The 71,300-nt window shown below is 40.9% G+C and overlaps 5 protein-coding genes across 13 annotated transcripts in view; 2 read left to right on the top strand and 3 right to left on the bottom strand.

The window, feature by feature from the left end:
- Window positions 1-1,313: 1,313 nt before the first annotated feature.
- On the bottom strand, window positions 1,314-4,232 carry fem1a (fem-1 homolog a). Its single transcript, XM_005920550.3, has one exon. It carries the CDS (start codon window positions 4,032-4,034, stop codon window positions 2,181-2,183), a length of 1,854 nt encoding a protein of 617 aa, XP_005920612.1. The 5' UTR covers window positions 4,035-4,232; the 3' UTR covers window positions 1,314-2,180.
- A 3,305-nt stretch (window positions 4,233-7,537) lies between these two features.
- On the bottom strand, window positions 7,538-10,532 carry LOC102290380 (C2 calcium-dependent domain-containing protein 4C). Of its 2 annotated transcripts, XM_005920552.3 has the most exons (4): window positions 10,206-10,532; window positions 9,293-9,683; window positions 8,936-9,220; window positions 7,538-8,786 (listed from the first exon to the last, which is right to left on the bottom strand). In XM_005920552.3, exons 2-4 carry the CDS (start codon window positions 9,650-9,652, stop codon window positions 8,232-8,234), a joined length of 1,200 nt encoding a protein of 399 aa, XP_005920614.1. In that variant the 5' UTR covers window positions 9,653-9,683; window positions 10,206-10,532; the 3' UTR covers window positions 7,538-8,231. The 2 variants fall into 2 exon arrangements, with proteins under 2 accessions (XP_005920614.1, XP_005920613.1); XM_005920551.3 differs by having other exon boundaries at window positions 7,541-8,786; window positions 8,936-9,683; window positions 10,206-10,531.
- Window positions 10,533-35,415: 24,883 nt separating this feature from the next.
- Window positions 35,416-39,185, top strand: gpx4b (glutathione peroxidase 4b). Its single transcript, XM_042219997.1, has 7 exons — window positions 35,416-35,569; window positions 36,326-36,420; window positions 36,514-36,658; window positions 36,937-37,088; window positions 37,994-38,018; window positions 38,183-38,242; window positions 38,612-39,185. The coding sequence occupies exons 1-7, from the start codon at window positions 35,504-35,506 to the stop codon at window positions 38,642-38,644; spliced, it is 576 nt and encodes a 191-aa protein (XP_042075931.1). The 5' UTR covers window positions 35,416-35,503; the 3' UTR covers window positions 38,645-39,185.
- Window positions 39,186-41,599: 2,414 nt separating this feature from the next.
- Window positions 41,600-56,443, top strand: LOC102291402 (phosphatidylinositol 4-phosphate 5-kinase type-1 gamma). 8 transcript variants are annotated; one of them, XM_005920553.3, is made up of 18 exons: window positions 41,600-41,899; window positions 45,630-45,658; window positions 45,800-45,889; window positions 46,034-46,164; window positions 46,252-46,369; window positions 48,042-48,194; window positions 48,629-48,928; window positions 49,180-49,388; window positions 49,467-49,550; window positions 49,925-49,973; window positions 50,137-50,221; window positions 50,312-50,482; window positions 51,334-51,490; window positions 51,590-51,658; window positions 51,750-52,305; window positions 52,931-53,005; window positions 54,780-54,866; window positions 54,972-56,443. In XM_005920553.3, exons 1-18 carry the CDS (start codon window positions 41,806-41,808, stop codon window positions 54,972-54,974), a joined length of 2,460 nt encoding a protein of 819 aa, XP_005920615.1. In that variant the 5' UTR covers window positions 41,600-41,805; the 3' UTR covers window positions 54,975-56,443. The 8 variants fall into 8 exon arrangements, with proteins under 8 accessions (XP_005920615.1, XP_005920616.1, XP_005920618.1 ...); XM_005920554.3 differs by having other exon boundaries at window positions 41,601-41,899; window positions 54,783-54,866; XM_005920557.3 differs by lacking the exon at window positions 41,600-41,899 and adding an exon at window positions 41,908-45,136.
- Window positions 56,444-65,858: 9,415 nt separating this feature from the next.
- The window catches only part of LOC102293147 (ephrin type-A receptor 4-A), a 28,349-nt gene continuing 22,907 nt past the window's right edge, over window positions 65,859-71,300 (bottom strand). Inside the window, exons 17-19 of the mRNA XM_005920561.3 lie at window positions 69,467-69,654; window positions 69,078-69,263; window positions 65,859-66,742 (exon numbers count right to left, since the gene is read on the bottom strand). Coding sequence (XP_005920623.1) covers window positions 66,625-66,742; window positions 69,078-69,263; window positions 69,467-69,654 — 492 coding nt within the window. The 3' untranslated portion in view covers window positions 65,859-66,624. The remainder of the gene's footprint in view (window positions 66,743-69,077; window positions 69,264-69,466; window positions 69,655-71,300) is intronic.

The following is a 71,300-nucleotide window of genomic DNA, read 5'->3' as shown; positions in this document are numbered from 1 at the left end:
TTCCCATTTTCAGAGTGGAAGCTAGGGCAAAAGATCCCTAAAATTAGCAGGGTAAGTGGCCTGTCTCTAGCACTACCCTGCAGCAGTGACGTTAATTGCACTCTATTTATATTTTAAGAGTGCAGGACTCTGAAAGATCAAGTTTCTGTTATGCTTTATTTCAGGGTGTTGGAGTTTATGTGAGCTGTGGAAAGCCTGCGTAATGAGAGCTCGCAGATTTTGTTTTTGATATGTGTGCACTCCAAGATAATGTCACTTCCAGTGTCCAAATTAGATCATTTCATGGACCTGGCTGTCACAATGGCATGGTAAGGCTGTTATGTCCTGCTGCTATCACAATGCAAACGCTGCTGCCATGTGAGCAACAGCGCTCAGACTGAATAATTAAAATCAAGACATCGAAAACTGGGATTCATTTCCAGCTTTCCAGCCTAAGTCAAGAACAACTCTCATTCACATTTTTGCACACAGACAAGAGCCACAGGAACGCTGAGCCGACATACAGGGATTCTGTTGTGACACTGAATTTTATTCAGGCATCTCCAACACACTTTTAATCTTGAGTTATCGCAAATCTGCTGGGAAAGACAAAGGCAGCGACAGTTTAGAGCCTGAATGTAAGGTGTTTAGGATCTTCCAGAGCCTCTTCAGTGTGTATTTCAACTTTTTAGTGGTGCTTAACACAGACTGACAAATAAAATATTGCTGAAAACACAAGAAAAACAACTAAATATAAGACTGAGATGCAGGAATGGCCAAAGAGCCATCTGTTCCTTTTTGTTTTCTGTGAACTGCATCTGACGTTAAAGGGAAAATTCACTGCAAGGCAAAAACCAACACATGATCCTCGACAGTTGATTTGTGCCTTTTTTATAGCGACGAGAGCGCGTTCAAAGGTCCGTCGTTGTCCCCGCAAACGTCATGAGGCTGCTTCTTTTGCGTTAACTTGGATGTCTTTCTTGTGGATTTCATAATCCTGGGAGGAGGCACGCAGGTACGCGTCAGGCTCTGTTAGAAACTGTTCATTCAGACATAAGTAGAAATTAAGAAAACATTCTTAGATTTAAATATTCAGAAGATACCAAATTATTGTTAAAGAAGCAGCCCCAATCATTTAACTCATCATATTAGGATGAACATGTACAACAGAGGGGGGAAAAACCCCCAAAAAAACAAAAACAACATGTAAATCGTGTTCATGCAGCGACTTTTAGCTTCACAATTTTTGGAATAATATTAACAACTGCATAGGTTATCTTGTTTGGAGACTGGGGAGTGTTAAATAATGGCACCTGTCTCTTTTTTTTTTTTTAACTAAGTCAGACGGTGCAGCAGGCTGACAAAATACTGTCACAGTCCAGTCAATGTTCTCCTCAAGCTCAGAGGTTCATGTCTGTAACTTCATATTATTACTTTTGCTTGTAATCAGGAAGAAAACATTCATTGCTTTTGCCATTTTGCCACCGGTTTACAGTTTGTAACGGAACATTTGGCACAGTACTTTCAACACCTTCCCAGCGTCAGAGAAACATAACAGATGGTACACCGAATGCGAACAAGTAGAACCAGGCACAAAGAAAAGAAAAAAAAAATGCCAGCGACTCGTTGAGTTTGTTCAAATATTTCCTTTCTGAATGAATCTGCTAAACAACAAGTGAGCTACCACAGTCACACTTCATTTTCATGCATGTTATCTGGCTACTTTGATCAGATGCTTTGTGTCAGTAAAAACGAGCCCATTTCTCATACACTTCAGCCACTAGCAAACCCACACAAACCCCCATCAGCTTGTACCGCTCCCTTTTTGCTTGTTTGTTTTAGAGGGAGACACTGAGAGGAGATGCAATAGAGTCTGATGTTAACGTTTCACCCGGCATTAAGTAGCAGTGGAAACCAACAATCACCTTAAAAGTCTGTGTTAGAATAAAGCAACAACTGACCAGACCTCTGGCAGACACTTAAGCCCAGAGGTTGGATGTTTATTGCTATTGGTTTGGTCTGATAAAAACGTTGGTTACAGTCAGCAGTGGAGCAGAAGTCAAGAGGAGACTTGTGTCGAGCAAAAAAACCCCCAAAAGAATAGTTTGTGTCAGGTCACAGTAAAGAATAGGCGAGAACGGGAAGAGTAGTTGCTGGGATGCCTCTTCATTAGAAGGGGGCGGTTGATGCAGAAGTGGAAGTCAGTGCAGCTCAATGAAAGCCTCCATCTCTTCAGAGATGAGTCCCCTGTAGGGCAGTCTGTGCTTTTCGATTGCACGTGCTGCCAGGCACTGAAGGGTGACGTAGTTTAGCGGGTAGAGGGCCGGGTGCCCGCTGCTGTGCTCATCCAACAGCTCGTAGGCCGTCTTCCTCTGTGCATTTGTGGCATCAAAGTGAGCTCCAGCCTTCATGAGGAGCGCTATAATCTCCGGACAACCGTTGTTAGCAGCAATGTGCAGCGGTGTGTTGTTCTCACAGTCCCGCGAATCAACGTCCGCGCCGCACTCTAGGAGCAGTGCAGCCACCGCCTGGGAGGGGAAGCGGCCTACCGGGTAGCGGCCGACAGATGTCGTTTCCTTGTCTACGGCCATGTGCAGGGGGGTGAAGCCGCTCCGCCCTCGGGGGTTCAGCTTTAGAAGTCGGTACACCGTGTGCTTCTTCTGGTGCTCCTGCTCCGGGCTGCACTCGAGCTTCTCCAGTAGAAAGATGAGGTGGAGGATGATGGAGAGGGCTTTGGTGAACTGAGGAGCTTCTGGGGGATTATCCCTCTGTGCCACAGCTCTCTCTACCTCCCTCACGCTTTTGCCCAACACAGTCATGAGATCATGGAAGGTGATGCGTGTTGACAGCGAGCCTTTTGCCCGGTCTTGAAGAACAAACGAGAAGAGCTCTGCAAAAGACAGGAAACTTGAGGCTGTCATGGGACTGAGAGGGTCCAGGTTGCTTTGCTGCATGTCTAAAGCGTACTTCCACAGACTTATGCAGCGCTCAAAGTTGCCCGAGTCAGCGTACACAGCTCCCCTATAGCGGATGTAATAAGACGTGTCTGGGTGGGACGGGCCCAGGATGCGCTCGCGAATCAACAGGGCCTGCATCCTCATTTCGTCCGGGTCGGTGATCAAAGCCTCGAGTTCCTCTGCAGTGCACACCTCCTGTGCGCAGCCATAGGCGGGGATCGGGGGACCGGGTGGGGGCTTGGCAAGAGAACCGGTCTTTTCCCCTGGCTGCCTCAGCTCCATCGCCCTCCTCCAGTACCTCATGGCGCCCAACAGATCACGCTTTTTGTCCACAAAAGTAGCCCCTAGGAGTTCAAGTGCATCAATGCGCTCCTCTCTGGAGGTACGAGGCTGGTGGGCGAGGTACTCCACTATGTTGGTGTGACCCGTCACGCTTGCGGCCAGGAGCGGGGTCATCCCGTATCCGTCTCTCTCCATGCGGGCACTGCACTTCAGCAGCATCTTCATGATGTCCAGACTACCTGACTCGGCACAGTCGTGTAGGGCAGTGTTTCCTTTCACACTCTTGCGGTTAACATCCGCACCGCGATCCAGGAGGAACTTGGCTATCTCCTTGTGGCCCTTATAGCAGGAGATCATGAGGCAGGTGTGGCCGTGGCGGTTGGCGACCTCCATGTCGGCTCTGTGCTCCACCAGGTAGCGGACGATCTCCAGGTGACCGTCGAAGCAGGCAGCTCGGAGCGGCGTTGAGTTAGTTAGTGTTGCATTGTTTACTGAGGCACCGTGTTTCAGTAGCGTCTTCACCACAAGGAGGTGACCGGCTGCCGAAGCCGCCCAGAGCGGCGGAGCCCCCTCGATGGTCTCGCCGTCAAAGTTCACCGAACCCCCGAGTTCAACATTCGCTTTACAATGTTCAAGGAGGTAGTCCACCACCTCTAAATGTCCGTATCGAGAGGCTATCAGCAAAGGGGTTCCCCCCTGTGTTTTCTCCTCAGCCAAAGCCTCCAGCTCCTCTGGACTTTTGTTGCTCAGCAACTTCTGGATAAGTTTCAGCTTACCATCTCTGGCCGCGTTGAAAACCGCCGTCGATATATCCATGTTACAGGCTCTGTGCTGCCTCGCTGGGCTCCAACTCCATAACCACCCGCGGTTGGGGAAAAACGGCGCCGACTGGTTTTAAATAGCAGAGCGCTGAGATCTTAGTTTGGACTCGGTTTCTAGCTCACATCTTTCTGCCATTTTGAGGGTGCTGTCAAGATGGCGTCTATGTTGTTTGACAGGTCTATGTTTACGATGACGGTGAGGCATTGTGGGTGATGTAGTGTTGGGGGAATTTCCAGTTCTCAAGAGCAGGAGGCGTTTCGTGGAAGATAAACTACATTTCCCGTGATGAGTGTCAGTTAAAGAGCTGCCAGCTGATGGGTTCGTTTGTTGTGGTGATCGCACCAACAAAGCGCAGTGTTTCCAGCTGATTCCGCGCTTACAAAGCAAGTATACCCGAAAAGAGTTGTAATTAAAACGGTAGTGGCTACTTATAATAAAAGTCGGTGTAATCCACCCGCTGGTGGAACATATGCTGTGTTTGATATATAGTTTAGTCTCACAAAACTGTACACCGTTATTATACAGTACTGTGCAGAAGCCTCGAGCCGCCCTTCATTTCTTTATATTTTGCGAGGAAAAAGTATATATACAAAAACAAACAAAACTTCGAACAGAATCAATATTTGTTTTGCTTTTCAACTCAGCCTTAATTGAGCTTTCTTTCAATTTCTTTAAGTAGTATTCAGGAATAGGACAATCAAAGCTCTTATCCGGATGTTTTGGTTCATTGTCACGCTAAAAAATAAAATTGGCACCAATCAGTTTCTTTCCATATGGTGGATGAAAATCGTTCTCCATGTTTTATTGATGTCTTCTTCATACATATTAATGATGATTTGAACAAAAAATAAAATAAAGAAGGGAAATTTGGATGCAAATATGCATTCATCACTCCATCAGACCTGTTGCCACTGATTTTCAGTCCAGGTGCGTTCTGGCGTACGTCAGCCATTTCCCCCTGTTTCCCTTCCTTAAGAATGGCTTCTTGACAGCCAACCACTGAGTCCTTGTGATGATGTGTCATTGAACAGCAGATGGATGAACCAAAGGATCAGACGCATCTCTCAGGTTCTGTGTCAGGCCATTGCTGGATTTTTTCAGATACTGTTCATTTCCTGTAAATAGTTCTTTTGTCCTCCACTTGGTCTGGTTTCCTCAAACATTTTAAGGACACCCTGCACATCCTGCCCAGATGTCACATTTGTGCCTGAAAGTTCCCTGGGGCTCACCTTGTTACCTCTGTGGGATCTTCTTCATAGAGTCAGTCAAAGTAGTTGTTGTTTTTGTGACAGTCTGAGAGCAACAAAGCACCAAAAGAGACCATTTAAACTTTGTTCTCTAGTTCATCCCTTAAGATATGTATCTTAGGTCAGTTTTGAGAAAAAACGATGAAAAATAAATAAATAACAATAAAAATAAACAAAACAGATAAACAAAAAAACTCCTGTTGCAGGCAGCTGAAATGTTGGATTCTCCTCCTTTAGACAGCTGCGTTGTGCCAAACTGTGACTGTCTGCATGCACATTTTGAATGTGCAGGAATCCTACCAGCTCTTAATTCAAATCAGGAGTTTCAGTCAGTCTGAATTAAATAGCATAATATTCTAAATCTAATGATTATCACCGAATAATCAAATGACAGAATCCTATCTCACAGTCAGCGAGGCCTCCTGCACTGTGAGCAAACAGTCACCATCATCCCCTACTTGCCATTAACTATGACTATATATTATTTTGGAAGATTATTACTTAGGTTAATGTTATGGGGATAACACAGTTTTAAATTTGACAGCAGGGATGAGATTCATTTTTAGTTAAAAAAAAAATCCAAATGAAAACAGTAAGGAGCTGGAAACCTACACCACTGATCCCAACAGTTGTTAGGTCACATCACTCTGTCCTCCTACTCAACGCCAGGGGCCAGAATATTGACTTAAATGTTCAGTGCCAAAATCTGTAGCCTACGTGCTTCATATGACTGTATCTTATTTGTAAAGTGGAAACTGGAAACATATAACATATGTATAAATACACTGTGGCATGGAGAGTTGCTATAGCTGATGGTTAAAACATTAAATGAGTTCAGAGGATAAATGCTGCTACACGGCAGTCATTTTCAGTCCTTGCATACAGTAAAACATGAAGAGGAAACACAGTCTGAATGCAAATAAAAGCTTCCACTGTGCTTCTCTTTTAAAGCCTCTTAAAAATATCATTTCCAGTCTGTCTCATGAAATCATAAAAGTAACATTTTGGGGGGGGAAAGACATTATTTGGTCAAATTAATTAAAGCTTTTATGCTTACATAAGTGTTTCTTTGTTTTTTAAGTCGTCAGAGCTGAATATTTTTTTAAAACCATCTAACTGTGCTGCAAACAGTCTGTTAAGGAATAAGGAGATTTTTGATGGACCCTGGTTGCCGTGTGGAAATGTCTTTATGCATGTGTGAGAAGATTTTCCAGCAAGACCCGCAAACCTCAAACCAACAACTGCACTCACAGAAACAATCAGGACTTTTAATTTCTGCTTTTGATTACCTCAAGTTAAAAACAAAAAAACTCTTCATCTTCATTTGATTGTGTAGGCTGTTGTTGAGCTCTGGATTTTTTTTTCCAGTTAGGTTATTAGATGGTTCAAGTTTCATAATTTCCCTTCTTGAGTATTACCACTACGGCAGCTAACACACTTAATTTTCTTTCAGTTTTATCGCTCTGCTCTTGAGTTTGTAGGAAATGCATCTCCTTTTAGCTTACAGATGAATGTTTCCTACAGGCTTATATCAGTGAAGAAATAGGGGTCATCACTCTTGTGCACAAAGTTGAGCGTCGTCTCCCAAGTTTTTACATTTTTAATGAAATCCTGGATTATTTTCTGCTCTGGGTCACCAAACTGTCTGCCTGATATATCGGGGGGCAGGTGGTGATTGAAACAAAGGCTGTCTCAGCACTTATTTTATAAAAATGAAGTGACGTTTTGATGATTTAGCTCACTTGCATGTCATTCTGCTGTTGCACCAGCAGAGGAGGCAAAAGTCCACGTTTAATATTTTTTCTTTTTCTTTTTTAGTAGTGGGACTTCTGCCATGTATGTCTGCCAAATGTACAAGTGTGGATTGCAGTGTGTCTTCTGCATTTTTTTTTTTATTATCCTATGGTAGCACGAATACATTTCCACTTGTCAATCCAAATGTTGAACTCATAAATCGAGACCTAACCTCCCTGTGCAGACGGATTATTTCCAGAGAAAGACAGTGTGTGCCAGTAACTGTGATTAACACCAGCCTTCTTAATAACTATTTGAAACTCACTGGAGGACTGAATAGGAAACATGCTTTTAAAATTAAACAGGGATTTTGAATGCACACAGAAACAATATTGGGGTTGGGGGGGTATTTGGAATCAAAAGGCTCACAAATGACACCCAGCTTGTGCCTGGCTCAGAGGACCCCACCTGAGGGTTGTTTGCAATAATTTAAAACTCGAGTGAGAAAATGAGAGGTTTATTATCATTTCTGGGGATTTCATGTGATCCTGGGGATTAATTAAAAGACAAAAACCACAGACAAAAAGTGCAAGGCGAGACAAAAGCCCTAGCATGGTTTTTATTCGTGAGTTCAAAAGCATATCACAAAACAACAGTCATATCAACATTACATTTACTAGCAATTAAAATCGAATATCTTCCCTATATAGAAATTCTCTCAAGCACACAGAGCCATTATTAATTTCCACAGTGACGTGCAAATGCTTACAGATAATATCACTGCATTCATTACGAAACAATAAGCAGCTCCAACTTAAACAAGATTGCATACCAACTGATATGACACTGAGCCACAATACAACGCTCATCGGTGAGAGTAAAACTGTTTGTAACTCAATACTCAAAGAGAAATACGCACAAACGAGGATCACAGCCCCACTGTTCACATAGTCACTTCACTGATAAGCCTATAGGTTATTGTGGGCTGCCCCTAATTTTGAATTTGAAGAATTGGCAAAGCGAGACTTTAACAGAGACCTTCATTTTTTTCTGTGCGCATATATAACCCAGTGTGGAAGAAACATCTTCCTTGTCATCTGTGTGCTTGCTCCTGTCCAGTATTTGTCAGAAGGGTGAGGTGGGATAAAAAGACTGGGGGCCCTCAAGGTGTGGACCAGCTCGTGTCCGCCAGAGTCTTGACAGGGGCTCCCTAGAGGCCTGCGAGCAGCTCACTGAGCAGCACTTCTCTTTCTCCAAGAAGCACATCTCTCTTCAGGCTGGTTCCTTTGTTCACTACCTTTACTTTCAAGGCCAGAGTCTTTACCTGTGCCTGAGGCAGAGCATCAAAAAAAAAGTCTTCATTGAACACCGGATTCCTGCTGTTCTTAATGATGGTGCTCCTTTGTTTCTGCTTCTTACCAGGATTCAGGTAAAGTGCTACGCAGCAGTTGATGCTTTTAAGGTCTGTCTGCCTGTCGTAAAGGGCCTCGGCTGCGAGCACGCGCACCCTCAGCCGGGCTGCCTCCCTGTCATAGTGAGTGCTCAGCCTCAGTTTCCCCCCCTTATTGAGGTTTATAGTGTGCTCGCGCTGACAGAGGTCCGATGCCGCTGCTCCCCTCAAGCCACCGCTTTTACATCCACGGAAGGCGGGAGAGGGAGGGCAGCGCATTCGGCGGCGCTGCATGTTGGGGCTGTTGTCTGCTGAGCTGCATTCATCAGTGGAGAGGGAACTGTGGCGTGCCAGGGAGCGTTTGGCACGAGACACCTTGGGGGAGAGAGGAAAAGCAACTGTAAACATACAGAAATAAGCCACTAGCTGAATCAAACTAGGAGGAAAAAACTGTTACACACTCACTGATGATTTTGAATTATACATCGTGGCCATACATGAGCATATAGAGCACAAGTCCTCACCTTGGCTTGTGTCTCCTGTGTAATAGAGCGCAGGAGAGAGGCAGATCGGGAAAGGAGAGGTGAGTTAAAGGGAGATGACTCGGCTGAGGAGCAGGTGTCACTCTCACCACCGCTGAAATAGCGGTAGGGGTTGGGGTCAGCCGGGGCCAGTAGGGTTCCCCCTTGGGAGCGCCTCTGGGAGTTTGGGGAGGTGAGAGGGCTGCTGGGGTCGCTGTGGAAAAGGCTCTCCTTGCGTCGGGTATGAGGAGACTCCATCAGGGTGGAAAAGCCATAGGAGGTCTGAGCCTTTGGGACATATGGCAGAGACATTGCAGTCTGTGACTGTGGATCAGCATTAGTGTTTACATCAATACCGACCCTGTCCATAGATCCAGCACCAGGCTCATCAGCGCTCTCTATCTGGATGATGTGCCGGTTGGCTGATTTCTGGAGATTGCGGGAAAAGAGGCGAGGGCTGCAAGGGTTCTTGCTGCTCCTAGCTCTGGGGCTCTGGCTGCAGATGGCATGGTCAGAGGCTGAGGGTCTGATTTTGGAGCAGTGCTGAGTTTCTGGGGTGACAGATTCTTCTGGGGGGCAGCAGATAAGTTTGGGTGGGATGAAGAAATCAGGAATCTTCTCTGGAGTGAGTACATTGGCATACACAGAAACAGGAATGGCCTCTGTTGTCTGCGGAGGCTGGGATTGAGTCCCACTGCGGAGCTTCTCCAGTAGCCACATGCCTACTCAGACGCCCCAGCTAACAGTTTTTCTATTAAGAGAAGAGTGATGCACAGAAAAGGCAGATAGAATCAAAAGAAACGCATCCATTGATCGGAGTTCAAACGTGGGTTCCCAGAAGACATTAACCCTAGATCAAATTTGTTTTGCCCTTTACACCTCAGTAGAAAAATACGCTTCAGATTCAGCGGGTGAGTGAAATGATGACTAAACCTTTAAACCAGAAGTAGCATTAAAACAAAACAATTAAAAAAAAAACCCGCTTATCTAACCAGCTACAAAGAAGACTTTAATGAATGTGGAATTAGTGAGAACACGAGCTAAAATTAAATTTCATCTAGATAATTTAAACGAACAATGCGAAAAAAAACCCGTTTTCATTAAGTTTAACTATTTTTTCATTACTCCGCAGTCATTTAAATCACCGAAAACGCAAATATTCAAAGTAATATTAAAAATGCATGCGCAAAGACGAGTCTAAATAACTTTTCCCCACCAGATAAAGCCAAGTTAAGTCCCGCTGCGCTGCACAGCTGCAGCCGAGTAAACCCACCTGTTGGCTGTATGACGCTTTTCGCTTCAAAAATTCTGATCGCTGGCGCGCGGAGTCGCTTAACCTTTCCAGACACTCTGTGCGTAAAAGGTATTTTCCCGACAGTTGGAGCCCAAGTGTGATCCACTACCCTCGCCAGTGGGAAAGGGCTGTTAGACCAGTCGCTCTCGTTTTATATGATGGGGTCTCTGACTTCTGAGCCAATGAGATGATCGTGAAGGCTTCCCATGATATTTACCATGAAACTGTTCCCGGCGCAGGCATGGAAGGGGAGGGTGGCGGTGGGGGTACTCATTTTGAAAGCTGTTGCTTCATCACCCACAAAGTGTTGCAAATTATGTGGGTTTTATATCTCACTGCTTCGTTGGATTTTAGAGAGAACACTGTGATTGCATTTGGCACTCACGTGAGAGCTAGTCTCTAATGGACTGTGAGATAGTGCACTGTGTATTACATGGGTCTAATGCATGCAAACAGGGGACCTTAATTGGACTTCCTGATGGCAAACTGAGCGTTATGTGGTCTGACAATATGCTGCATTTATACCAACCATCTGAAACTCATTTCCCAGTGATGATGCAGGGGAAAGCTCGCGCAGAGAAACTGAAGTAATATATATTTTAAAAAGAGAGAAAGAAAACATAATGAAAAACAATTTTAATGACCATCAGAAAGCAAGTTAAACTGAGGCAAATGACCACTTAGCTCCTCCTTTCTATGCATCACATTCAACTAATGAAAAAGACCTCACAGTATTACATTTTGAAGCTTAGGCATTGAATATTTCTCTAAAATCCCACTGTTTAACCATGGACTGAGTCTGATATACTGCCAGAGAACAAGAGCTCGGATCCAATGACTCTCTGCTCCCTGTACCAAAAACTCTGACATAGACCTGTGACAAAGCTGCCTTCTGTTTCTCTCGAGATGGAACTCCTGTTGATCTGAGGAAGGCAAATCAAAGGAGAACATCAGATGAATGAAGCACAGGATACTTAGAGCTGAAACAACATGTTGAAAATATTGGCTGACAAAAACCCCAAAAAGAAAATAACAAAACAAACAAGCTTTATTAATAATAATAATAATAATAATAATAATAATAATAATAATAATAATAATAATAATAATAATAATAATAATAGTACAGGTACAAATATTCACTGCTTTACTTTCTAACCTGCCAAGATGTTTGGCCTCTCTTCATCTCCTCTAATAGCAGCATCTTCACTTTGTTGGACTTAAGTTGTAGAAATTTTCAAACCAATTAACCAATCACCAAATCAGGAACGAATCAGAAATCAAGGACCATCATCAAATTACTTTAGTATGTTTGAGTTAAGTAAAATTTTATTTCGATTTTATTTCTTATTTCTGTAGCACTTTTAAAGACAAATATCACAAAGTGCTTCATAACAAAATACCAGACCTTTTAAAAAAACACTGTAAAAACAGTATTGCTAGTAGTACTTTTCAACATTCATCCCCCCAGTTTTTTTGACTGTGTCAATTCACGATTTTCTCTATTTTTTCTCACTGTTTTGGATTTTATTTATATTTTCAAATTGCCACAGTTTATAAAGCTTTCAAATAACTCACAGTCTCTTCTTTTCTTAATGTAGTTGATTTAAATTTTCATTATTGAATGGCAAAAATATCTCCTCTGCTATGTGTGAGCTGGGGTATGAATGCAAATGAATGGACTATAGTAAAACAACAACCGAATTATACATTTATTTCGTGCTCTTGAAAGCTAAAAATAAAGGCATCTCCTGTGTGAAACAGAGCCAGTCACTTGCTGAGTTTTCCAAACAACATAAGGCATCTGAAATATGCCAAGCCTGGATAGTAGATCTGATCACAAAACTACAAAATTACATAATTTGAAATGGGGGAAGTCTAAGAAAACAAAACAAAAAAGAAAGACAACTCTGAAAGCCTGAATGTGGTCAAGACACTTTTCCTGAAAACATTGCATTTGTTCAATTGTAACCATGTACTGCTCAATAGAGCTACAATATTTAATGGTAAAACAAATAAATAAATAAAAAAAAACCCTGAACAATGCAAAAGTAACATTAATTGACAATTTGCCTTTGTCTTCTATCTGGGCCTGTTTTTGTTTGGAGACAGCCAAATAAAAAAAATAAAAAAATAATAACTCAACCCACAGTGTCTTTTGCCAGGTGTTAAACATGGAGGTGGATCTGTCATGGTATGAGCAGCCATCTCGTAGGAGTCATTTGGACCAGTCGATGTTCTGCAGGGTTTTAAAAACGGCCAATAAATACAAAGCCATTTTAGAGAATCAGCTGAATACCTTGGAGATATAAATATTAAAGCAAAAATCCACAATCTAGCCAGACCTTGCCAAACATTTCTAATGTGTGTATGACTTGTTGTTTTCACTATTTGGAAAGTCTGCCCATCATTATACATTAAGTCTATCAGCAAAAGCAGATATAAGACTATATGTGTGTTTGTGTACGTGGCCTTACGTGACAGGATCATTAAACTACTGTTGCAGTTAAAGGCGCCGTAGGGTCTGATACATGCATCCTTAAATCTTCTTGTGGTCAGAATCGGATCTGCTTGGCTTGATTCACAGTGAAAGTGGGCAATCCTGTCTCCAACAGCAAACCTTTGTCTTTACGTTATTAAACCACTGAATTTATTTCCATGTCATTTGCCTTTAAAAGACTATTTCTTTTCATCACAGTTTAGTCAAAACCTCAATCTGCACAATTGTGAACAACAGGTCTTACCAGTTGGACACATGAGCGCTGTTCCTGGGAGATAAAAGCCAATTAGTTTTTAACATTTATTTCAATGTATATACTTTCAAGTCATTTGATTATTATAGTTATTAACCATTTTTCTCATAAAAAACTGCATTCAGAAAACGTGAATTAGCAGAGTAGAGAGTAGGAGAAGACGTTTGAGCCTTGGTATAAGTTTTGACCTGATCTAATTATGATGAAACTCAATAAGTATTTTCAGACATATATTAATAGATGATATTTGATATTTTTACTGCCTGACAGCAGACAGAGGGGGTTCACACGGAAAGCAGAGGAAGAAGGCGTGTGAGAACGATCTGCATTCACCATTTTTCTGGATGTACAGCAAGAACATTTTTACTTTAATGCTTAAAAAAAAGGAAAATATAGTCTCACATGACCCACCAATGCAGATGTGTGAACTTACTCAACAATACTCAAGAGTCTCAGCTGTAATTTGTGCCAATGGGACATTTACAAAGAACTAAATATAGGTCTGAAATAATTATGTAAATGAGAGCCATTCATGCTATTTTTTTTTCTGAAAGTAGACCGTTGTCAATTATAGATGAATGATGAGCCATTAGATTTGTATGAATTATCCACTGGTCTAGCTGTGAACGCAGACATTAAGCCAGGCAACCATTTACTGATCCCATTTGGAAATGCATGTTTTATCCCTGCACGGAGTACAGACATGTACTGCAATCGAGCAGTCCAGTGAGGTTTTCAATTTATTCCATAAAAAACACAAAATAATAATAAGAACAAAAAAAATATGATGATAGTGGATAAAAAGCATTGCAACTGTTTAACCATACATTCAATTCAATTCAATTCAATTCAATTCAACTTTATTTATATATCACCAAATCACAAGAATCTTTATATTGTATGGTAAAGACAGTACAATAATACAGGTAAACCCCAGCAAACAGATGATCCCCTATGAGCAATCACTTGGCAGCAGTGGGAAGGAAAACCTCCCTTTTAACAGGAAGAAACCTGCAGCACAGCCAGCTTCACAGAGGAGCAGCCGTCTGCCGTGACTGGTTAGGGATGAAGGGACAAAGAAGCACTGTGGAAGAGTGTATCTCAGAGAATAGCAGAGCGAACACCTCTAAATGAACTACTACTATTATTTTGAAAATTTTAAACTTGTACAGTATCACTGCAGTCATGATATTCTCAAAGTATGTCAAAGTGAACATGATTTAACTGGGTTGTGTGATATTATATGATTTTATTTCTAAAAAGTTTATAAATAATAAAACAATAGAAACCATTAAAACTAGCACAAACGTTAGAAAATAAAGATACCTCAGAAGCAGTCAGACAAACACATTCAATCCAGCTCTGAACTATGTGTAATGCAGAGGAATAAAGATTCAATCTGCACTGTTTTGTTGTTTAAAAGGAAAACATGTGTGTTACCTCACATTATTTATATAAATACATATTGAATAAAAACATTCGATTAGCTGCTGTTTAAAATTATTCACAACTGTCAAAATACAGTATTCGATATAGGTTGATAAATACTGGCACTGTTGACCCACACACACACACACACACACACACACACACACACACACACACACACACACACACAAATTTAGAATAAAGTGAGAAAAGATAAATGCTGGGCTCTTTTGATTTCTAATATTGGCAGTTAAAATATACGAAACTCGACCTACTTTATAATCTCCTTCTCTCTCTCTCTCTTTCTCTCTCTCTGTCTCTCTCTCTCCATATATACATATTATTCTCTAAAACTCTTCTCTCACAAATCATACCAACACAGTAAACAGACATTTGTGTACGCAGACACAAACAAGCGAGCAGGATCGTGTACCTCTGTCAGTTTTAATTGGACCGATGCTTTTGTGCTTCTGTTTATAACGAACCCTTCCTCACTTAACCGATTCTTCCTTGCCTCTGCAACCAACCTACAGGATCGAACTCAGCATTGTTTTATTTTTTTTGCTCCAATTAAGCGTCAGCTGTTGACTGTCTTCAGCTACTCATGTCACTTCAGCTAAGCATCAGCTCATCCAGATAATCACCAATCATGTTTCAGAGTGGAATCAATGTGGGCTTTTTCTTTACTGTCAATGTATTGTTATTGTGAGCCGTTCTTATGAGCAGTGGGATTTTGTTTATCTGTTTTGGCTTTTAGTTCTACCTATTGCAACATTTGTTTGATGTGTCCTCCATCATTTCGGCTTTTTTCTTTTATTATTTTTTTGTTCTGTTATTATTTTTCTTTCACATTAGCACTTATGGATGTCAGTGCTTGTATAACAATCCACCAATTAGGTCCAGACTGGACTATCTCTACAACCATTGTATGATCAAGACATTTAGTATGCGTACCTGCAGGAGGAATCCAGCTGATTTTAGTGACCTTTCACTAAAAGCAGCTTTCTTTTGGGTCAGACTCTTCATTTATCCTGTTATAGAGGCTATTTTAACAACTATTGAATAAAATTGTTTAAAATTTGCTGCAAAAACCCTCTAGAGCAGGGTTTGTCAAACTCTATTGGCCCTGATGTAAAACTGTGTTTTATACTATATTACATCAGACTCTCTTTGAGCAAACCTTTGGCCATGGTGTGAAGGAAAAGGTGATTTTTAACTGGAAGAGAAATCCATCAGAACCATCCGTCCATCAGGGAGTGTGTAACCAAGTGGGGAGTAAAAGGAATGAGGAGACTGAAAAGAAGAGCACGGAGAGAGTACGAAACACAAACTATGGGAGCGAGAAGGCAAAAGTTAACAACACGCAGTAGAACAACACGGGGCATATAAACACATGGGAAATGAAAGTAGGGGAGTGAAATAGAGCTCTGCATCACTGGAAATCCCCCAGCAGCCAGAAGGCTTTTTCATGCTTTTACATTGGTCTTACGCAGCGCTGACAGATAGCTTTGTAGACTGATATCTACATGTCACTAACAAGAGCCTGTGGGCCACACTTTCTAGTTTATTTCTTGGCCTTCCAGCTAATGTAAACAGAGCTGAAATGAAGTCTTAAAAGCAAACAAAGAAAACTGTCGACTTCAGCCTGTCTGTGCTTCTCAAGCAGTTTTTGATGATTTTGAGCAGTTTTTGATTTTCTTTGATGCCTTTTGTCATGTTTCTCCCATTCATGCTGAACTCCACTGTCACCCCTTTTCCTGTTCCAACACAATTCAAACCAGTCAGCATCTGACTTACACATAACATTACCTATGCTGATGTACCTGCTATTCATTTTTTGGAGGGCTGAATGTTAGCACATATCCGGTTTTACAATAAAAACAGACTTGAGCCTTAAGCAGCACAACTAATAGATGGTTTAGGGTGATCTGATCCAGCCCTAAATATAAAACCTTTCACCAAAAAATGAAACTTTTAAGCCCTTAGAGCCTTTAGGTAGAGCAGATTCTGTCTCCTGAATCCAAACGTCCACCGGAGAGCAGCCTGACAGCTAACAGCCCTGCCTCTCTTTCTATTTTTGGAACCACAAGTAAGGCTGCACTTTGAGAGCAAAGTACTCCAATAGGTTAATATGGTAGTGTGAGGACTTTGCCATATGATGAGGCCTGCTCATTCATGACTGTGTGTTAAAAGATTTTGAAATAAATTCTTCATTTAAGAGGAAATTATTAAAAATGCAAAATATGACCTCTCTTTCCAGTCTCACCTGGTCCAAAGATGAGGATGGAAGACACAGTAACAGAGTCATTATGCTGTTTTATTTGCATAATGGTCCCCATGTGTACAAATTCACTTTTAATGGATATTGAATTATTTTGTGATTTTATTGTAAATTATTTTCAGAAGACTTTGGCTTTGGGTCAATAACTCCTTGAGGTCCCCAGACCCCAATTAGGGAATCTTTAGAGGATGATGCTGTACAGAAATGTGATTCTGACTTGGGGATCATGTATATGTATGATCCATTATAATCCCTTTTAGTAGACTCTTTTATTTTGCATCACAATCAGATATTTCATGTTCAGTCTACCAGGATTCTAACACACTAAAGTGACCTTGTGAACATGGTAAACATGCTTCCTAATTATTACCACATACCATGGTTGTGAGTAAGATGTCAATGTTAACATTTATCTCAAAGCACAATTTGCCCAATATTAAAATGCTTTATAGTATTTTTATGCATAACTTTTTTCAAACTATTGATTTTGGATGCTTTACACAGGCTGAACGCAGTTACTATGATCTCTGATGTGTTATACATCTAAAAAAATATCGCCCCAATAACTTTATAAAGCTGTCAGTGGATTTTCATAAGGTGATTCTTTTACAATACAGGCTGATGAATGAAATCCAATGATTTAAAAAGAAAAAGAAAAAGAAAAAGAGAGCACCTATCTCAGAACAAATGTGGTCTAAAAACAGGAGACCGTAGACAATAGCTGAAATGCAAAAGTCCACCCACACGTTTTGGCAGCATTACCTTCATTAGGGTATATTCACCACTGGATGTTATTTGGCTGTCATTATTATTGGCCTGATAGGCAAAAATTGGTCCCCTATCAGAGGGAAAATAGCATCTCCGTCTCTTCCTTTTCACTCATCTTTGCACAAGATGTGCCAGAAGTATAACGGGAACGGAAGATTGATTTCTCATTACTGGCGTAGTCAATGTTGAGGGTTGAATTTTTCTCAGAGAAACAGTACTGAAAACTTAAAGTAAATGTCAAATGAAATGTCACAGGGATTATTGCTGCATGCATTACTATGTTTCTATAAGGCATTTTAAAACATTTCTATTTCAGAATTTCACGAGATGAATAAATACTTTTGCTTTTGCATTTTCTACTCTTTCTTGTCCCAGAACAACTTATAATTGCATTTTATTCATTCAGAGCAATGATTCCAAGCATTTTCCTCCACACTAAATTTGTCCCAAATCAAACTCTAGCTTGTTTAGTCTATTTTCTAAGCCTATTTTGAATAATTATAGTTTCATTAAATGACCATTTCTGTGTTTCTGGCAGGTGGGTGCACGTACATGTACAGTATAAGGAAAAAATAAAATGATCTGGTCCTTTAAAGATTAGAAAATTGCAGGTGCCACTGGGTGATTGACAGCTGATGTGAATGTTTTCTACTTAAGATTGAAATTGTTTTTGGGAATGGCTTGGTGACCCTTCTTTAACGTCACTGCAGATGACCCCTAAAAGGAACAGCCGAAACAAGAAGAAGATTTAAGATTTAATTTTCCCTGAAGTTATGTTTGCAAGTTAAAAACTTTTTTCAGATACTTTTACTGTACTTTGTGCTAATGTCTTTTTATTCCTATATTTGTTCATCATTGTTCCAAGTATATTTTTAGTGACTCAGTATTAAAAAAGTGATTTTGCTTCACTGGATGGAAGCTGCAGATGCCTCAGTGCTAGACTATAGTAATTATGGCCTGTAATATAGAATATTGAATTATATATAATGTGAGCACATAAGATAATAGCCCTTAATAAAGTCAGAAGCTTTCAGTGTGAGTCATGGCCCCACTGAGGCTGAGATGAGAGGATGGTAGTGAGCTGAGTCATGTTCATATAGTAGGATTTTACTTTGTTTGGAAAGAATCCAAACATTTATTGTTACACAGCGATATTCAACATATTTATTAAAATCAAGGATACAGCAATTGATATTACTTTTTATCAAAACTATCCAAACATAAAAAAAATAATCATTTTCACAGTGATTCACAGTGCAGACAAAATATGATAACTGACAGGAGATGTTGAGAATCTAACATTTCTTTAACAACAATATCCGCTGTCATTAATGCCATATCTCTGTCATCACATGTAAAAGATCCCAGTGTAAACTACTACTACGTCGTAAGTTACTGTGTCACTGAGCAGAAAATACACATTATTAGATAACAGCATGTTGGCTGGCGCAAGACTCGTTCCGTTGCTGTACTGATATCTTCTTCATGGCTTGGAGACAAACAGCCCATCTGGTTAGGGGCTGCACGGAGGTAAACAAACACCAAGCGCAGGCAGCTGAAGACAGAGTGGATCTGGAGCTGCTTAGTGTTGGTATTCGAAGTTATGATGATAAATTTGTTAGAGGATTATCACATATACAGACCAACCGACCAGAAGCCATGAGTGTGCACAACAAGTAAACAAGAAGGAAAAAAAAGGAAAGGAAGAAGACGGGAAAAAAAGAGAAGACAGATGGAGAGGGGGTGAAGACAGTACAAGATGAAGCATGTAAAAAGTGAAAAGTGGACCAACACCATCTGTAAAACATTTGGGAGAAATAGAGTGCACGAGAAAGGAATAAGAAAACCAGAATGCATCAATGTTTCACAAGTAGCACACGAGCATAAAAGCACACGAGAAATAAGGTGTCCTCAGTTCTTAAAGCAGCGATAGACACAAATTATTCTCAGTTTAAAATCATTTGAACAGCAAAGGTTTATTTACTGCTCATAGAACAGAACAGAAAGAAAAAAAATGGTCAGAACCTGTCTGAAGTGCAAATTCCCACCCTTTTAATGAGGCTTCACACAAACAAGGAGCGTGTCCACGATCTGCACACACACACACATTCTGACACTAATTAATACACCCAAACACAAACAGCTCATCCATGAACACAACTTTTCACACAATTTGGTAGTTAATGAATTACATCATCATTCATTTTTTTAGTGAGATGCTTGGTTATCTACTAAAGTTTTAAATGGAAGGATACATTTCCAACTTTTCTTCTGTAGATGTTTTGAGTCCATCCATCCATCCATCCACCCATCCATCCATTCATCCATTCATCCATCCATCCATCCATCCATCCATCCATTCATCCATCCATCCATCCATCCATCCATCCATCCACTTCTGTTTGTAGAGCTCTTTCCTCACTTCCCTCATCCTTAACCACAGCCTGTAATATGGATGCATCGTGGTTATAATGACCACAAATTATGAACAATCCAAAGATTTATTTTGAAAGAAAAGTTTCAAAACACACATACACATGTAACTCCTGAGAGCACTCTTGATAAAAAAGTGCCATGACCACTGTTTAGTCACATCAAATTCTCTGCCACTGCACAGGAAATAGGAACCAACAGCTATAACATACCTCCTGTTTCTATTTTTACAGCATACATTTTCTCTGCTACATAAAAAGCCCACACCTACATATAACCTACACAAGTAACGCTCTCCATGTTAATGCATCGGTGCATGTTCCACCTTTAAATGTGATACCACAGACAGTTACATGCTTATGTGTACTTACGTACTGATTACTCAATAAAATGCATCATTAATGCGGCATGTGTGTAAAATTTTTCAGATGTCTTTATATTGTTTCTTCTGCATTCTCCAGCTGCTTTATAGGCACTAAAGAAAGGCCAGTAGAACGATGAGGACATGCAGCACGTCAACCTCTGAGTGTGCAGCAAAGATATTATCAGCGCCATACATATCCGAGTCTCCTGAGCACTCTAGCTCGTGAAATAGACAAAGAAGGTACTTTTTCTTACAATATCTGTCCTTTTCAAGTCACATCTGAATTCTTGTGCGGCTCTGACATTTACCAACATGTATCAGTACAGGTATTGACAATTCATCAACAGGCAAAAGAAGATCAAATACATTCATATAAGGCTATCAAATTACCCCTGAAGGCAACATGACTTCAACTGTTTGTGCAGTTTGTGCATCAAATTTCTGCCACGTTTAAGTCAAGGCTTGTTGACAATTTTACACGTGGTTTGACTTTTCAAATAAAGTACAATGTATCTTACAGGTCTAGCCCAATACCATTTAAGTGTACTATAATGTACTTTTAAATGTCAAAAAGTATTTTTGTCTATTTGAGCTTTCTCCCCTTCCCCTCCACCCCCCAACTCCTCTTTGAAAGACAGCATGAACTCCTTCAGTTACTTGGCTACTTTTGGATCTCCTCCTCTTTGCATTTATACTTTTGTGTTTATGTGTGAGCTCTCTCCATCCCTTGCGACTGCTTGGCATTTTGACAAGTGTGTGACAGTTAAATCTGTTGACAACGACAGCATGATGAATCCTTACACAATATGCTGGCAACGAACAGTGTCTCTCAAACAGACAGAGAGAAAAGAAGATCGACCAAATGGTACACTGCATATTTTTGACAAGAAGATAAACACAACAGCCTGGGTTCATCACCAGTATAAATAAATCGATGAATGAATCATGGCAGACGCCGACTGGCCGAGGGACAAGAGAAGCTTGATTTCGTTCCACCATCAACAGTTGTCAATACTTCTCGAAACTACTGATCGATGTCCACGACGCTCGTTTCTTCCACGAGTTAATCGTCTAATTCGAGTCAAAGGAGATAAGCAGGATTTGTTTTCTTGCTCAGTTGTTTTAGAAGACTGCATAAGTGTAAGACATGTTCGCAATCACCCAGAGCATCATTAGGACTTTGGCAAAGTGAAAAATAAAAATAGTGGCACTTTAACATGATTCTCACACTTCCAGCACATTGCCATTGAACACGAGGTGATCACAGGTCTGCTGTGTCTCTGCACACTTTATTTCCTGTTGCTTTTCACAGGGAAAAAATGTTTCCATTTATAATGCCTATTTTTAATTAATTCACAGTCTGCAGAAGTAAAAAAAAAACAGAAAAAACTTCCCGCTGTCTTCGAATTAACTACTCAGCATCAACTCAGAGCTTGAGGGGAACAAAAGGAAATGGCAAGGACTGAAGTACATTTCTGATAGGAAGAATTAAATGAATCGTGGACCCTTAAGGCTCCTTTAGTATATAACATCCTGAACAGTGCTTTTGCCGACCTTTTATAAGGGCAACATGTGGATGACTCATTGCCTTACTTCAAAGAGTAAATGTGACTGATTGCTGGTATTTATTGTATAGGGCGAAGCAGCAGCAGGAAAAGGGGAAAGGTAACAGCAGGGCAGTGAGACTGGAGATGTTCAGCGTGACTCTCAGGAGCACTTCGCAATCCATAATTGGGATCGCAGTAAAGAGTCATAGCTGTTTCACAGTTTCAGTCTGTCTTTTTAGTACACCTTATAAGTACTGGATTAGACCTCCTTTTATGCCTTCAGAGTTCCTTTAATTCTTCATGGCACAAATTCAACAAAATGCCAGCATCACAGAGTTGCTGCAGATTTTCAGCTGCTCTATTAGAGGCTATTTGCATACGGTGAACTGATTCTCATGTAAAAAAAACAACAAGTTGGTGTGATCTGAGCTTTGTGACATGGTGCGTTATGCTCCTGGAAGAAGTCATCTGATGACTGGTACTCTGTGGTCAAAAAGAGAGGGACATGGTGAGCAACAATAGTCAGGTAGGCTGTGACATTTAAACAATGATCAGTTGTAACTAAGGGACCCAAAGTGTGCCAAGAAAATATCTCCCACACCATTACCAAAGAACCTGATCTGGTGATACAAGGCAGGATAGATTCATGCTTTCATGTTATTTATAACAGTCTGACTCAACCATCTGACTGTAACAGGAGAAATTAAAACTCATCAGACCAGGCAGTGTTTTTCCAGTTTACTGTTGTCCAATTTTGGTGAGCCCAGTTTCCTTTTCTTAACTGACAGGCATGACCTCCCCCTCCAGTGTGGTCTTCTGCTCCAGGTTTTACATCTTGAGCTCTTCTGTATACCTTGGACGTAATGAGTGGTTATTTGAGTTACTGCTGCCTTCCTCTGACTGCTGGCATCAACAAGGAATTGTTACCCAGAGATTTGCCACCCACTGGATATTTTCTCCTGTTCAGATCATTCTCTGTAAACCCTAGAGATGACAGTGTGGGAAAATCCCAGCAGATCAACAGTTTTTGAAATACACAGTCCCATCAGGCACCAACAAACATGCCACATTTAACATTCACTTAAATCACTTTTTGTCTAAATCCTGATTCTCTGGTTTTACTTCGGCAAGTCTTTTTGATCATGTCTACATAGTTTAATCCACCGAGTTGCTGCCATGTGTTTAGATGTTTTTGTTATCAAGTGCTGAACACAGGTACTTTATAAAGTGGGTGGTTAATGTACATACGACAAAGTCGCCCAACTTGCTCAACCAAATGTCCTCAAGATCAGTGCCGAGAAGACCAAAGTCCTTACTACTGACAGGTGACCAGCTACTGTGCATCTCAAAGGCGTGCTAATTGAACTAGTGTGGGAATTCAAATACCTCAGTATCTGGTGCAAGAAAAGAAAGTGGCATCAATGGCAGAAATACACTCAAGAATCGGTCAAGCGGTGGCAGCTTTCGCCTCTCTCCAGTGGTGCATCTGAAAGCAGACAAACGTTACCCTCTTCACCAAAATCCGCCTGCACGGCACACTGGTATTGCCCATTCTTCTCTATGGATCTGAAACCTGGGTCATCCTCAAGCACGACCTCAACAAGCTCGAGGTCTTCCAAATGTGCTGTTCGCGTCAGATTCTCCAAGTATCCCTCTGTGACTGTCTCAGCAACAGCGCGATACGTAGTCATTGTCACCATCAACCCTCGATGGAAGAGCTGATCCAGAAGTGACGACTGCAATGGTTTGCTCACATTTGCCGCATGAACAAACATCCCCTGCCGCATCACCTTCTGCTGCAGCAGCACCCCGCCCACTGGACAATCAAGGGTCACGCACCCAAGAAGATTTTGATAAAGCAAACTGAAGACTATCTTAAGCAACAATGTCTAACCCTCAAGCAAGTGTATTGGCTTTGTGAACGACCTCCCCTGCCCACCGCCAGCTAGGGACAAAAGAAAGAAAGAAGAATGCACATACTGTGATCCACTGCACACTTCACATGCAACACACCAATGGACAAAATTCTGTAAAAGACTGTTTAATGAGGTTTTATTTAGTTGAAAATATCCTAAATCGATTGATCTTAACATTAAAATATCACAAAATGTACAATATGTTACGAAGTAGTAAAATGAACTATATTAATTAGATGGCACTCGACGTGTGGGACTAAAAATTTATCAGGAATGTCAGACTAATCAGATTGTTCCAATATTTGCTTTTTTCTCTCTTTGTTTTCAAAATTACGGCAAAACAAGAGGTAAATCTTTCACAATTAACTGTATAAAATGTTTTGAAGAGCTTGAGAACGGAAACTAGGAGGACTTGGTCAGTTGTTGAAGCGTGACCATCGCTCCATCATTTCACCACTTGGAACATCCAACATGAATTTCCAGTCTCAGGTGATGTGGGGAAGCCTGCTTGTCAGAATCCTTTAAATCATCTCTCTCGACAGGCCCTGTCAAAACCCTCAGAAGTCGTCTTGTTACAGTGTGCGTGATGTAACCGTGAGAAATGCGGCACCTGTCATATTATAAGATAAGCTTGAAGAATCAACAAAGGTAAAAAGCTTTACAGAGGAATGATTTTTTTTAAAAAAAAAGCCTACACACACTTGAATAAATTCAACCCAAATGTCTTTCTTTGGTTTTTATATTTTATTTCTAGCTGTCTGGCTTGTTATACGCACTGACTCATTCATGTGCAGAGCTGTTATTTGTGACTTAAGACAAGCCTACATGTTTGGTGAATGTGACCAGCAGGGCTTTTGCTATCTTATTAACAATCTTTCGTGTAAAGGTTCAGTGTCCTTGCTGTCGCCTTTTCTCTGTTAAGGTGCTCACACTGCCGGCCTGGCTTTAGGAGTGTTGGAAATGGAGGTGGTGAGACAATAACAGGCCACACTTAGCACAACAGACCCTGTGTTTATTTATATTGTTCGCACTCCCACAAACTACAGTTGGAGACTTATCAGGTGCCAGCTAACTTGGATGTCATCAGTATTATGATTTTAATGGATTACATTTTCCCCTGCTAAAATTTGACCAAAAGCAGCATCTATAACTTGGTTGCCTTTATACAGGTTCATTACTGGGATTTCAAAAACCATGGAAAAATTATTGCGGCTGTTATGCAAGCGACTGTTGATACAGGATGGACATGCCTACACATCTCCCTCCGTGGGTTGTGTGCACAGACAGATGACAACCTGAAAGATAAATATGAATAAATGAGTGAGGGAATGCAGTGAATGCAGATGTTTCGGCACAAGTACAGATGTTTCCACACAGCAATTAGCAACCAGTCATGCTCTGTGGAACACATGACACGTGCTCTGTGGCTGAGCTCAGATTACTCTGATTTAGTACATGAGGATGAAAGGGGAAAAGAGCTAAGTGACTTTAAAAGATGGTTATTGTTGAGGATCCACAGTCAGAAAGACTGTTTACTCGTGCATTTCTGAACACTGATAAAAATGACATCAGTCAATAGGGTAGGAATTTGTAGTCAGTAGCCCAACATTTAATGATTGTGGTTCATTTGTGTGACTAATCCAATATATTAGGAAAAGGTGACAAACTAATCTTTGGTGACTGAGGATTTCATTTCAGAACATAATCAGGCTGCTGATGGTACCATGCCATATGAGTGAAACGGTAAGGTTACGATACAAAGCTGCATGGACATTGAAAGGTTAGTAATGCAAAAAACACTGATGTGTGAAGAAAACTGGGGGAGGGGGGGGGTGTATATTTTGTACTGTACATGTTTAGGTGACTCATTGATCACAGTTTAATTAAAAAGAAATTGAGATGTGATTGAAGTGCAAACTTTCAGCTTTAATTCAGGAGTTTAAGCTACTAAAGTTCAAACCAAGGATCAGAACGGGGAAAAAGCTGTTTTTAAGCCTTGTTGTTGCCTAATGTCAGAGGTCAAAGGCTGTAATAACACAATAGCCACTTGTTGCAGCCAAGGTATGTAGAAGGACATCTTTGAATACACAATATGGTGAACCTTGAAGTAGTTGGGCTACAGCAGCCCAACCACACCAGGTACCCTCCTGTCAGCTGGCAACAGGAAACTGAGGCTAAACTGTATAATTTACAGGGGCTCACTATGATTGGGCAACAGGAAATTGGACAACAGTTAGTGACTGTGGTGGTGTGGGGGATATTTTCTTGGCACACTTTTGGCTCTAAACAGCTAACTGAGAATTGTTTAAATGCCACAGCCTTCTTGAGTTGCCGATCATGTCACAGTCACAGTATACTCATCCTCTGATGGTAACTCGCCATGTCAGAAAGCTCAAACTGGTTTCTTAAACATCCCGCTGAGTTCACTGTGTATAAATGGACTCCACAGTCACCAGAACTCCATCAAATAAAGCAAATCTGGGATGTAGTGGAACAAGGGATTTGCATCGTGGATGTGCAGCTGATAAATCTGCAGCAGCTCCATGATGCTATTGTGTCAAAATCTCAGAGAATTGTTTCCAGTATGTCCATGTGTGTGTTTGAGAAAGAGGGAAATAACATTTCCTGAAATTGTATGCACTGTGTCTGTGTCAAGTCCACCAGACCATCTCCACCTGTCAAAGCCTTCCATCGTCCACTCTTTAAACCATGTCAGCTGTGGACAATTACAGAAAGAGAAGAGGGCGGTAAAAAAAAAAAGAAATCATTTTGACTAGTACCCTTCAAGCATTTGAAAGTGTGACAATACAAGGGAGGGTCTGTTTTAATCCATGTTCTGTCTTCCAAATAATTATCCTTTCAATCAAGTTTTATTTATAGCATGGCAAATATATGCCTCCTCACTAGGTTATGCTTCATAACCACAGGAGTGTGTAATTACTCATGTCTCTAGTGGTATGGGTCTAACAGCTTCTGCAGAATTCCTCGCTGCAATCCAACCCATGCTGATGACAGCTCCCACAAACAGCTATTTAATTCCATATGTAGAAGCAGAAAACAGACAATAAAACTTAGAGCCTGAGTAATGGCAGTGATGCTCTGTGCTGCATATGTAATAACATCTTCGATGTACTTAAGTACCTCGTAAAGACGCATCTGTTCTGCGGTTAAGTTATATATAAGCATATAAGATTTTAAATAAACTCAGTGGCTTGTGTAATTATTATATTAACAAAAACTATTGCACAGTGAAAAGGCCCTACAGCTTACTTGTTCCCCCCTCCTTTGTCCTCCTGTTTCCCTTCCAGCGAGGAGTTAAACAGTTTGATGGCGTGTGGGACAAAGGAGTTTTTAAGTCTGCTGGTCCTTGACTTTGGGAGAAGCAACCTGTCACTGAACAGACTCCTCTGGTTGTTTATGGCCGTGTGCAGAGGATGCCCAGCATGGTCCATAATGTCCATATTGCACCTTAATTTGTTTTTACATAAGTGTGTGGACTGAGTCTTCAGTTTAATGTTTTTTAATAGGCAAAAAATACTTAAATAAGTAAATGGTGGGTCGAATTTTTGTCTTTTTTTTTTCTATTTTTGCTGATCCGAAAATTGATCTGATCCGTGACTTCAAATTTTTGATCCGTTGCACCACTAGTCGTAACTGTGTAGTTTCTCATATACAGTATTTCAGTTCATGTAGTAAATCATGATGCAGTTTAGAGTAAAACGTGTGATAAAGCAGGTTACGGTGTCCGTTATGTCACGAGCAAAACTGATTTTAAAACAATCAAGATACAGTGTTTAAAATCCTGAACTTATGGCTTTGCAAACCAGTGGGTGACATAACAGTTGCTACATCCATTTTTTTGTGACAATATTTTTAATCAGCTTATTCCGCTCATTCATCTCAACAATCGTGTCAGCTGTAATGAAATTCCCTCAAGATGCCTTTGTAAGAATTGACATTAGTTTATGACGTGAGGTTACGGTGACCTTGACTAGATCTTAGATCTTTGCCCACAAACTTCCAAACAATTTCCCGATTATATCCATGTGAAAGTTCAAGACCAATTAAAAGAAATCCTCTCAAGCTTTCAACACCAGTGAACATCAAAACACAATGCCTCTGGTCCCAGTAATGCAAGACATAAAAGTCACTGGACAATTTTGTTAATTCACAAAATATCATATGTAATATTTATTATTATATAGTAAATATAATAACTATGCAACATATATAACAATACATGGTTGCATCCATCCATCCATCTATCCATCCATTCGCTTCCGCTTATCCTTTTCAGGGTCGCGGGGGGTGCTGGAGCCTATCCCAGCTGTCATAGGGTGAGAGGCGGGGTACACCCTGGACAGGTCGCCAGTCTGTCGCAGGGCTAACACACAGGGACAGACAACCATTCACACTCACATTCACACCTAGTGGCAATTTGGATTATCCAATTAACCTATCCCCACAAGCTGCATGTGTTTGGACGGTGGGAGGAAGCGGGAGTACCCGGAGGGAACCCACGCAAACACGGGGAGAACATTATTTTCTTAATGAAGCTGGTTTGCATACATTGTTCTTAGATGTGCTTTTTTCTGTATTTATCTTCCCATGATAGCAAAGAAACCCTTTCTGTGAAGCAGAGTTTGAATACCTTTAAAACACAAAATAATAAATCTGCTCAAATAGCTCCATGGGGTCTTTTTTGATATTCACCAAGTTAATTCCTGTGTGAATATCTGGAGGGGTCTTACAGAGGTGGTTAGGGGTGGAACGTAGAGATATTACTTTCTTCCGATGTTCCATCACATCATTTTCTTCAGTTTCATCTAAGCAGGTGGTTGAGACACACTACACGAATTTCACAAGAATAAGTGAAAGTTCGGCTTATTAAAACAATTTGCTTTCTTTAAAACTGAATCATGTAGAGTCTGTGCAGCAATAAGTTTGACTGTATGTTTTTTTTTCATTTGAAGAAAATAACTGTCATAGATAAACATGTTGTACATTGCTACAAAATGTTTTTATTAATTGCTAAAAAACTGAGAAGAAATCACCTTATATCTCATTTTTACTCTGCGATATCACAGGAAAAAGACACACTGCCACGTAAAAACACACATCAGGGACATCGTGACACATAAAGACACAAGGAAAGACTAATGCTGAGGATTTTTTTTTAAAGCAGAGGGGCAGTAGTAAAGGAAGCAAAAGAAATACAACAAACAGACATGAAAGAGAAAGACCTCATTTAAAGACAGCTGCTGAGGTAAGTCATGCTGTGAGGCAGCAGGTGAACACTGGTGTATTATGCTCCCTTTTGTGACATTGCTGACACACTCATCCCCCTTTTAAAAGAGCAGAGTTGTGGTGCTGTGATAGCCAGCAGCACATCAGGCAGCTTAATAGTATAAAATGGCACAAATTCGAACGAGTACATTTCCAACCGAGGCGCTTTCTCTGTAGTCTATCACATGAATCGTGTTCGGTTTCTCTTTTTGAGTCATAGTGAAGCTACAAAAAAAAAAAAAAGTATCCATTTTCATTGATTCATTGACTTTTAGGGGGGAAAAATCTGTTCCTTCAAGTCATTTATCTCACAACAGGCTGCGATTGAGCTTCTACTCTTCTGCAGCTTGTTTCAAACATATCGGTGTCACTCTGAGAGAAATGGAGCCCATAAACCCACCAGTCAGGTGAGATTCTAAATTAGCACGCGGCCTTTCTTCACCTCTGAGAGCGGTAATGATGAAAATGAAGGAATTCCTTTCCCTCTGTTTTAATAAGTAAGAAACTGGCTTATCCGACTTGTTCCACAAAAGTGCAGTTTGACACCTGCTTTAAATTAGAAACGATCCTCATGAACACAAAAAGGGGAAGCTGAACAATACAAGGAAAAGTAAAATGCTTTAGTCAAATCTTTAAAGGTGTCACAAATTTGCCAATTTTACTGCAAAGTCTTCACCTTACCAGGTTTTAAGACTTTAAGACTTACTTGGCTTGTGTTGGAAAATGGTCAGCACCAGTGTGCATATATGAAATGTTTCTCATTTCATGTCCACTGTACCTCGCATTCAAACGGCCTTGCCACTCAGCAACACTGCTGTCGCCTCATTGCCTCACTGTGGGGTAATGTTAAATGCTTAATGAGCTGTGCCTGGATTCCAGACATAGCACTTTCAGTTACAGCCAAACAGTTCATTTCTGGTTTCATTAGACCACAATTCTTTTTTTATCTGATGGCGGAGCGTTTGTTTGTTTTTTAACTATATTAGCTGTATGTTTTGTCATCTCTAGGCATGCTTTTGTTAAGTGTCTTTTACTGCAGTTCTGAACAAATATGTTTATGTAATAATGACAACACATGAAATGTGAGAAGAAGATTTTATTTGTTGTTGCTGTTACCTTCTTTAGCAGGTAAACAGAGTGTCCCCAAACTGAGGAAACAAATGAGACTGCTGGAAACCTGAAGTGGCCACCAGCAAATACGCTACACCTTATATTTTCTTAATGAGGCTTGAGATGTTCTGTAATAGTGTCTTTGCCCAGTTACTTTAAAAAGGCATTTAGGAAAATAAAACCCCTTGAAGTTTTATGTTTACGACATGTGAAGTCATAATATGCTGAAGTCAGATTGAGGTTTCTGATAGAATGTCAGGCAGTGGCTTCTGAAACTATAGGTGTCAATCCTGAGGAAAAATTTAAGAGCTATTGAAGTGAAATGCAGTGAGCTGGCTGCCAGTTGCTTATCAGCATAACGTCGAACATTTCAACACAGGGCATGCCTGCCTCGTCTTACTACTATTCTCTCCAGGAAGATAGATGGATAAGCAGGCTGATCTGGACTGTTGAGATGCAGTCGTGGGAAACAGACTGCAGAACATGTTGCCTTGCCAACCAAACCCCTCAGAGTATGAGGGTTAAATGTAAAAAGATTCTCTGCCAATGCAAATATAGGTTGCCATCTGTTTCCATTACACTCCTTTTGTTCTGTGTTCCAAAAACATGTAAGAATGTAGCATGGTGGTGTAGGTGTTCTGGTGAGTGGTCCCTTCTCAGCATGATCCTTTTTTTTTTTTTTTTTTGCTGTGAGAGTAATGTGCACATTCAGATAGTAATTACAACACCATCCTATGCCTTACAAGGAACTGGGGTATGATAGCAGGCACACGTGGGGCCCTCATAACACATCCGCCATACTCCAAATTAATAGCAATGGCCAATGTGGGAATGTTAGCTGACCTGCACATTTGGGGTAAAAGATTTAAACCCAGTAAATACCAGAACATTTGATGTAAAATGATGTGATCGAGCCATCCCTCTAACTCTCAGCTGTCCAAGTGAGGTGATGCGGGGTTTTACTGTGCCAATAAAAATAAAGTCAACTTCTGAGAAATTCATAAAGTTTGGTGGTCAACTTAATTTATATCTGACTATTAATCTCCAGCAGAGCCGACGGAGGGTGAAGGCAAGAAAACTGCAAACTTGTTGCTTAGGAACAGTGAGAAATAACCCTAACTTTTCTTGAAGCATCTGATCTTATCTCCCATGGTGCACATAGCTCTGCGTGTAAGTGTGTGCGCGTGTGCGCATGTGGCTGTGTGCGTGTGTGTGTATTGCGGGGGGTGGGAGAGTCAGGTTTAGCAGAGGTTGTTTCTAGGCAACTGTTTTTTGTTTTTTTTTATGTGAAACTTGTTTGTTCTTCTGTGTTCTCTGTCGTTTCCTATTCATTATGTCTCATTTTTTCACAAATACGACTTTTCATCATTAGGGCAGGGTTGTCTGGTTCTGTGGCGTATGAGCCAACATAACTCTGTGATGATTAAATGACAACAAATAACCGCAAAGTTGCTTTTATAAATGCTTTTAATTACATTATACATGTTTGGACAGCTATTTTCAAGGGGTAACTATCTGCAGTTCAGACTTTGATGGAGTGGAAATATTCTCACACTTTCAGTCCAAGCTTCTTCTCTTTTTTTTTTACATGCTTGTATTTATTAGAGCAACAGACAGTCTGCGACAGACTGGCGACCTGTCCAGGGTGTACCCCGCCTCTCGCCCTATGACAGCTGGGATAGGCTCCAGCGCCCCCCGCGACCCCGAAAAGGATAAGCGGAAGCGAATGGATGGATGGATGGATGGATGTATTTATTAGCCTCTTTAGTTGACACAGAGACATATGCAGTTTTCACCTTCACTTTTTCCATCCAAACTTCAGCTGAAAACGTGCTGTAATTGGTTTGCCTCAATGCTATGTTGTTCACTTGCACACAGATTTTCCATACGCATGCCTAGTTATTTGTGAATATCTGACCTATAACAAACAGCTGTTGGCTGGCTGCTTAGTTCTGCCTCAGATGAGAGCAACCTCTTTGCCACAGTCGACATACAAATAAATAAACCGTTTATTTATCAGGCTTTTAAACAACATCGAGCTCGTTATACAGTCGTTAGGATGACTTGTGTCATGCATCAGTTTGAAATGTCATCTTGTGACCTTATTATCCCCCGTTGTTGTGATTAAACCTGTATTTGTGACTCTCTTTGCTTGTGTGTGCGCTTGTCTGCAACAGGTGTTGATACATATTAACAATATTTCAGGATATTTGTCCAGCCTGGCGCGATGCATTGTGCATAATATTGTCTCAGCTTGACACTGTATTATAAATGAACACAGTTCATGTGACACAGTTACACACTAATTTGTTTCAGCTGTGCTACGCGGAGGAAACAAAACCCCAAACCACCTGCACACCAGAAAACTGTATCATTTCATAAACATTCACTTCGGCAGTACATGGAGAGCAGCTAATTACAGCGTCCACACACACACACACGCACGCACACACCACATTGATGCTACTGATTCCTTTTGCAGAAGAACCCCTTTGATTCAAGTTTTAATTGGCTATATGTGAGGTGCTTAATTATGGTCTTCAAATGAGTCAGGTGGAAACCTGTGGTGGATTCTGCGTTTTGTCATATCCTAATTAAAAGCTTTTTTCCTCTGAAGGCATCCACATCAGCCAAACTCACTGAGCGTTACGCCGTGCAGGAATATTAACGGCAGGTTTGCATGGGAATCCTTGCAATTATGCAAGGCCGTCCTTTGCCCTCATTATCAAACCAATTTGGACGAATCAAAATTCTAAGCTACGAGGCTCCATTTGTGCCAGAAATTATGCCCACATGCACGCTATGTGTCAAATCTTAATCATTCAGTGTCTTATAAAATGTGAATTTTTAGTCCATATCATCAGCTCATTAAGCAGAAAAAAGTAACTAACTGGAAATGTTACAGATTTTCTCTGCTCAGGTGACTCAGTTATATCGCTGTGATGTGACACAATCCAGCTTATCAGTCCATGTTCACATTTCTACACTTGTAGCTTTTACTTTTTCTTTGCATTAAATAAGATCTCATGAATACAGTGGAAATATAGTAAATCCAGGTCTTTATGTTTGTAACAGATAACTCTAATATGTCGCATTTTATTAAAAAACAGAAATCACAAGTGGTAATAAGCAAGTAAATTAAAAAAATCTTTTATTAATCCAATAAAATGACACACATTTTATTTCAAAAAGAAATTACAGGCCAACTTTTCTGTAAACAATAACCTCTTGATTTACACTTTTAAGTTATTCCTTTGTGTTTTAAAGCCAACTCCAGTAACTAGTTTGAGGAAGGATCGCATCCAAATTAAAGGTGCAAAACTTTGTCTTAAGGGGTCTGACATTAAACCACTGCAGAGTCCCAGATCAAAGGTATAAAGGAATAAGCCACCAGCCTAAAATAAAAATGAGTTTCATAAACCACAGTCTTGTTTTTCTTTCTCAACTTAAATCTCATTATTCTTTCCAGGACTTAAAAGTTATCAACTGAACATAGTAAACTTTTCTACAATAGCGTAGTGCCCTCTGTTGGAAGAATAATGAAACTATGGTGCTTTTTTTTTTTCTTCTTTTGCTTTTCTGGACATCACGAATTATAGGCTCACGTGGTTTTAAAAAGTCAAGTATCACATTAGATTAGTGTAGATCTGCTAAGTGAGTGTAGGTATCCAGTGGTCCTTGAGATCTTCACTTCATTATATATAAAATATGATGCTTCTTTAATATTTTCATGTGTTTACATACAGTAAAATAGGCTGTATTATGAATTATCCTATATAGTGTGCTCATGATAGAGAATAAACACATTCAGTCCAGTGTTTTATCCATTTCTCACAGTCTCATTTACAAAAATAAGCAGTCAGGAGTGACAGCACCTCAGGCCTCAATGGCATCTGTTAAGCCAGCACTACTCACAGTCTCGCCCATCTTTTAGGCTCTACATCTCCGTGTTTATACATATATATATATAAATGCCAATGTCATGACTTAAACTTGACTTCTCCCATCTCCTTGTCATATGGCAGTAGTGAAAAAAGACAACATGACAGAAATTAATAAAATATATATGTAATCTCTGGATGAGGTGAGCCTGCATTATTATAGTTTTTCTAATGGACAATCAGTGTGTCTCTGTTGCTGTGACAAGGCTGTGCATCCAAGGCATCTGTCTCTTTCTGATTTCACAAGCATATTTAGACACAAACTTAAATGAGGTATTCCCTGAGTTGTCCTACTGCAAGTTGTTACCCAGTGAGTGAGTAAGCACAAATCTCAGCCTTTAACGCTACTGTAGGAAGGAACAAAGTCTGTCCTTGTTTTGAGCTCTGAATCAGTTTTGTAGCACATTCTCTTTGTGGGTGTTTGTTACAACTTGAATCTAAGGCTCTCGCTCGCAGAAACTGATTGAGAATGTCGAGCTTCAGGTGGTCACTAATGGCTCTTACTGTAAGAGTAAATAGGCCACATATACACATAATCACACACTCACTTTTTTGGTTGATGACAATGGCGTATCATCATCTATCTGTGTGAACATGAGAACTCAAGAATAAGGCAATGTTGATGCCATCAGTGCAGAGTTTGAATCTCAGTGAGTGTGACCTCATGGTCAAGATAGAGATCATATTTTCTGAAATAGTATCAAATGGATACTATATTCAAAATGTCAAAGTCAAGGTCAGAGGTCAATTTCTCTGAAACTCTGAAAATGAATGTGGTAACTCAAGAAAGAGGTCACCCATGGTGACAAATTAATAAAATTGTGTGTCTACCTGAGGGGGAGCATTGGCAGTTGCCAGTATTTCTTTTAGAAACAAACTCCAGTAGAGGAAAACTGGGGATGATGCAATTTCAATTAATTTGTTCAAGGGAATACTAAAATGACAATCTTAAGATGAAAATGTTCAATTTTATTTTATTTATATAGCGCCAAAATACAACAGCAGTCGACTCTACACACTTTATATAGTAAGGTAAAGACCCTACATTAATACAGAAATGTAAAACTGAAACTTTTGGTTTAATTTACAAAAGGATGAAAAAAAGAAGAGGAAGAAAAAGGGTGAGGAATATTATGGATGTTGTTCTAAATATCAGGTCCATTTGAGTAATGTTGCCCTGTAAGGCTTAATTAACTTTGATTAATTTTTTTTTTTAAAACAAGTCTACTTTACAAGCCATAACGCTGTAATGGGGTGCAATGCACTCAAAGACGCACCGAGAAGGAAGCTGCTGCAGTCGCTTGTTAGGGCTCTGTATTTGGATGATTTTACGCAGGATATTCTGTGCTTACAAAATCACAGCTGATCCCATGTAACACCAACCCCTTTGCTAGGCTCTTTGTGGGCGGAGCCGGAGGGCCGAAAAGGTAACGTGATCAGTGTGCCCACCATGTGGCTGTGGAGATCGTCCGCAGTCTTGAGTGTGGTAGGGAGCAGAGGAGTAGTGAGAAGTATGGTAAGTGGACATAGCACAGATAAAACCTGTCCCCTGCTTTATATTGCCAGGAGTCTAAAAAACGCGAATATGTCTTCTTAAATCCGCTGTAAAACATTAAGTGTGGCTATTTTTAGACCGCAGTGCAACAGATAAATGGATCCGATGTTTGTGTTGCTTCAGCTGCTAACGCTAGCTTAAACCCGTTTATAGCGGACCAGGCCAGGGGCGCTATTTAACAGTTCAGCCTCAGTCGCTGCACACAGCGGACTCTGTTCGAGCTTATAATAGATGTATTTTGTGATGCTACAATGCTTGGGTTGTCTGTATGAAGATTAAAAACACCTCTAAAATTGCTAGTCATTCCCGGTGATAAGAGAGCTAGGTGATGTAAGCTAACGTCAGAGAGAGTCCGTGTTTTTGTGTAATCGCTTTATTTCCTCATTTAGACCAATTAAAGCTGCTATTGGGAATTAAAACGAAGGCTGACTGGAGACATTTGTTTTAATCAGCTTCCCACCCCTCACCCCCTCCTCTGCTTATTAGTGGCAGGCTTGTGTAAAGGTACGAAATGTTGCCTTTACAGATTAAACTTGTTATGTGTAGAAACTGATGGGCGGAGACGTGAATGGTGACACAGATGGGCCAAAGGGCACCTATCATTGAGAACACTGACTAACTTGGTTTCTCTTAGGCCCTATAATAAACCCATCCTCCGCTGTTACTTAACCACACAGCCTCACTCATGCACGCTTTCCTTTCTTCACCTCTGTGCAGTGTGCTCAGGTGGGAGACTGGCACAGTGCCAAGTCCATCTATGAGTTTTCTGCCAAAGACATAGACGGGGATGAGGTGTCTCTGGAGAAATACAGGTAAAAGTAATATTAACACAATCAACCACTTGGCACCAGTAGTTAATGCTTGAAATTAGCATTTTAACCTCACTTTGTGCTCTGTTTCGCCAGAGGGTATGTGTGCATAATCGTAAACGTAGCCTCTAAATGAGGGAAGACCAGGGTAAACTACACTCAGCTAGCGGGAATGCACGCCTCCTATGCTGAGAAAGGTTTACGCATCCTGGGATTCCCATGCAACCAGTTTGGAGGACAGGTAAGGTGGATAAACTCCAGCCTTCTTTATTTTGTGCTTTCTCAAACAAATTATTTATGTGGCCATAAATGCAACATGAGTTAATTTCACTGTTCTGTGTGAATAAAGTGGGCTGGCAGAGAGGACCCCGTACTAATTGATTTGCACTCTGTACCAAACATGCGTGCTAGACTGTTGCATACTTCGGATCTATTTTCCAATTGGTTATATTTATATCTGTGCATGCTAACATCTTCTAGCTTAATTTAGTAGTTGTTTGTTGTTTTTGTGGCATTCAGGAACCAGGGACAGAAGCAGAAATTAAAGAGTTTGCCAAAGGTTACAATGCTGAGTTTGATCTCTTCAGTAAGATTGAGGTGAATGGAGACAACGCTCACCCTCTGTGGAAGTGGATGAAGGCTCAGCCCAAAGGCAAGGGAACCCTGGGAAAGTAAGTTATTCTATGTTTCTGTTTTCTTGGCAATATGTCTGTCTTTTAATAGTGTACAGTGACAATGTTAATGTCGTATCATTCATGTCCTCCTGCAACAAAACCTTCCTGTGTCACCTGTAATCTCATAAGTGAAGTCTGTGACTGAAATTCTGGTCATGGATAAATACAAATTCTGTGTTTCTACACAGTTTCAAGTGTGGTAGCTTAAAATTGTAGCCATGGAACAGACTGAGTTTAAAGTATTTTGTAACTATTATAATGTTCCACGCGGTGTTGAAACAGCAGGCAGGCATGACGTCATTTTACCCTGAAATGGGAGTTGCTCTTAATCCCACTGCCTTCATCCTCCCTGCTTCTTGTCGTTTTCTGCTGAGTTTGTAGAAAGACGTTTGCATGATTTCATTTCTTGCACTGTCTACACTTTGCTGCGTTGTAGATGAACTCAACAAGGGACGTCAAAATCCTGTTTTTGTTTTTTTTTGTTTTTTTTTTGTTTTCTTTTGACTGAGTTTTGTACATTTTCCTTCCAATAAAGAACACAATTCACATAACAGCAGGCAAAGAAATCATACAGTAAAATGCATAAAGTATCAGGGGCAAAATAAGGATCGTGGATCGTGTTGCTATGCGAAATGTCAACTATTGTTTGTTATATGCAGAATATCCTCATTACTCACATCTGCGGGTAGGAGTCTAATTGTCATATACAGGGATTTGCATAATTATTGATTTTTATTATTTTTTTGTATGTTTTAACTGGGAGTAGGATAAAAGGTGGTGTAGCCAAAAAACAGCAAAATCTGCACATCAGTGTAAACCCACAGAATTCCAGTTTAAATAAACAACAGACTTTTAATGTTTGCAGTATGGTTTTCATTTGTACTTTATTTTTTTTCCAACAGCAACATCAAATGGAACTTCACAAAGGTAACTAAGCTAATACAATCAGAACTCAGAACTGCAATGCTCTTCAGTACTTAATGCTGTTTTTTTTTTTGTGGTTTCTCTTTTTTTTGGGGGGGGGTTGTTGTTTTTAACTACAACTGCATTTGAAAATTAATGCTTTTCATTGCTCTCTTATTTCTCACCAGTTTCTTATAAATAGAGAAGGACAAGTAGTGAAGAGATATGGCCCAACCGATGATCCCAGTGTAAGCCGCAACCACACTTTTTCTCCAGTATATACTTGTGCATTCTCTAGAATACAGCACCTTTTGAAGGATGTGGGGGTATAAGACGCTTTCAACCTCTGTGCATATTCTAGTAATTTCTGTTAATATATGGGCAAAGAGGCCCTGTGCAGTTTCTATGCTGATGTTAATGTCAGAGGACGACTGAAACTCTTCAGATTTTGAGACAGTAGGTTGTTTGTGACTTTTGCACAGTGCGTCTCATCACTCAGCATCCCAGCTCTGTAACCATCTGGTCTGACTAGTACACTTATCTGTGTGTTATATGTAGTATTTGCTGTTATTCTTCAACTCTGCCGTAGTAACATTTGCATTTGTTTCTCTGTGCAGGTGGTGGAGAAAGACCTGCCCACGTACCTGTAATAATACAGTCTCATCTCCCATGTGTTTATTTCACCTTTGACCTCTCTTATGGACTTCAGGGTTGTGTCTGTGTGCCTGAACCAGTGACGGCCTGCCTGTAAACCCAGCACTGGGTGGGGCACGGCCTGATAATCCCTTGCGTGCAACTTATCTCCAGAGCCCACTCACACTAAACCTTGTATGACCATAAGAGAGAACATCCACTGGTTAACCAAAGTAGAGGCACTTCACAGCATACTTCAAACAGTCATTGCTTTTTTTTTTTAGTCCAATACAAATACCCTCTGTTCTGAATGTTACTTTGACAAGTTTGTTTGTGTCTTTGTCAGTTTTATGTGAAAACACCGAAGGCAATAAATTTAATAGATTTCTGCATAGCTACTGATATTATTGTTTGCACTTAAAACGACAAAGGGCCCAATGTTGTACCTGAAAATCATGGCTTATATAATGAAATTAGAAAATAAATGTAGTTGTGAATATTGTGTTGATGTGTTGCTTATGCACCTGCACAACAGAAGTAAATGATGGTAATTCTAAATTGCTAGAAGTGTCTGTTTATTTCTGATAGAGTATGTAAAAGCTTTGAACCACACAGCATTCTTATAACACATATTTTTCCATATAGTTCTCAAGGCCTTGTTTTTGTTTGTTTGTTTGTTTGTTTTGGGTTTTTGTTTTGTTCTGTCATTTTCAGTCCAGTCCTTGACCATTTTTAGAGGAATGCTTGTTTGTTAAGCAACTTCACACTGATCTATGAATTATTTAAGTATGATTCATCAACCTGTGTTGTCTACACATAACAGAAAACTAAACAAAGATCCAGTTTTGTTTTTTTATTTTTTTGGTTGAATCTATGCAAAATCCCAGAGCTTGAAATACATGAAATAGTTTTTTGTTTTTCACCAGTGAGGTCATTCCTAAAAATTAAAAAACAGGTTTACCGGCATGGTGTTCAGTGTAAGAAATTTGTGGAAACTGGTCAAGTGGAAGCCAAAAGAAGTGGCAGGCCTTAAAAGTGCTCTACAGCAGATAAACAGTATAACAGTGTTAGGGCCACATTAAGAAAAAAAAACTAGTATTCATTTTGAGAATAAAGTGAATCCACCCCCCAACTTGCATGTCTCTAAAATACTTGTGAAAACGAATTGTTTATTTTGGGGAACTTTGTCTCATTTATACCTAAAAAAATAAAAATAAATTTTTTTTTTCTTAGAAGCGATAATGAATGAATAAATAGGTTCAGAATCAGAATCAGAAACTTTATTGTCATTGTCACGAGAACAACGAAATGAAGAATGGTCCCCGATCATTGCATCATCCCTAGCAATATCAAAATATAAATAAAACAATAAAATTCAATAAATAAAATAGATAGAATACTTAAAATACTAATAAGATGTAACAGTAAAACATTCACATACATTCCCACACACATGCTTCAGGCCGTGCATAGATTAACACAAGAGTGGCGTGATGGACATTTTTTTGTAGTATTCAGATGTGTTATTGCAGTTGGATAACAGCTGTGTTTGAGTCTATTAGTCCTTGCTCTGATTGCCCTGTACCGTCTGCCTGAGGGCAACAGTTCGAACAGGGAGTGGCCAGGATGTGAGGTGTCTTTTATGATGTTTTGGGCCTTTTTAAAACAGTGGGCATTGTGTAGAACTTCCAGTGTGGGGAGAGGGCAGCCAGTGATCTTTTGGGCGGTGTTAATGATCCCTTGGAGTGCTTTCCTCTGAGCCCCTGTGCAGCTAGTGTACCAAATACATATGCAGTAAGTTAGAACACTCTCAATGGTGGCTCTGTAGAAGGACACCAGCAGTTTCTGTGTGATGTTATTCCTCCTGAGAATTCTCAGGAAGTACAGTCTCTGTTGGGCCTTTTTCAGCAGCTCGGAGGTGTTCACACTCCAGGAAAGGTTCTCCTCTATATTGACTCCCAGGAAGCGGAAGCTTGCCACCCTTTCTACACAGTCCCCATTTATGAATAGTGGTTGGATCTCTGCCTTTTTCCTTCTGAAATCTATTATGAGTTCTTTGGTTTTTGAAGTGTTGAGGAGGAGGTTATTGGCCTTACACCATGACGTCAGCTGCTCCACCTCGTCTCTGTACGTAGACTCGTCTCCCTTGGAAATGAGCCCCACCACTGTGGTGTCATCTGCAAATTTCACAAAGATGTTGCTGTGGTGGCGAGGAGTGCAGTCGTGTGTGTAGAGAGAGTAGAGCAGTGGACTGAGCACACAGCCCTGGGGTGAGCCAGTGCTGAGACTCAGGGCTGAGGATGTGTGATGGCCAACTCTGACTCTCTGTCTACGGCCCGAGAGGAAGCTGTTGATCCACATGCAGGTGCTGTATGGAAGCCCCAGGTCTTGTAGCTTGGCCACCAGTTTGTGTGGAAGGATGGTGTTAAAAGCTGAGCAGTAATCCACGAAGAGCATCCGCACATAGCTACCATGCTCTTCCAGGTGAGTTAATGCAGCATGGAGTGCTGTGGCTACAGCGTCTTCCGTGGACCGGTTTGCTCTGTAGGCAAACTGGTGTGGATCCAGGCTGCGGGGCAGGGCTGCTGTGATTGTGTTATTGTGGATATTTTGTTGGCCACTGGTGTCTTGTAACACAACATACATCCTCTTTATTGCATAACAGTGTAACCACTGGCATCCTTGCATCATACCAGCCCTTTAATATGCACCAATACATCCAACTCTTTATAGTTCGTGTGTTGTTTTTTTTCCTTGTGACCAAATGCAGCTTTCTGCGCCATTGTTTCAACGTCCTTATATTTACAGAAGCTTCTTACTTTTCTAAGTTTGAAGCAGCACCTTCTTACTCACACGTACAGGCCTATCGTTGCCCTCCAGTGTATCCCGGCCTGCTGTTACTTTGCTGAGAGCTGCGGGCTCACGCTGTAGTGGCACGCGCCCTACCCGGTGCGTGATAATGACGATGACGCAGAACAGCGGCAGAGATGATCGGCACCGCTGGCACTGAGCATGTCCGCGCCGCTACACTTCCACAGCGATAAAAACCTGCATCCGTGGAGTTATGTGGTGGGCATTTATAGCAATAAACATCGGACCGGGGTTCTGCATCCAGCAACATCTGGTTCCCGCTGAGGAAGGACGCGGCTGCGCATCGTGATCAGGAACCGTCCGGGAGATGGAAGCGGGAACTGCGGGAACCGGGGATGACGGCAGCCCGAGCGAGGCAGCGGCCGCTGGCCCATCTATGCAGCTTGAATTCGGGGACCCTGGTTCGTATGTTTTAGTGAAATTGTCAAACGGCCATCATTTTTGGTGGCGGTTTTTATTAATAGCCGCCGCCTATGAAAGCTGATCTAACCCGGGAAGTTGGGCATAGCTGGGCTACATCCTACCCTGCAAACAGTGCGTGGACACAGCTAGGCACAGACGAGAAAATCACACCAAAACAGATCCACAGAGTAGTAGCCCAGGGTAATCCCACTAAAGTGTGGGACTAAACAATAGATTGGTGGGTTGAATAACTCAAGATTGAAGTCACTGTGTTTTTTTAAATGCCACTGACTCACCGCAGGCTGGCACCAGCACAAGGTGCACATTAGGGATGTGTCCACACATTCCCACAAGACCAAATAAAGCTGAGCTGAGATGAAAGTTAATTTTCCCAAATGAGTACGTGGAAGTGTTTACTTGCATGGCAAACACACGACAACAGTCATTTGTATGTGCATCATCATTAACAGGCTGACAAACACACCGTGAGCTGTTGAAGCATCCATTGGTAAACGTTGTGTGCTCTCTCGGTCTCTGTCAGGTGTCATTTTATTCTCCTCCGCTTCTCTCCGTCCTCATAATTCTTGCCATCTGTCTGGTCCTCTTCCGAGCTATATCTGGAGAGTGGCTCATGTAATCTCTTGTGGAATTAAAACATAAATCACACAGTAATCTCTTAAATGCATATCATTTTCAGGCATTGCTGTGGACACCACTGCTTCACATACCACAGAGCATGCCATGGCATTTTAATTTTGTTATTTAATTTTGCAGCAAATTTCCTTTCTGTGCATGCTCAGGCGTAAGCGGTTCACAAAATATATCTGAATGCAAAGAGCTTCAAAATCTACCCCCGTGTCTAGTTTCACATTAATGTCACAGCAACAGGCCACCATTTCTTCCCCCCAGCTGATAAGGAAAAGCTATAATCCTCTTTGCCATCAAACGCACAGCCCTTAAGGCATATTTCTCTCAACACTGACACAAAATATGTCATAACAAGAATACCTCAGTGAGCTCTCAGTTACTGCACATGTCCTTTAAACTCTTTTATTACACATTCAAAGTAAATTCATCTTACAGGTGGCCTGTCACCCACATACTAATCTCAGATGACCCAGTGGGGTTTGTCCTGTTTATTGCTTGCAGCTCAGTGACACGTTATTCTAGCCTGACCCTAATCCCACAGAGACTCTTTGTGTGCACGTCCACCCCAGGATACTCCTTCTCGTTGTTTTGCCTGAGAGGCTTTGTTGCAGTACTAATCTGCAGTCTACAGGTGCATACATCCTAACAAAAGGCAGAAGTTTTTGCCCCATTGCCACTCAAAACAGTCCACTTAACCTCCCCTCAAAGAAATCATTTAATTCTTCATCATCCACTTATTTTTGTTTGTGCAATCGTGCGCACCATGTGGTAAAATAATGTTTTTTGTGTGTGTGTGCAAAAGAATTATTGAGCATTTTCGATTTTGCCTATGGTGATGTCAAGTTGTAATCAGTCAGTTTGTCTAACACATATTGGATTGATTGTAATGACCAATAATTGTTTCCGGAGGATGAACACCTTTGGTGATCCCCTCACATTTTCACTGACACTACACAGTTCACCTTTTAGGCTTTGAACTTAGTGCCTGACCAATATATTTGTGGGGCGATGGACCAGCCGATATGCTCTATTCTTCAATATATTGATCCTAGTATTTATTATATCAGAAAAATACACATTTTAAAAGTGTCACGGTCGTGGTAGTGTCCTCCAATCTCTTTGGCTGTTGCTGTGGGTTTATGGCAGGCTTTAGTTTCTCTTAAAAATATCTTCTATAGTAAATACCAACAGAACAGTGTGTACTCCAATTTTTTCTCTGTTGTCTCCCTGACACACAAAATCTTGCACTCTAAAAACAATCCCACCACAAACACTGCAAGGTGGGAACCAAAATTACTTTGCAATAGGTATGTTGAGATAAATAGTAATTAATAAACTTAATAATGAAAAACCATAAAATTGTATTATAAAACCTGATGTGTATTATAAATCAACAGCATAAGTTACACAAATGGCATGTGACCAAAAATAAATGCTAGTGGAGTAACTATGGTTACAAAGGCAAAGAAGAGAGGGAAGAAACACCGCTCATCCGTGTTATGAGTGGTTATGTTGCATAGTTTGTCCACCAGAGGGCACTTTGCACTTTCCTGTTGGTACCTGAGCTGAGCATAAACAAGTAATACACTAACAAGATTATTTTTACACTGTGTTGTCATATCATCTTAACAAGAACTCATAAGTAACTGCACATAATAAATGTTGGAGAGATCTATTTATGTTTCACGTGTTGGAAAGAAGAAAATAATTGCTGATATATTGGATTTCTAAACTGTCAAATATTGGTGTCAGTTTTAAAAATCTTTCTCTAGCTCTGGTCCTAACAATTGCCATTAAAAGATGAACTCCATTAATTGTTAGCATCCTGTAACTGTAACCTAGGAACATTGTACTCATGAGCAAACACATGCAAAACTAATGACACTCCTGGGAGCCTCAGCTGTGCATTGTCTTTAGAGCTACTCAGCAAACGCCCCACTGAGATAGTGAACAGCTGCTATTTTGCAGCAAAGAGTCGGTAAGAGGAGAATACACTTGTATTAATGGCCTTGGAGGACTGTGTGCTACCCATACTTTTGTTAAATCAAATATTCTGCATGTTAGTTTAAGTTTATGACAGTTGAGATCATACTTGCAAATTATGTGATCAGCAAACTGCTCTGTTATGATTAACTGACAGCAACATCTGCTACAGTGTCTGCTGTGTACTTTAACATGGCTTTCTCGTGCATTATCTCAGCAATGTTTTGTTAACCTTGACTCTCATACAACATGAAAGTTACCATGAAGTTGCTTCCTGCTCTCTCATCCTATTAAATACATACAAACACAGCCTAGTTGCGTCCTTCCTGCCGCTTGGAAAGATTTTTTCCTAATCCTTGCATGTGATTGGTCGGTGATGTGATCTGGACACCTCGGCCAATGGCAGCACTCAGATTAAGAAGGAAGTCAATCCAATAGAGTTTTTACCTTCTCTCTACAAATCTCACTGATCCAGGAATAGAAAACACAGACGGTATGCTGCAGCAGCCTGACTGTTGGATGTCAGTTTCACTGCATCCAGTATCTTGTTTTTCTTTCTGGATTATCAAACAATTTTTAACTTGTAGAGACTAAACTCTTCTGCGGTGAGTTTAAACACCAATTTACTTGGCAAGATTAATAAATGCTGCAGAAGTAGCATTTGAACATTTCCATTTTTAAATGAACTAAAATGAAATGACCCTGAGCCAAGGAATGTGGAACAGAATGCTAATGACAATGCTGCTATACTGGCTTTTTCAAGCTCTGCAGATAAAGTTTTTCGAGTTAAAACCTACAAAATTAAGAAAGTTTGAGCTGATGCTGCCCTGCCCCGCAGCACTATCATGTAGTGCTCATAATCTATGTTGCTACTCTGAACTAGGATCCTGAGCATCCACAGAATGAGTCTGGTTGTTTCTTTCACTTTGGGATATTTGACGTGTGCTTTCAGTCTAATTTGGGGCTAATTATTTAGCTTGATATTAAAGCTACATCTGCACACTCACTCATGCTGAGTAATGTACAGATGTGGGCACTGAGTGAGTGAAGTGTGAAGAGTTTACAGCTAAACATTTTTCTCCTTCTTTCTGTCCACAGATTCAAGCAGGAAGGCTCAAATAACAGAGGTGCCATTGTTGCTTCACATTCTACACCCTCACCTGTCTCTGGGTTTTGCATCTGCTCGATCTGTTCTCTCATCTATTTGTTGCTTGAATAGTTCATTTCATTGTAACTTTCATGGGAATAATACACATTATCTGTGACAGATGCCGTCCCCATTCGGATCAAGCCAAGGGCATGAGAAGAAGATTGGCCACAGGAGGGTCGATGCCTCTGGAGAGACGACTTACAAGAAGGTTTTTCTTTTATTGTTCTTTTTTTCTTTTTTTTTTGCCTGTTTGCCTCTTAATACTGTTTGTAGGTTTTCGTGGCATCACGATTTCAACTGTTTGCCACCCACACCTTGGTCTGTTGCTCTTTTCTTTGTTGTCCGCCTCCAGACAACCTCCTCTGCTTTGAAAGGTGCCATCCAGTTGGGTATCGGATATACTGTTGGCAACCTCAGCTCCAAGCCCGAGAGAGATGTGCTCATGCAGGACTTCTACGTGGTTGAAAGCATCTTCTTCCCCAGGTACATTCATATCAGTAAATGTGCATACAATTTCCATGAGATATTGCTTCTTATCCTCTTTCTGTTGTCGCACTTTACTCCATACAGCGAAGGCAGTAACCTCACACCAGCCCACCACTTCCCAGACTTCAGGTTTAAAACCTACGCCCCTGTGGCCTTCCGCTACTTCAGAGAGCTTTTTGGGATCCGACCGGATGATTACCTGGTGAGATACTTATTTTCTCTGATGACTCACAATGCACTCAGTGTATTTAAGTATCATCTAAATTACAGTGTAACTAAACTGTTATTCCTTTACACATGGGATGAGCAGTGAAGATTTTCATAAACTAAAGATAGCATAGCATAGCTTAGCCATCAGTCTCAATTCATCAGCTAATATCCTTCTACACATCCTAGTGGAAAATCTCATATAAAGCACATTATTTAAGTTTCATTAGCCTGCCTACAATTGTCACTGTCTCTGCAAGCCACTTTGTAACCCACCTCCAAAGTCATCCTGACTGAAATGTGTGACTTGATTCCGAGTATTTCGCTGTAATTTAACTGTTCTCTCTCAAACTATATAATCCTGCCCAAGACCTCCTATTTGTCAATATTTAGCTGGAATTATATTTGCATAGTAGGAACATTGTGGGAAAAGCAGTATGTCAATATCATTTCCACCAGTTATTAGACATGACGCAATATATTTTTAACTCAGATGATCATGTGACACGGCAAGGCGCCCATCATGTGTCCATCCACAATTTAAATATCAGTCCTCATCCTGGAGTATTAGTCAGAGTATATTAAAACTTACACATAATGATCTTCACCCGTGTTGTGCTCAAGGTTAAAGTAATAGTTGCTGTGCCGTGAGCACCTTTACATGTTTACAAGAATTACTCTTCTCCCTAAAGCATTGGTCAGATTTCAGTGAAACTTGCACACAATGATAACCTAATGAGTTTCCACTCAAATCATGCCCAAGGTCAAGGTCAAGATCAAGGTCACAGTTCTCAGTTGCACGACCATTCACACACTGTGCATGTGCACATGAGGTGACATAGCGTGTTCTCAGCAGCACATTTAAGCTCACACTCTACCTGTGCCAGAGGGAGATTAGCTGACTAAAGCCTTCCTTTTAAAATTCCAAGTAGTGGCAGCAGACGGTTAGAGCGGTTTGTTTTTGTGTCTGCATGTGTTTGTGCTGCCGGTGGAGGGGTGGAGTAATGAGATAATTGCATTTTGTCAGCTAAGCCATAGAAAATTGCCTTCCTATGTGAGGCAAATTAGCTACAATCAAAGGGTACGCGCTTACCTCTCAGCTCATTTCTCCAGCCTCCAACCAGAGAATTACCTCAAATACCTCAGATGTCAGATATAGTGAGAAGTTTGCTGATGCTACTGGAATGCCTCCATTAGGCTAAAGCCTAACGAGCTTTGGTAAGACATCATCCCTGCTTTCTGCACACTTTCATAAGATAAATGAATGCAACAGTAAAGATAGTAAGTTCATTTGAGTGACTAATACAGCATTAATTTGTAGTAATCTCAACAGTCTATACACACATAGTTTCTTTTTTGTGCTGATGAGTAATGTCGAGTGAGTGGGTAGATGCATTAGTCCTTTGGTTGGATGGTGGAAAGCTCTAGTGGCTCAAACATGAGCAAAGCTATGCAGCCACCCAAAAAAGACATAATGAATATTGTACGAACTTCTGACTATCTAATTATTCTGTCAAAACAGGTGACACAAGCATAATATGAAATTAATGAATTAGTTTGCTTTTGTAGCATTTGCATGTTAAAAACATGTTTCCAGAGATCGTAAAGTCAGACTGTTTGAATTGAGGTTAAATTGTACTCTGTGTCTTATCTGTGCTTCTGTCTAGTATTCTCTGTGTAATGAGCCACTGATTGAGCTGTCAAATCCAGGAGCTAGTGGCTCAATTTTCTACGTGACCCGTGATGATGAGTTTATCATCAAAACTGTGCTGCACAAAGAGGCTGAGTTTCTGCAGAAATTGCTCCCTGGATACTACATGGTAAGTATCTCATCCATTAGAATCATTTTGGGAAAGTAAAATGAATGCTTTCCATAAGTGTGATAATATGTTAGGAGTTGGAGAATGAAATCTTGCGTTGGGTTTGAACTGCACATGCCACAGAAACTTCGAGTCACCTTTATCCTCTTAATCCAAACCTCCGCGGTTGGCCCAGGTTAGCGGTGATGTCAGCAGGTGGTGGTGTTGTGATAGGTGAGAGCACGGAGTTAGGCTGGGTACTCCTTAATTGGTGAAGCACGGACACGGTGGAGAAACACAAGCATGAGCTGAGGCCTGGTGTTGAGTCACGCTGTTTCGCATGTGCATGGTACTGAAATGGGGTGGAAGCCACAGATTGCAACCAAAATGAACCACTAATGTGCCACATTTTCTTCCCTGCGCCTCTCTCCCTCCCTCTATAAATCCCTCTCCAGAACTTGAACCAGAACCCCCGGACTTTACTGCCAAAGTTTTTTGGCCTCTACTGTGTCCAGTGTGGAGGAAAGAACATCAGAGTGGTTGTGATGAACAATATTCTACCACGCTCCGTGCGCATGCACCTCAAGTTCGACTTAAAGGGCTCAACATACAAGCGGCGAGCATCCAAGAAGGAAAGAGAGAAGTCCAAACCCACTTTTAAAGACCTGGACTTTCTGAGTGATATTCCTGAAGGCCTCACACTGGACCAGGACACATACGGCGCTCTGGTCAAAACGCTGCAAAGAGACTGCCTGGTAAGAGGGCGAATAGAAAGGAGCTGGATAAACTGGTCTTTGTAAAAGTAGATTAACACTGTGCATCTAGCAGCCAAGCCAACCACACATCTTCCTGGTAGTTCATGAAAGAATTTGAGGAAAGCAGAAAAAAAAAAGCTTAAAAGGCTCTAACATTAATTCCATTCTAACATTAATTCCATACTCAAATATTCATAGTTTTCCTCAAAGATTTCATAAATATTTATTGCATTTTATGTGTTTTACATCAGGTTCTGGAGAGTTTTAAGATTATGGACTACAGTTTGCTGCTTGGGGTCCACAACAAGACCCAAGCAGAGAGAGAGCGTCAGTCTCAGGGCTCACCCATCAAAGGAGGGGATGAAAAGAGGCCCGCAGGGCAGAGATCCTTGTATTCCAGTGCCATGGAGTCAATACAGGGAGGCTCCACATGCAGGGACACTCTGGAGCAGGATGACACGTAAGACAGCACTTCAAAAAGCCTCTCCTCATCCTCACCTCAAATATGCACACAGGGTAACTTTTCTGCTCTCTTTAGTATGGGTGGCATTCCAGCTATGGGTGCTAAAGGGGAGCGCCTCCTGCTGTTCATTGGAATCATTGACATTCTGCAGTCCTACAGGTAGGTGATCAGTGTGTGCTACTTGTGAGACAGTGTGCCACTGAAGAAAACGCAACAACTAAGGCTTAGTTGGGTGCAGAAGTAGCACCGTTCTGGGAAGATTATTAAGAAAAAATGCACTGTTAATACTCAAACCCTTAGTTTTTTACTGGGAACTACTTATGTCATCAAGCATGTCATATTTTAAATAGCTGCAAAATCATTTAATAATAATATGCAGGTGGAAGGAATGAGGATCTACATAAAAGTTGATTTCTATTTTTAATTTTATTTGGGAAGATTGCTTTATGTCGGCAATATTAGCCACTGATTTAGCAGTAAACTGCTAGATATGTGCGGCACCTAATAAATAATTGAATTTTTCCATCTGGCAGGCTGATCAAGAAACTGGAGCATTCCTGGAAGTCCCTCATCCATGATGGAGTGAGTATCTTTTATGTAACTGTTATGTAATAGTTTGAATCCAAGCCCAACAGACCAGTCTAAACCATATCTTGTTTTTTGTTTTACGCATATATTAAGGATAGAAAATGTTTATATATTTTATCTTCACTCTTTCTTTATTGGGACCTGTATTCTCCCACAGGACACTGTGTCGGTTCACAGACCGAGCTTCTATGCTGAGAGGTTCTACAAGTTCTGTAGCACAGTTGTGTTCAAGAAGAGTTGCTGTGAGTTCGTGCACAGGTCGCAGTTTGTAGTGTTTCCTCTGGTCCTAATAAAGGGAACGAGTCCAAGTAATCCGTCTGCTGAATTTACAGCACTGCGATCGTCTCCATCCAAGAGAGGACGAGGGGTTCTAATGTCCAAGTCCAGTGCAGGAGCCAGCTCGACGGGGCAGCGTCCTTCACTGACTGATGACAGGCCAGAAAACTTGGACAACTTGGAGAACCTAAGAGGAGCTCGCAGTTTCCCCATGCTGGAGGACAATGGTATGACCTTTTCTAAGCTTTAATGGAAAAAAATGACTTGATAAGAACAGAGAAATATTTCCCACAGGGTGCACAAAGGTTTCCTTTAAGGGTTTTCTTTCTTTCTGGTAGAAGGGAGTTTTTCCTTCCCATTGTCGCTAAACCGCTTGCTCATTAGGGGCTTTGCCTTTACCTTACAGTCTAAAGCACCTTGACGGAACTACTGTTGTGATTTGTGTGTTAGGAAGTTCCTTAAGAAAGCTTACGTCTCCTTTGTTGTTGTTGTTGTTTTTACACCAAGTTAAAAGCTAATACAGCAACGCGATTTCTAACCTTGACACTGACGTCCTCTATTCTCTGCAGCTGAGTGCTCCTTTTCACTTTAAGTAAAATAAATCAAACATTATTGTTTATTATTAACGTGCAGTGATGAAGCAGCAGCATAGCAGCATCAGAAACAAAGTATAAGTAAAAGTAACAAATCAATACTAGATGACACAGGAAGGGAATAATATGAGGTGTGTACAACAATACCAGATGGATATTACTTCAGTAAAAAAGGGAGCATTTGTAAACTTTCTAAGACCTGTAAGAGCAAGAATGTAAGAAGACAATTAAATTTGAATTTTGCACAGGTAACTGAGTTTAAGGACCACTGCAAGCATATGGCAGAGTTCAGATATCAGAGGTTCAGAGAAGAGTGCAGTGCAGTGTCGTACACTCAGATAGATCTTTGTTCTGTGGTACAGCCTCCTGAGATGCACCTTTAATGTTAGTGTGCTGTCTGTTTCTTAAAGAATTTATGTCCTCTTCATTTTTTCATCTCTCTTGCGCACACAGCTCATGATCTCTTACTTAACTATGCCCCTCAGGGAAGGAACCGCCCTGCACCCCTCCTTCATTTGAAGATGCCACCACAGCATCTATCGCTACCACTCTGTCATCAAACAACTCCCTACCCACCACCCCATTCGATACACCTGAGCACCCTCGCTACAGGAGGCAAATGCTTTCACCAAACATTTCCAGGTGAGAATATCTGATGAATATAAAATGTTATATCTAATCTGCTCTTATGATATTGTTCTTCCACGGTCATGCTTGCTCTGTGCTTCTGTCTGCTTTCAGGTCACAAAAAGAGATAGTTGAGGTTCACGGTGAACGCCAGGACACCATAACAGTGGAGGTGGAGCTCAGGTAGATGCATATGCAGTGCAAAAATCCCAGGATGGTTTCCATTTATTCATATGTGGTATTCTAACATTGTTCTATGTCTTGGTTAATGCAGTAAAATCCCAAAGAGCACGGAGCTCACACAGATGACAGAAATCCCCACATCCAGCCATCCAGCAGCTGATCCTCTGCTTCCTGTCACTGCATCATCTATGTCATCCACTCCTCCTTCTGTTAACCCCTGCTCTCAGTATTCATCACCCAGCCTTCCTCCTTCCTTTGTGTCCTCCTCCTCCACCACCTCTCAGTGCAGCGGGTATTCATCCTCCACACTTACTTCATCAATCCGTCCGTCCACCAAGCCACTCACATCTCCTGCTTCTGCTCAGTCTTTAAGCCTTTCTTCTCCAGTCTGTCATTCTGCTGCACGATCCACAGGTCCAAACAGCTCCACCCTTCCTCCTGCATCAGCATTCACCCCCATCTGTCCGGCATCCTCTCACTCCTACTCCCACAACTCCTCTCACCACCTGCCATCGACGCCCCCCTCCTCTGTCCCTCAAAGCCCCCAGGTGTGTCAGCAGTCACCACGTACGTCGCGCAATCAGCTGTCTGTCTCCAGCAGCCACAACTCACTGGATGGGGAGGTGCAGGTTTCCGACATATACTTTGTAAGTTCCCGCATTTTCGCGCTCCAATTCTTCTGGTTCTTGTTTTGCAGAAAATATTCCACACTAGATACTAACCAGTTTAAAGGAGGTAAAACAAACCACAATGATCATACAGCTGATTTATGAGAAAATCCATTTTCAGGGAGTAAAGATGATTTTATCTGATGTTTGTCTTTGATCTGCTGGGTCTTTTGCAGTGGCCCAGTCAGGACAGCGTGGTAGAGTTATGATGGTGAGGGGGGGGAGAGGGGGCTCTATCTGTTTGCACGCACTATAGGAAATGCTCTTGCTTTTCAAAATGCTTTATTTCAACTGAAGCATGAGGCTGCCAGGAGCCACCGTCCATACTTTTTGATTGTTGCCTTTTCTGCACAGCATGATTCTTAGCTGCTGATCTGCAGTCATTCCTCCTCTCAGCTTCACTCACAGCTCTCCACAGCTTTATCCTTTGTGGGATTTTGTTTGTCTTTGCTGCATTCTTCCATTCATTCCACATTTTCTGCTTTATGTTTCTCTTCTAACTCCTTCTATATTCTCATGCATCTTATTTTTCCATATAATTTTATGCTCAGATCACTTCATTTTCATGTGTGTGTCCATGTGTGTGTGTGTGTCCATCCATCAGTATGCAGATGGCAGATATTGGGTGTACTCTCCAGTTCTTGGCCGTCGTAAGCTAAACTCTAGTTCAAGTTACAATGTAAGTCACCATCAAAGTAGTTAGCTGTGCATTAGTCCAGGTGATGTTTGTACACACTAGACTACACTGGTAGTAACTGTTCCATTGGGAAGGTTGCACACATAGCTACTTAATGATCTTTGAAGGTAAAATAAAGTCTGGTTCCTATGATTTATTTCATGCGGATGTCACAAGAAAGGGCGCTGCATATAAAACTGCATGTCATGTAGCTTGTTGGCAGTAAAGATAAGTTGGAACGTGTAGGTTTCTGGACCTCTAAATAAACGTAGTACAATAGGTAAGGATAAATGTGTGTTTGGCTGATGATTTGATTGTTGTAACAATGCTTTTTGGCAGTAAATCTTATTCCATTGGAAAGCCAGTTTTTCCCCTTAAAATGTCCCACTTTTGTAGGGCAAAAGCATGCCTATGGTTCCTAAGTCTTGACAGGGTGAGAATCTATATTGCCGTGGTAACAATGAAACATTGGACAACGAAAGTGAGGTCTCTAGATGAAGAATAAAATAAAAATACAAATAAAAAAATTTGGTGTTGATGTAAATACCAATGTTAACTGCAATTGTTAATATGTAAACATGATATTGTGTTGTATTAATGTAAACATTGTACATCAAAGTGGTATTGGATCTGATTGTCTAAAATCTAGCAGCATTCAGCGTGGTGATGGCTGAGGGATCAAAGCTGTTCCTTAGTCTGTTTTTGTCAGAATTGATCTGAAACATCTGCCTGAAGCGAGATGTTTCAGATCCATAAATGACCAAGGTGAGATGGGTCTTAAAGGATTTTATTAATGTTCTTGGGACAGTGGGAGCTGTGCAGATATGGGCTGTATCCTTCAATTTAGAGATTGCACTTGGGTTCACTCCAAATAATAATGCAGCTTAGTTTTGTGGAACATACAATCAAGTAGCTCATCCAGACCAGTAAAATGTGGCACGCTGGGGGAAGACGCCAACTGACCGTTGCAACAGGGTCCATGCTCACAGGTGCTGCTAATCAGGCACAAATCAGCCAATTGATTGTCAGCACCTGGGGTACCAGAGGCTCGAAACAAGAGTCAACAGCAGAATAAGCTGTTTGGCATTAGCAGAGAAGATTTGGCAAGTTTTTCATGGCCTCGACCCACAAATGCATTTTCCTTACAAGTGTGGCAGCAGAAACAGGATTTCCACCAGTAAATCCTTGGCAAGAAGCATTTCTTTGTTACAACAAAGAAATGAACAACCAAACACAAATGTCCTTACTTTTTGTGCTACATTTAATTGACTGTAACTTGTACTTGCTTTGTGCTTTTAGTGATGTTCAAGCTTCTTTGAACCTCTTTGAATGTAATCATCCTTTCTGAGGCATTAAATGACCATGACGCTAACATTTTAAGTTTCCATATTACATAAATTATTTGTGACTTTAAAAAGCAGCAGCGAAATAATTTACAAGCAACAAAGAGGGGAAGTAACATCTAGTTCACACAGACCTAGTTTCCCTTTTGAAATTATAGAGAAGTTGGAGAAGTCGCCCTTAAAGCTGATCTGCATGATTTGGACAGAGTGGCTATGGCTTGATCTGATGATGAGGCTTTTATTTCAGATTCTGATTTTAATATTTATACATGCATCACCTTCAGAAGCCACAACATGCAAAACTGCACATTGCAGCTTTAAACTGTTCCGGGAATAGGGATTTTCTCTGCAGAGCTCTGTTTCCCAAATCAGTTTTAAGTCCTCTGCTCTTCTTTCTTCTTGCGCTGCCCTCTGCCGGCTGTGTTTGGTAACAGCAGACTCAGGAGGATCGGAGCTGGGCGTACTCTCCTCTGCACTGCAGCTCAGAGTCCAGACGGGGCTCAGATGGGGAGAGTGAACCAGTAGGTGCACGGTTCATTCATGAGTCAAAGTTAAATCACAGAACAGACACGAGTGGACGCATTTGCTTTGCCAGCCTCTCTAATGTTAATCTTCTCGTTCTCCAGTAACTCACAGAGGAGGCAGCATCGGCGGGTGCAGCCAGAGGTCATCTGTGAGACTTTAATGATGAAACCACCAGGACGCTACGAAGAGTTCACGCTGATTGGCCAAGCTGCATGTGAGAGCTTGCTTTGCCAATAAAAACCAAAGGAGTGAACTTTTTTGGAAGTATTTAGCTGAGCTGAAGAAACAATCAAAAATCTTACAGTATTATAGGCAACATTTTAAAGCATCAGCTCCAGGACAATCTTACTGATATCAAGTGGAGGTATCACGCTGGCACTGTGAATGCTTTCAGTGTTATAAAAACGGGGCTCTCTGTGCAACAAACACAACATGATAAATTTTAGAGTTGATCCCAAAGTTTCCAGAGATACCAAACCTTCACGTGCTTATTTTCTGCCTCTTATCCAGAATCAGGTTGCCGGCTGGAGGCAGGCGAAGCAACATAGTCCAGATATCACTCTCTCCAGCTCTGGCTATGCAATATGGACATACTGTACGTGGTACTTCTTTGTTTTTGACTCTACCCGATTTTACAACTTCATGCTTTATTTGTGTGTCCATTTGTCTTTTTCACTAGAGGCATGTCAAAGCTGTGTGTAACTTTATTCCTAGCACTTTATCGGTGTACCAGTGGCTAAAGTCTTTTTATTATAATTATGTGTGTTTTATTATCTCGTCGTCAGCTGTTGGTCCAAAACACACTCAAACACAGTTGATGTTGTGGGTGTCGTGCGTGCAGTGTTCTCTCTCTTCCAGTCCACTCGACAAACTCTGATCTCACGATGAAAGCTTTGTTTACATTGCCTTACTGATTTTAACTAAGGTATAATCGTAACAGTTGTTTATTCATATTTTCTGATAATATGTAACGAACACAAACTCTTAAATCCATATGCGACTGTGAGAAACTGCATTTTATAGCAGTTTAAACAAGAAATCGGCCAAGCACTTACTCGTTTTCCATATTCAAAGAGGTCAAGAGAGGGGAAAAAATGAAAAAAGGTATTTTGTAAATTGCTGATAATCTGTGTGTGCTGTACCACATGCATCTGTGCCCTTATGTCTCTGTCTGTGCATGTGTTTGCATGCGTATAACATGTGACTGGGAAACGAATATTTTTTGTTTGTCAAAAAGTTGCTATCGCTGTTCAAGGCCATGAAAGTCCGAAGCAGCTGCACGCCTGCTGGCTACACGAGAAGAGTCGAATCGGCCGAGTCTTCAGCCACCCCAGATTAATCAAGATTTACCAAATTAAACAAAGTACGAACTGAAGCATCCAAGAAAAGGCACGCCGTACTATCCTTCTTCCACACACTGTGATGCTTGCTAAAGCAAGTTTGTCCCCCTGACTGTGTCCATAAGCAGCACTGCACCACATCACTGTATTATTTGAAGTTAACCTGCCTCGTTGTAGGTGACGGTGTTTGTAGCTGATCACTGTGTAAAATATAATTAAATTATATTGTGTAATTTGTTGTTGTTGTTTTCTAAATCACGCTCACAAACCAGTTGTCCACTAGATGGCACCAGAGTGTCTCAGAAAAGGAATTCTCAGTGCCTGAAACGTCGCACAGTGTTTCTCACCCCTTTTAGTTGAACCGTAGAATTAAATTGCATAAAGACATATACCAGAATATCAGCTGCTTATAGGTCATTTTATTGTGTTTCTAATGGATGATAAAAGGGGGGCTTGTATTTAAAGCCACGCATCCCACTCCTCCACATCACACTGACATTTCAAGGCATGCAAACATAATGATATGACATCTCGACTGCTTTTCTGGAGATTGTATTTATGTATTTATTTTCATAAATCACCAGTGGACTTACTGCTATAAATGCGGCGCCATTCGAAAGAGATAGGGCTTCAACCAAAACAGCTCACCAGAAATTTTAGCTGATAGTCTGCATAAAGTGATGCTGGTCATAGTGGTTTCTATTATAATGAACAGAGAACAGAGGAAAGACAGAGTGATGCTAATTATAAGCAATAAAAAGTACTGAGGAAATATACTGAACTACAGCACGCACTTGGGTGTAGCCTATACACAGATGGGGGACAAATTAAAGGATAAAACAGCATAAAGGTGTTTTAATAATGGTTCTCTAAATGTCTGTAACACAACTGGAGAGATGACACAGCACCCTTACAAAATATACTCAGTCATTTGGTGTTTTGATGATAGCGGTGGAGAGATCCAGAAATCTGCCAAAGTTGTTCTGGTGACTGTGAATGCTGAAGCATATGATTCACATCATTTTTACACTCGTCAAGCCACCCCTCGTGCCTCATGAATGGGAGCGTCGTCATCTCGGAAGAGACTGCTGTCACTGGAAAGAAATGTTTCGCCGCAGGATAAAGCTTATCGCTGGATTCAGCAGTCTCTCTCCTCGAAGGGGAAACGTGGACCCAAATCATGCCAGCAAAAGGGCCTCAGAGTTCAAGTTTTCCTTTAATTTGTAAGCATGTGAACACATTTGCTTTGAGGAAAAGTAAAATACAAATAAAGTGCAGAGTAAATCTAATCAAGTGTGCAGTGAATTTGCTGACTGCTGGTGCAGGTACACTTGTATTGCTGCGTGCTTGTGTGGGCCAGAGTTGCGAATGTCAGTCAGGGTGACAAGTCAGGCATGTCGGGCACTGATGGAATGTTTGATGGACAAGGATCAGCAGCCACCTGCCCAATTGTCCGAGAATGAAATTGTCCCTCTCTTGATTTTCCACTTTTTTGTCCTTCTACCTTTCAGTGCACATGCATATACACACACACAGACACACACCCTTTCCCCCCTCTCCATCCTATTTAATGCCTACTTCCTGATTTTCAGCCAAAAGGATACTCTTTAACAAACCCAGAAGTGCAACTAACTCCATATTTAAAGCCATGTTTTTGTAGCTACATTTCACAACTGTCCACTCAGGCAATCATTGAGATACTTTTTTCAAAAGAGGACAGCTGCAAGGATACACTTGCTCAACGTGTGTGTGATTGTGCCTGTTAAAAAATACCTGTCTGTTCAGACTGTGGGTTGCAGCTTTCTCAAGCACTGCTCAGCTAGGTGTGTGATTGTAGTCATTTCTTAACAGAAACCAAAGACAAAAATATATTTTAGAAAATGAAAACATGTGCCGCTATCTTAGCGAGAAGCGATTTGAGTGCCCAGAGCGATGAAATTTTGTGAAAGGTAGAACATTTTGGCTGGCTCAAATTTTTTCATACCTTAAGCAAATGCAGCCGTTTTAGAGTTAAGACCTGGTTTTAGAGCTAAAGTTAGAATAAGGTTTAAATTAAGGTTGTGGTGTGACTGGGCATTTTTTTGTAATAGTTAAACTTGCGAGTAAAAAAAGCCTCTGTGTGTGCGTTTGTGGGTGTGTGTATATATACACATTTACTGGTCACTTCATTAGGTGCACTTGTTCAGTGCCTCATTAATACAAATATCTAATGAGCCAAGTTTGAGTAAAGCGAGAAACCACTGATCTACTGGGATTTTCCCACACAACCATCTCTAGGGTTTACAGAGAATGTTCTGAAAAGAGAAAATATCCAGTGAGCGGCGCTTCTCCGTGCCAAAAAGCCTTGCTGATGCCAGAGGTCAGGGGCGAATGGCCAGATTGCTTTGAGCTGACAGGAAAGCAAGAGCAAGTTAAATAACCACTTGTTCCAACTAAGGTATGCAGAAAAGCATCTCAGTATCCACTACATGTCAAACCTTGAAGCACCTGGGCTACAGCAGCAGGAAAGTATACAGGGCACCATTCCAGTTAGGTAAGAACAGGAAGCTAAGGCATTGCTCGGCCTGACGAGTCTCAAGCTCATTCAGATGATAGGGTCAGAATTCAGCGTAAACAACACGAAAGCATGGATCCATCCTGCCTGGTATCAATGGTTCAGGCTGCTGATGGTGCTGTAATGGTTTAGGGAATATTTTCTTGGCATGCTTTGGGCCTCTTAGTGCCAACTGAGCATCATTTAAACAAAAAAAATAAAAGATACATGCTGAATCTATCGAAACGCAGGTCAGCATGATAGCCTCATCGTACTATTGTCTGTTTGTTTTCCCAGTTTTATTTTCACATGTTGAGAATCTCTGCTTTGGTTGTTACTTTGGTGAATGTGACCAACTTTTAACCACCAAACGGAGTGAAGACCAGATGTACAGAGGGGCAGACAAACTTTAAAAAAAAATATATATATATAAGTGAGAACAAATAACATAAAAAAAAAATCTGTGTAGCCAAAGTTTGATAGAACAGTGAACAGTACTTTATTCCACTTTGCCATAGAGCACCATAACAGTCAAACATGTACTGGTAAAACATTACTAATCCACAGTAACACAAGCAAGCATGTTATCCAGTTTTAATGAATATGGCATGGGTACCGTTTACTGTGCACTGATCCAGTACGTACACTGTACCACTGCTGTACATTCACCTGCAATGGAAAAAGAGTCCTCATTAAAATTCACTACATTTATCTTCTCTTCAAGTGATTATTTTACATCTTACATCACTCTCACCCCCCACTGGTTGTGGCAGATGGCTGTACCTGGTTCTGCTTCAGGTTTGCTCTTGTTAAAAGGGAGTTTGTCCTTCCCACTGTCACCAAGTGCTTTCTTGATTGGTGGGGTTTTCTTGAATCTTAAACCCCAGGTCTATATTTTTGACCATTTGTAGAAATGTGTCTTCATTAGATAAAAAATGGGCTCGCTTGATGAGCCCTAAAACGAAAAAAAAAAAAAAAAGATTCTTTAGCGTGAAATAGTTGCATCAGACCTGCATGATGTTTCCTAGCATGGAGTTTCCATGTTCTCCTAACGTCCGCTTGAGGCTGTTTTGTAAGCTCCAAAGCCAATCACATGCATATTAGATGCACTGGAAACTCTATGACTATCTTTCCTTTCCAATCTATTTCTGCTCCTCCCCTTGCTTTCTGCTCGCATGCAGGCTGGGATAGACATCAGACACCTGTGACTTTGAAAAGTAATATTATCATGGTGATGATCACAAAAAGAAGAAACAAAGAGGTTGGGGAATGAAACATAGACCATAGACGAGGAATAATAAACTAAAAATATTTCGAAATAATTCACGGATTTAAAGAAACACGGTGGAGCGGCAGCATCTGTACCTGGGGTGAATGGGCCATCACAAAGCTGAGCTTTCATCTGCAGGAAACATAAACAAATGGCTTTGTTCTTTCAAAGCAGAGAGGGGCGAAAGCCAGAACAAACAGGGTGAGTGTGCAGTGTGTGTGTGCGTCTGCACATGCACGTGAAAAGAAGAGAGAAGAAGAGGAGCAGAGAGAGAAAGCAGAGAAAGAGAGATCAAAGCAGGGGGTATGTTTTTGAATCTCTGTGTGGGAGGTGGAGCCTCACCTACCCAGAATGCCTTGCCTCACTCCTTGCAGCCCACTCAGGTTTTTAGGAGCATCACTTTTCTTTGCAGCCAGCAAATTATGATACTACCTCTTCATCAGTCATCTCCAGCTATTCTGAGAGAGTCTTGAAATGGTGACTTGATGTGAAGCCAGTCTCTGATCTGTGATGCATAACCTGTATCTCCCACTCACAGTTCAACACTGCTGACAATGGAGTGATGAAGTGCGCTGGAAGAAAAGTCTACTAAAATCCCAGCTAGAGCCTTGGTTGAATCTTACCATAGAAGATTCCCGCTAAGTTGGATCAGAGCCCATCTCCCCCTTTTCCCAGTCTCATGGCAGGGATCGAAACATCTCTTTTTAACTTGGCGTGAGAAGCTGCTAACAGATGTCTGCGCATCCACGCGGAGGGAATGCTGTGCCCTCTCACACACACATGAAAAGCCTTGAAAGACTCTCCACTGCGTTGACAGTGTCTTAAGGCAGTGTTTATCTTTGGCAGGCTGAAGAAAACAAAGCCATCGATTTCTAATCCTAATCCCCTTCTACTGCTTCTCTCCTATTGATCATCTAGCCATCCTTAATGAGATGGATGAATAAAGGGATGGAGGGCTGATGAAGGACAAAACTTTCCCTGACAGCGTGCTGCCGTGCATCGCCTCTGCCCATGTCTTCTTAATCTGTCTCTTTTGCTCGTGGGGTTCCCGTCAATTTAACGTGGTTTGCGGTGGAACATAAAACAAATCCAGCTTGGTACCTTTGTGGAGCTTTATCAGAACTAGAAGCCAGCAGAGCTGTAAAGGTTTTGCCTGTATATTAAAATGGACTAATGTGGACGAATGCACTGCACACATAGAGGCACAAAGATGCATGCAGAGCAAGATTGGATTGACCACTTATCACTTATTACATTTCTCCTCTGCCCTGCTTAAACAGAGTCAGATAAGCATTCCCCCAACTACCTGATCTTAAATCAGATATTGCTGAAGCTCTGGACTGGATGCTTGACTAGTCCTGTATGTTTCTGTGTGCCAGCTCTCATTGGTTATTGCTCTCTAGAGGTGCATGGGTAGCAGATAAAGGAGAGTGACGTGAATTTGTTCCATACTTATTCCAAATAAGACAAATGTTATATGTTATGTTAGGTTTCAGATTTATTCAAATTATTCAAACAATTTCCTCCTTCAATTCAATTCAATTCAATTCAATTCAATTCAATTCAATTCAATTCAATTTAGTTGGCACCAAATCACAACAACAGTAATCGCAGGGTGTTTTATATTGACAGGTAAAGATCCTACAATAATACAGAGAAGACCTCAGGAATTAGATGAGTCTCTATGAGCAAGCAGTTAGCGACAGCGGGAGGGGAAAACTCCCTTTTAACAGGAAGATACCTCAGATAGAAAAAAGCTAGAACCTCTAGAACCTCCTTCCCTTAAGCACACTGTAGATCATTTGTGACTGAGTCTTCCAGCATTGCAATAGTCCAAAACATCCTGCCAAGGAAACAAAGGAGCAGATAAGGAAGAAGCACACTAAGGTCATGGAGTGGCCTAGCCAGTCCCCAGAACTTAGTCCTATAGAAAATCTGCAGAGGGAGCTGAAACTTCAAGTTGCCAAGCAGCAGCCAAGAAATCTTAAGGATTTAGAGAATTTATGAGGAACTCCTGAGATTTATGCAAACCCAGTGATCATCTACAAGAAACACCTCTCTGCTATGGGTAAGAACAAGGATTTCTCCAGAAAGTCATGTTAGCTTGTTGATGAAATACTTATTTCACTCAGTAACATGCAAATCAATATGTAACTTTTACGTAATGTATTTTTTATTGACTTTAGCATAGCTACTAGTCTCTGAGGGGCTATTTTGAAGATATTAAAGGCTTTTTGAAAAACTATAATAAACAGAATTTTGCTCCTGTGATCATAGGTTCGGTCGCCAATAAAGTAAGTTACTATAAGCAACAACGGTATTACAGTCAAATCCATCTAAGACCCCAATTCACTGTATATGTTTCTATACACTCACAAAGGTTTATTGCACCAAGGGTTGAATCCTTGACCTCCTGCCAATCCTGGAGGCATCATTTATAAGAAGGGTAAACATATAGGCTAACCTAACACACCATGATCCTTGTAAGAAATATTGTTCCATGACCCAATAAAGCCTTTATTTGAACAGACACAATGTCAACACTGAATCAGGTTGTAAAGAACCCAAGAAAGAGCACCACAGGATATTGATGGTGGAGATCCTGTGATGGTATTTGTGTTGATTGTCCGAACCTGTAGGATTAATCTTAATCACTGTGGTATTCCCTTTCTATTGGGTGAGGTCCATGGACGACACCCACACACATTCCTTAGGATTTACTTCTGAGCTCACAGACATCCTGGATTAATCCTAAAGTGTCTACTATCTTCATTAAAAAGGCATAAAATCTAATTTTAAAAAAGACACAAAGGGGTAATCGAATCATTGCACTGCAACTGACAAGAGTTTCCATCTAAGCAAAACTGAATCTTGTCTTACAAAACGGTTGCTTTGCTTGCAGAACTTCAGAGAAAATCGGGTGGTTTTGGATATTTAATGCATGTCTCTGCAAAAATGGCACCCTGGGGATCGTTTTCCCTAAGTGTGTGATAATGGCTGCAACAGAAGTTATTAATAGCAGGCTAATGTGTGTCAGATGCTACCTGTCCAGCAGCAGCAGCAGGGGAGAGAGAGCGCCAGGACACGAGTGACTGGCCAGCATAATGAGAGGGACATGGGCTGCCAATTTAGGCAGCTGCTTCTCCAGTGGTACTGAATGCTGCGAGTTTGTGTGTCTGGATGTGAGTGTGTACATAAATTTGTCTCCGCTCATTTCTTTTTTTTCTCTGATTTTTATATATACATATATAACACTCAACAGCAGCAGATAGAAATACAGCTGCATTCACGCATACGCTCACGGCCTCACATGCACATGTGCACACAGAGGCAACCTCATTGGGCTTACCGTGGGAATGCTTGTGGCACTATGTCAGTTACTGAGGTGATGCTTTTAATCCTGAAACAAATCTAGACTTTGTGTTGTGCGTCTCCAGCTGTGTGTGAGCGAGCGTGCCCGTGTACAAAGCACGATCTCGCTCCCATTAGATTACGGCTGGCTGAACAGCAAAGATACCCCACTGCCACTCCCACATGGAAGAGCGGGTAGGATTAGCCGGCTCTGTACCCACCCTAATCTAGGGACAAAAACCCACAATCGCCTCCCACTGAGACACGTAGACAGAAAGATTCAATTTGATCTGCCCTTCTCGATATAACAAGAGTGTCTTTTAGGGTTAAAATATCTACTGCTCACTCTACCATCAGTCAATGTGGATTCAGCACTAAACTGTGTCCTTTTTATCCCTGTGATTGATCAATTTGACGACAACTCGGAACGCCTACAGGCGACTTTATAGTAATAAATGCAATGAAAATGTAACCTTAAAGTGGTGCATGAAATATCTTTGCTAAAAAAAACTTTGTCATAGACTTCTGGATATGCAAGGGTGAATCTTTTCAAGGGTTTACAGTGATTAGAGCTAAATAAGCTAACGCTAACGTATTGAAGGTTCACATCTTAGTGTTTTGACATGCTAACAGTTTGTGCTTGACACTGAACACAAGACAACAAAAGTTAATTGGTCAAAGCCAGAGAGGGAAAGGATCAACATGCTGACACTGGAGCAAAAAACAAAAGATAACATCGTCTTTGAATTACAAATGTTTGCATTAAATTTCATTACTGTCCATTCAACAGCTGCTGACATTTCACAAACCAAGAAGACTCAAACTCCTGAACCTATGACTAATAAACACCTGCCCTACTGGCGGTAAAGTTTTGACTTTACTGATGCTAATTTATCATGACCTTTCCATAGTGGCAATGAAAGTGTCTGAAAAGATGTGCTAAAGGTTAAAATGTGTTGATGTGCCATGTGAAAGCTCCTTAAAAGTAGGGTGCTACGCTTTAAAAGTAGCGTTTGACACAGAAAAACGACGTCTGGCTAATAACGCGACGATTTCAAATTAAAAGCAACACAGTGAAGCGAGGAACAAGTCGGACTGTGTTGTTTTAGCGATGATGTCCTAAGAGTGGACTGGAATGACTGAAGCTGAGCTGAGATCATTACTTAAAAAAAAAGTGAGATAAGGGAGAGAAACGGGAACAACTGATGAGAGAGGCTCTTTCCCGTGCTTTTGCCTGATGGCACCACTATAGGAAATATCAGGTAATCACCAAAATCAGCAGGATTCAAATTTCTAAGTGATGACAAAACCAACAGAGTCACCTGCAGAGCACATCTACCAGCTTAGTCACACACGCTACATCCATACAGCCAAGTTTGAAACAGTGGATAGTGAGTTTATTCAACCTTTGAAGAGTTTTTCTTAATAAGACAGCTGCTACTCTGTTTCTTTTTTTTCCAGGTAGAGTTGAGTGCATTGATGCATCATTCCAAAAGGCTACCTGCTAAATGTGGTGTCAGTGTCTCATTATTTGACGAAAGCTGCCTGTTTCATTGCTCCGAGCCAACACAACTCTTTCCCTCTGTCTCTCTCTTCCTCTTTCTGTCTCTTACTCAGAGGCTTCCGCCTCATTAACCACCATCAGCATTTTGCTTGCTGTGTGTGATTTGGACGTACTGAGAGGGAGGCAGGGGGTCGTGTGTGTGTGTATTCGCTTCTTGGTGCGCAGGCAACTCTCATTAGGACGGAAAAACATTGACATTTTTTGCCAGAATGAAACCCAATCATATCTTCGCCTTTTTTATATATATATCAAAGGGTTCCTCCAATCAACTCGCTGGTGTGTGTTTGCGTGTGTCGCAGTATACACATATATATGCAGTGTATGTTTGTGTGGCGGTGTAGCGGGAGACAGATGTTTGCTGATTTGACATGTTTGCACTGCAGACTCAGCCCAATTTAGTGAGAAAAAAACTGAAGAAGAAAGAAAGAAACCAAAATTTTTTTAAAAAAGCACGAGGCCACACAGATGCTCTTGGTGACAGCCCACTCTTAATTTTCTCTTCTTTTAATTTAAGTTTGTTTTCTCCTCACAGCTTTTCCTTTCTCCCACTCTGTCTCCTTCTTTTCTCTTCTTCTGTGTCTCTTTTCTCTTTCGTACCCACTCAAACGCAACACTGTGTGCGATAACACCAGCAGACTTTCAGCTGGGTGTTCTTCTGGAGTTGTTTTCCTTGTTACAGGCACCTCTGACTAAGTCTCGACTTTCACAGAGGACACTTTCTTCTGCCAAAACGGAGAAATTATAAACATAAAGAGCCCGGAGAGTGCATTACAGTGAACTTTAAATATATTACAGTTCCAAACTTCTGTTAAAACACAATTAAAAACCTACATACACTGATGGTTTGGCATTTATTGCAATGCAATATGGCACTCATTACAACATTTCTCAGTGTTTCTATTTTACTATGCACAAACTAGATTTTTTTTAAAAAAAGCTCATAAATAAACAAACTGCTTCATGTATCTATTTCTTAGCATCAAACAAGTGACAAGTACACGGACACCAATGGACAACATCCTAATCTAAATGTTTACTTCAACAGAATCAAAAGTTCATACAGTTTAAAATAAAAACATGAATATAAAAAAAGAAAAACACAAGCGAAATCATACAATTGGTTAGCATCATCCTCCTGTATGAAACTAGTAAGAGCTCGTAATGATACATTCTTTCCGGCTTCTCCTGCTCCCTCTTTAACGTTGCATATTAAGGTTATTCAATGATAGCTGACATCTTGACGAGGGAGAATTCATGTAGGATGCACTCACGCTACGCACGCCGCACAAACACACGCACAAACACAGACACACGAGCAAACAAAATACATTTTGTTCAAGTCGAGCACAAAAGCAGCCAAAGGGACAAACTAGGTTGGAAGCCATTCTGCTTACGCACATGTCAGCCTTCAGAAAACAGATGAGAAAAGAGGAGAAGAAGTGAAACTGGATAAGAGGATGAGGCTTCAGTCTAAGCTGCCGGTAGCTCAACGCTATCGGCGACCACGTCCAGATCACGGTTTATAGAAAACTCCACAGGATGGAAGTTCACAAAAAGTGCTGCTTTTCAATCTTCCTTTCTTCCGTCTCGCTTTGCGTTTCTACTGTACGACGCTCCTTTATATTTCCACTGGTGAAAAGTCCCTCTAAAGTGCACAGATGAGGTAAATGAAACAGGTTTGTATCCATTCGCCAGCTCAGACTGGAACCATAGTGTGCTGCATGTGTTGCATTTGAGAGAATATTTCTTGCTGCACACTAGCAATTAGTATGTCCTGATGTGACGGTGTGATTATTCCAAGTCTGTCCATCTCCCTGTGGGTGCACAGACAGAGATAAATGTTCAGACACACAAAGGCACAATATGCAGTATTTAAGGGATAAGGCTGGCTGTTATTTTCTTTTGATCACGAGCCTACTTATTTTAAATTGACCCACACTTTGACTTTCACCACACACAAACATTTGGAGATATTTAGGGTTTTGCATCTGCTCAACTATGCATTTAAATCACTGGGTAATAACAGGCCAGCGGTCTATCAATTAAACTACAGCCGTAATATGAAAAGTTTAATATACTTCATGCCTTTGCACCACAAACACCATTGTCTCCCAGCACTAAAAGAGTAAAGCAACAAAACGAAGCAACGTAATCAAGAAACCACATGCTAATAAAACAAAGACTGTATATAAAAGATGGCAACTGCAGCTAATGTGATGTCTAACGTGAATTGGTCTGTGGGTTCCCATCTTCAGGGCTTGAAATATTGAAATGATCGCCTACTTGCTTTAAGAAAAAAAAAAAAAAAAGCAGACATGATGAGTGAGGAGTGGGTGTGGCTTAGAAGTCGAGGACACTGCATGCTCACATGTCAATGCAACACGCTCTCATTCCCAAAGCGTAACATTTTATGCTAGGTGACAAATCGTCAGTTTAATACGCTTCCTGCCACCCAACACGTCCTTATATTACGAGGTCAGAAAAATGAGGAAACATGAGAGCCTTTTGGAATGAATCTACACATATATGTTCGTTTAACTTAAATCGCTTTGGAAAACATTAGCTAACGTCATTAAAGTGCTGGTTAAAGTTAGGGATAAAGTTAGAGTTAGGGCTCGAATACATGGCTGGAACGTGTATTACCGTGTAGCATAAGAACGCAGTAGGTCACCTTTCGCGTTACTCAGGAACGCCTCAGGACTTTACAAATCGTTGCTATATTATGCCTCGGGAGTGAGAACGGGCTGGTCAATGATTTCTCAGTTGGAGTGTAGCCACGTACAAAACATTTCTGCCTTTTACATTTAAATGGGACTAAAATTTACAAAATAAACATTACTCTTTGTTAAAAAAAAGTCTTCATAATAGTGGTTCAGTTTACAGGTTTATAAATCTAGAAAAAAGATTTGGACCTTTGCTTTTCTGCAACTGGAGTGATTGAACCCTGCTGACTATTAGAAAGAATCCAGCATTTCAGAGCTAAACCTCAAGTGAGGAAGCAGAGGACGATGGATGGATGGATGTGTCACAGTCCCATGTTTTTGAGAAGTTTGTGACATTTTTAGTTTTTAACTTCCTTTGGTTTTGGGTTGTTTTGATTTTGTGTTCTGGTTCTTGAGTTAATTTATTACCTTTATAATCCCCCCCAGCGTTTCCCTCTTCCTTCTCTCTTCCTAGTAACTCATGCCTTACACGAGTTGTGTATCGTCGTCTTTCTACTTTTATCAGTGTTATTTGTCGTTTGGTTAATCCCTAGTTAACATTGAAGGTTAGTTTTTATTTCTTTTGTTTCCATCTTTGTGATTCTCTATTTATTCCTGCTTTGTTTCACCTGGGATTCATTATTTCCACCTCTATCCTGCTCCCTCCTGTGTTTTGCTGTGTAATTAGCTCACAGCGTATTTATAGTCATTGTCTTCTTCTCCGTTATGACGCATTTTTATAATCTCAGCTGTTTCTGCTCGGTTCTAGTTTTATGCTTAATTTTTACCCTTTAGACTCTCTGCCAACAAAGGCTCTTTTGCTTTTTACCTCCCCTGCCTCTGTGCCTCACGCTGGGTTTGTCTCATCACTATTCATCACAGAAGGTTGCATCCTTCTTTTATATACAGTCTACAAATGCAAAACAGGTCTGTTTTAATGCCATTAAGAGTGAGTGCGAGCTAAACTCGCTGCTAATGAGAACACCCAATTAACACAAAAAGAAGCATTTGTAAGATTATGAGGTGACACTAGCTTTTTAAATGATGTAATGTTATAGTCATGAGTAGCTTTTATCACTCACTTTCCCCCCTAATTATGTTTCTGGTTAAACTAAACAAGGCTTACAAACAGAAGGTACTTTAAAAAGACTGTAATATGGATCATCACTGACGTTTTTCAGTTAATAAGCATTGAGATCATTAAAGTGTTAAATATTACAGGACAGAATGAAAGCTGCGATTATACAGAATAAATAAATTTCTTACACCCTGTTTCAGCTTTTCATGACACTGAATTTTGATTCAGAAATACGAGTGGGTTTCTGTTGCTAGTTTTAACTCGATTATGCCTAATGCTTAAAAAAAAATCACAGATTCCATTTTTAAGACATTTTTAATGCCAGAGTGGCTCCTATTTCAATCCATTTTCACATGAAGGTACACTTACTGGTGTGTGAGAGCCAGAAGACTGTCAAGGCTGGTGTAACCCGCTGCTGCAAGGGTGTCTCTGTACCTCTCCAACCCAATGGACTGCAGCCACTCACACAGCGACCACTCGGGCACACACATCTCCGGTATGACCGCCACACACACCTCTGAACCCACCCCTGACTCCAGTATTGTGCCTGTGGGTCTATATGTGCAGAAAAAAACAGCAGGTTGGTGGTGGCAAGGGACTGAAATAGGAGTGTGAAGTCATAACTGAAGAAAAAAAATCATAAAGATGTGGGAGTGGGTGTGAGCACAATATGATGAATGTGGATATGTGTGGATGTGCATGTAATTGCTACTTTGCTTGAGGAAATTTCTGTCTTTGCTTTCGTGCACTGCAAGTACCTTTCCCCTCCTGTCCGGCGCAAAGTCCCAGGGTTGCGTATGAGTTTATCCAACATGTTGAGGATCTGGCTGAACGTGGGTCTCTCTGCTCGATCCCTCTCCCAACAGTCCAACATGAGCTGGTGCAGCACCACAGGGCAGTCCATGGGCGCAGGCAGTCGGTAGCCCTCTTCTATTGCTTTGATCACCTAAAAAAGGTTTCACATTGTTATCAGAAAACCCAAAACCCAAGATGTTCCAAAAATTTGGTCACGTGAAAATTGTTAAACGCAGACCAAACACAAGAAAATGTGAAACTGCACCTGTTTATGTTTAAATGGCCATTTGAAGCTATAAGATGAGCTTTCCTGATTACTTAGCAGCTGACTTGGTTAGCATTGGTAATTATCCTCATGCAGAGCACAGTTCATGTGTTGCTTTTTAAGAAGCATAAAACGTCCATTTACTAATTGTCCTTCTTTTCAAAGCAGTAGCATCAGCTGCTTATCTGTTAGCTTTTATGGTAACAGCCTGTCATGTAAATTCTAGCCAAATAACCCGGGTTACACTCTCACTGAATGGGCGCTACACTAATCTACCTAATGACAATGTGTAATGTTCACCATGTTCATCATCTTAAATTTGGATGATAGCTTTCAAACATTTAGTGACCAACTTTGACCCGCTCTTGCTTTTCTGCAGCTCCAGAAAAAATAAGGATGACAAATATTATTATGATTCATTCTTTGTGAACCACAAATATCTGGGTAAAATATTATGGCAACCCATCTAAAACTTGTACAGTCACTTAGCTAAAAAAAATGCTGTGGTGTATACTTACTGTCAGAAAACACTTTTTTTTAGACTTTTAAATAAATCTGTGGTTTTTGTAAGGAAATGATGAAAATCGTGCGACTGCCGTTTAAACTTCACCAATAGCAAAGCAAATTCTTCTCCCTGAAGATTTATTACTCGCTTGTTGTTTTCCAAACGGTTCCCAAAGTCGTCTCACCACTAACTGCGATTGATTTTAATTTCCTGCAGATGTGTGCAGCTCTGCATTTTCCTGTGTGCAGTGCAGATATCAAGCAGCACATGTCTGCAACACACTCTGTAAACCTTTGCTATACTAAAATGCTACTCAGTCAAAACCCGTCTCGGTATGAAAAGTATAGCCGGGATATTCATAAAGAAAGAAAACAAAGTTCACTTGTTTCTGTTAGTGAAGTAAGTTTATAATATAAATCTATGCACTACAAAAAATAAGCTAATAAAGTGCATAGTGCACCTCTGCTTGTGCAAATTTCCCCTTTTAATACTTGGACAAAATAAAAATCAACTAAATGTCCAAACAGTGCTGCAGATGAAATCCATCACATTGCAGACATGTCCACAAGTCATCTTAGTTATTTCAACTACTCCAAATGAACTCTGTAACACCATTTTTCTTCATATGTCGATAAAAGTTTACAAAGTACAGCCGACTCGGTCGGTATCTCCTCGAACAGATCAAGTAATATTTTACATCCATTTCCCCTTCTATTACTGGCTTACAACACCGAAAGCACATTTGCAGCGCATGATGATATATAATTTAATCACTTCATCTCTTTACCCTCTCCAGTGTAATTAGCGTATGAATTCTTGAGCTATGTCCAAAAAGCTTGTTCTATGAGGTCACAGTGACGTTTATCCAGAAAATCAGTCTAATCCAAGTAAACATATGTAATGAAATCCTTTCCCGCCATAGTGACCTTCACCTTTGAACGTTTGTGCCAGACTTGAAAAAAATTCCCCTGAAGGCATTCCTGAGATATCATGTTAACAAGTAAGAGAGAGACTAATGATGGATGGA

Source organism: Haplochromis burtoni, unplaced genomic scaffold (assembly GCF_018398535.1).
Source record: "Haplochromis burtoni strain Fernald_Lab_line unplaced genomic scaffold, NCSU_Asbu1 Contig_41, whole genome shotgun sequence".
In the NCBI taxonomy this organism is placed as follows: Eukaryota; Metazoa; Chordata; class Actinopteri; order Cichliformes; family Cichlidae; genus Haplochromis; species Haplochromis burtoni.
Note: the sequence above shows the minus strand (reverse complement) of the source record. Positions and strands in the feature narration are given on the sequence as shown.

What these genes read in the sequence shown, in the direction of transcription:
- LOC102291402 (XM_005920553.3), top strand. Translation starts at nt 41,806, where the DNA reads ATGGAAGCGGGAACTGCGGGAACCGGGGATGACGGCAGCCCGAGCGAG. An exon ending in CCCCATGCTGGAGGACAATG is followed by an intron (nt 50,483 to 51,333) that starts GTATGACCTTTT and finishes TATGCCCCTCAG; the next exon opens with GGAAGGAACCGCCCTGCACC. An exon ending in AGGTTTCCGACATATACTTT is followed by an intron (nt 52,306 to 52,930) that starts GTAAGTTCCCGC and finishes TCCATCCATCAG; the next exon opens with TATGCAGATGGCAGATATTG.
- fem1a (XM_005920550.3), bottom strand. Translation starts at nt 4,034, where the DNA reads ATGGATATATCGACGGCGGTTTTCAACGCGGCCAGAGATGGTAAGCTG.
- LOC102290380 (XM_005920551.3), bottom strand. Translation starts at nt 9,652, where the DNA reads ATGTGGCTACTGGAGAAGCTCCGCAGTGGGACTCAATCCCAGCCTCCG. An exon ending in CACAGGAGACACAAGCCAAG is followed by an intron (nt 8,787 to 8,935) that starts GTGAGGACTTGT and finishes CTCTCCCCCAAG; the next exon opens with GTGTCTCGTGCCAAACGCTC.